The sequence below is a fragment of the Mobula birostris genome, chromosome 25, assembly GCF_030028105.1.
Source record: "Mobula birostris isolate sMobBir1 chromosome 25, sMobBir1.hap1, whole genome shotgun sequence".
NCBI classification, from domain to species: domain Eukaryota; kingdom Metazoa; phylum Chordata; class Chondrichthyes; order Myliobatiformes; family Myliobatidae; genus Mobula; species Mobula birostris.
The window spans coordinates 1,049,023-1,121,111 of NC_092394.1; the positions used below are offsets into that span (position 1 = coordinate 1,049,023).

General features: G+C 45.4%; 1 protein-coding gene across 2 annotated transcripts; it reads right to left on the reverse strand.

The window, feature by feature from the left end:
• Positions 1–11,994: 11,994 nt before the first annotated feature.
• On the reverse strand, positions 11,995–46,721 carry adora2b (adenosine A2b receptor). 2 transcript variants are annotated; one of them, XM_072242781.1, is made up of 2 exons: positions 46,359–46,721; positions 11,995–15,462 (listed from the first exon to the last, which is right to left on the reverse strand). In XM_072242781.1, the coding sequence occupies exons 1-2, from the start codon at positions 46,697–46,699 to the stop codon at positions 14,751–14,753; spliced, it is 1,053 nt and encodes a 350-aa protein (XP_072098882.1). In that variant the 5' UTR covers positions 46,700–46,721; the 3' UTR covers positions 11,995–14,750. The 2 variants fall into 2 exon arrangements, with proteins under 2 accessions (XP_072098882.1, XP_072098881.1); XM_072242780.1 differs by having other exon boundaries at positions 11,995–15,468.
• Between the last annotated feature and the right edge of the window lie 25,368 nt (positions 46,722–72,089).

A 72,089-nucleotide genomic window follows, 5' to 3' on the forward strand; every position in this document is an offset into this window, starting at 1 on the left:
TGCAGGCCCTGCCAGAATTTCCGTGCATCCAATGTTGCCTCCAACCTCATTCAAAATTGTCTTTTCACCCTTGAAATAGTCCTCCACAAATCATACCTGGTTTTCTGGTACAGGCCTGGGTTGCCAGACTTGAATGCCACAGATCTTGCCTTCAGCAGACGATGTACCTCCTGGTTCATCCACGGCTTTTGGTTTGGGAATGTACAGTAAGTCTTTGTGGGCACACACTCATCCACACAGGTTTTAATGAAGTCAGTAACAACTGCAGCATACTCATCCAGGTTTGAAGATGAATGCAGTCCTCTAGGCGCTCTTGTGCTTCCCTTGTCCGTACCTTCTTGGTCCTCACTGACCAAGAGAGGAGATGGCCAAAGTAAACTGGAAGCAGGAGCTGGCAGGGATGACGATGAGTTTCTGGGAAAAATGAGGAAGCTGCAGCATAGAGGTATTCCAAAAATGAAGAAATACTCAAATGGCAAAATAGTACAACCATGGCTGACAAAGCCAATGTAAAAGCAAAAGAGAGGGCATAGAGCAATGCAAAAAATAGCAGGAAGATAGAGGATAGGGACATTTTTAAAACCTACAGAGAGCAACTAAAAGAGCCATTAGGAGGGAAATAATGAAATATGAAAGCAAGCTAGCAAACAATATCAAAGTGGATGGTAAAAGCTTTTTCAAGTATGTAAAAAATAAAAAAGATGAGAGTGGATATAGGCCCACTAGAAAATGAGGCAGGAGAAATAATAATGGGGGACAAGGAGATGGCAGATGAACTAAATGATTATTTTGCATCCGTCTTCACTGTGATGGACACTAGCAGTGTGCCAGGTGTTGAAGGGAGTGAGGGAAAAGATGTGCAGTTACTATTACAAGAGCAAAGGTGCTCAAAAAGCTGAAAGGCCTAAGGGTGCATCAGTCATTTGGACCAGATAAACTGCACACTAGATATACTGGTAAAGAGGTAGCGGTAGAGATTGTGGTGGCATTAGTAATGATTTTACAAAAATCAATGGACTCTGGCATGGTGCTAGAGGACTGAAAAATTGCAGATGTTACTCCACTCTTTAAGAAAGGAGGAAGGCAGCAGAAAGGAAATTATAGACCAGTTAGCCTGACCTCAGCGGTTGGGAAGATGCTAAGAGTCAATTGTTCAGGATGAGGTTATGGAGTACTTGGTGACACAGGACAAGATAGGACAAAGTCAACATGGTTTTCTTAAGGGAAAATATTGCTGACAAACCTGTTGGAATTCTTTGAGGAGATTACAAGTAGGATAGATAAAGGGGATCCAGTGGATGTGTACATTTGGAGTTTCAGAAGGCCTTCGACAAGATGACACACATGAAGCTGCTTACCAAGTTAAGAGCCCATTGTATTACAGGAAAGTTACTAACATGGTTAGAACATTGGCTGATTAGTGAGAAGCAGTGAGTAGAAATAAAAGCATCCTTTCCTGGTTGGCTTTCAGTGACTAGTGATGTTTCCGCAGGGGTCAGTGTTGGGACTGCTTCTTTTTATACTGTATATCAATGATTCAGATGATGAATAGATGGCTTTGTTGCCAGGTTTGCAGATGTTATGTAGATTGCTGGAGGGGCAGGTTGTGTTGAGGAAACAGGTAGCCTGCAGAAGGACTTAGACAGATTAGGAGAATGGGCAAGGAAGTGGCAAATGAAATACATTGTTGGAAAACACATGATCATGCACTTTGGTAGAAGAAATAACTGTGTAGACTATTTTCTAAATGGGGAGAAAGTCCAAAAGTCTGAGATGTGAAGAGACTTGGGAATCCCTGTACAAAACACCCTGAAGGTTAACGTGCAGATAGAGTCAGTGGTGAGGAAGGCAAATGCAATGTTAGCATTCATTTCAAGAAGTCTAGCATACAAGAGCAGGGATGTGATGCTGAGGCTTTATAAGGCACTGGTGAGGCCTCACCTTGAGTATTGTGAACAGTTTTGGGCTCCTCATCTAAGAAAAGATGTGCTGGCTTTGGAGAGGGCCCAGAGGAGATTCATATGGATGATTCAGGGAATGAAAAAGTTACCATACAAGGGTAGCTCTGGATGTGTACTCGCTAGAATTTAGAAGGATGGGGGGGGGGTGGATCTCATTGAAACTTTTTGAATGTTGAAAGGCCTAGAGAGAGTAGATGTAGAAAGGATGTTTCTCATGGTGGGGGAGACTAGGACAAGAGGGCACAGCTTCAGGATAGAGGGCTGTCCATTTATAACAGATACAGAGAAAATTCTTTAACCAGAGGGTGGTGAATTTGTGGAATTTGTTGCTGCAGGTGGCTGTGGAGGCCAGGTTATTGGCTGTTTTTAAGGCAGAGCTTTATAGTTTCTTGATTGGATAAGGCATCAAAGGTTACGGGGATAAGGCTGGGGAGTGGGGCTGAGGAGGGGAAAAGAGGATCAGCTATGATCGAATGGTGGAGCAGACTCAATGGGCCAAATGGCCTAATTCTACTTTTATGTCTTATGGTTGGTGCTGGATTCAGGAGGAGGAATTTCAAGAGTGTCTACAAAATGGCTTTTTAGAGCAACTGGTGGTGAACCCACTAGAGGGTCAGCTATTCTGGATTGGGTGTTGTGCAATGAACCAAAATTTATTGGAGAGCTTAAGGTAAAAGAATCCGTTGGGGAAAGTATCATAATATGATTGAATTCTCCCTGAAATTTGAGAAGGAAAAGCTAAAGTCAGATTTACCAGTATTTCAGTGGAGTAAAAGGAATTACAGAGGCTTGAGGGAGGATTGGAAAGGAACACTAGCAGAGCAGCAACAGCTGGAATTTCTGGAAGAAATTCAGAAGGCACTGGATATATACATCCCAAAGAGGAAGAAGTACTCTAAAAGCAAAATGACACAACTATGGCAGATAAGAGAAGTCAAAGCCAACATAAGAGCCAAAGAGAGGGCATATGATAGAACAAAAATTAGTGGAGTGGTAAGCTTTTAAAAACCAACAGAAAGCAACTAAAACGTCATTAAGAAGGTAAAGATAGAATACAAAATTAGTTTAGTCAATAATATTAAATAGGATACCAAAAGTTTCTTCAGATGTATAAAGTGTAAAGGAGAGGTGAGTGTGGATATCAGACCATTGGAAAACGATGCTGGAGATGTAGTAATGGGGGACAAGGAAATGGTGGACGAATTGAGTAAGTATTTTGCATCAGTCTTCACTGTGGAAAACACTAGCAGTATGGTGTCAGGGGTCATGAAATGTGTGAAGTTACTATTACTAGTGAGAGTGATCTTGGGAAAGTGAAAGGTGTGATATGTCAGCTAGACCAGATGGTGTGCACCCCAGGGTTCTGAAAGAGATAGCTGAAGAGATTGTGGAGGCATTGGTAATGATCTTTCAAGAATCACTAAATTCTGGAATAGTTCCAGAAGACTGAAAAATTGCAAATGACACTCCACTTTCCAAGAAGGGAGAGAGGCAGAAGAAAGGAAACTATAGGCCAGTTAGTCTAACCTTAGTGGTTGGGAAGATGTTAGAGTCAATTATTAAGGATGAGGTCTCAGGGTATTCGGAGGCACATGATAAAATGAGCTATAGTCAGCATGGTTTCCTCGAGGGAAAATCTTGCCTGACAAATCTGTTGGAATTCGTTGAAGAAATAACAAGCAGGATAGACAAAGGGGAATCAATTGATGTGTCCTTGGATTTTCAGAAGGCCTTTGTCAAGGTGCCACACATAAGGCTGCATAACAAGCAATGAGCCCAAGGTATGACAGGAAAGATTCTAGCATGGATAAAGTAGTGGCTGATTGGCTGGAGGCAAAGAGTGGGAACAATGGGAACCTTTTCTGGTTGGCTGCCGGTGACCACAGGGGTCTGTGTTGGGACTGTATCTTTTTATGTTATATGTCAAGGATTTGAATGATGCAATTGATGACCTTGTTGCAAAGTTTGCAGATGATATGAAGATAGGTGGAGGAGCAGGTAGCTCTGAGGAAGTAGAGAGGCCACAGAAGGACTTAGGCAGATGAGAAGAATGGGCAAAGAAGTGGCAGATGGAATACAGTGTCTGGAAATGTATAGTTATGCCCTTTGGTAGTAGAAATGAAAGGGTTGACTATTTTCTAAATGGAGAGAAAATATAAAAATGTCAGCTGCAAACTTGGCCACAGAGCCATCAAATTCATCATCCAGATCACAGTCCAATGTAAAAAGAAGCGGTCCCAACACTGACCACTGTGCTACACCATTAGTCACCGGCAACCAATTTGAAAAGGATCACTTGTTTCACACTCTTTTGCCTCCTGCCAATCAGCCAATGCTGGTATCTTTCCCTGTAATACCACATGTTCAGCAGCCTCATGTAGGACAACTTGTCAAAGGCCTTCTGAAAATCCAAGTACACAACATCCACTGATTCTCCTTTGTCTATCCTGCTTGTTATTTCTACAAAGAATACCAACAGATTTATCAACCCACTTGCTGAGTTTCTCCAGAATTTTGTATTTCCCAGCATCTGCAGAATCTCTTGTGTGTCAGCTGGGATCTTTGTGAATGTGATAGGTCAGGTATGCCTTGTGTTGGGTATCAGTGAGGGAGAGAGTGGGATGAGCACTGTGGAAAGGCTTGGAAGTGAGTGGCAGATGGAAATACAGTGGAAGTGACTGCTTCTTGGATCAGGCCGTTGTGGCACATGAATATTCAGAATCAGGTTCATTATCACCAGCATGAGTTGTGAAATTTGTTAACTTAGCAACAGCACTTCAATTCAATACATAATTTAAAAGAAAAAAACTAATAATAATAAATAAATCAATTACAGTATATGCATATTGAATAGATTAAAAATCATGCAAAACGGAAATAATATATAAAAAGAAACTGAGGCATTGTCCAAAGCTTCAATGTCCATTTAGGAATCAGATGGCAGAGGGGAAAAAGCTGTTCCTGAATCGCTGAGTGTGTGCCTTCAGGCTTCTGTATCTCCTACCTGATGGTAACGGTGAGAAAAGGGCATGCCCTGGGTGCTGGAGGTCCTTAATAATGGACGCTGCCTTTCTGAGACACCGCTCCTTGAAGATGTCCTGGGTACTTTGTAGATAGTACCCAAGATGTGGCTGACTAAATTCGGTTCTGTGCAGTAGCACCGCCCCCCCACCCGCCATACCAGACAGTGATACAGCTTGTCAAAATGCTCTCCACGGTACATCTATAGAAGTTTTTTAGTGTATTTAGAAACCATAGAAACCATAGAAAACTACAACACAGAAACAGGCCTTTTGGCCCTTCTTGGCTGTGCCAAACCATTTTCTGCCTAGTCCCACTGACCTGCGCACGGACCATATCCCTCCATACACCTCCCATCCATGTATCTGTCCAATTTATTCTCAAATGTTAAAAAAGAACCCACATTTACCACCTCATCTGGCAGCTCATTCCACACTCCCACCACTCTCTGTGTGAAGAAGCCCCCTCTAATGTTCCCTTTAAACTTTTCCCCCCTCACCCTTAACCCATGTCCTCTGGTTTTTTTCTCCCCTTGCCTCAGTGGAAAAAGCCTGCTTGCATTTACTCTATCTATACCCATCATAATTTTATATCAAATCTCCCCTCATTCTTCTACGCTCCAGGGAATAAAGTCCTAACCTATTCAACCTTTCTCTGTAACTGAGTTTCTCAAGTCCCGACAACATCCTTGTAAACCTTCTCTGCACTCTTTCAACCTTATTTATATCCTTCCTGTAATTTGGTGACCAAAACTAAGCACGATACTCCAGATTCGGCCTCACCAATGCTTTATACAACCTCATCATAACATTCCAGCTCTTATACTCAATACTTCGACTAATAAAGGCCAATGTACCAAAAGCTCTCTTTACGACCCTATCTACCTGTGACGCCACTTTTATGGAATTTTGTATCTGTATTCCCAGATCCCTCTGTTCCACTGCACTCCTCAGTGCCTTACCATTTACCCTGTATGTTCTACGTTGGTTTGTCCTTCCAACGTGCAATACCTCACACTTGTCTGCATTAAACTCCATCTGCCATTTTTCAGTCCATTTTTCCAGCTGGTCCAAGTCCCTCTGCAGGCTTTGAAAACCTTCCTCACTTTTTACTACACCTCCAATCTTTGTATCATCAGCAAATTTGCTGATCCAATTTACCACATTATCCACAGTTGTAATAGGGGACTTGATAGTAAGGGGGTCAGATAGGCGATTCTGTGGACGCAGTCCAGAGACCCGGATGGTAGTTTGCCTCCCTGGTGCCAGGCTCTGGGATATTTCTGATCGTGTCCAAGATATCCTGAAGTGGGAGGGTGAGGAGCCAGAGGTCGTGGTACATATAGGTACCAGTGACATAGGTAGGAAAAGGGAAGAGGTCCTGAAAGGAGAATATAGGGAGTTAGGAAGGGAGTTGAGAAAAAGGACCGCAAAGGTGGTAATCTCGGGATTACTGCCTGTGCCACACGACAGTGAGAGTAGGAATGCAATGAGGTGGAGGATAAATGCGTGGCTGAAGGATTGGAGCAGGGGGCAGGGATTCAGGTTTTTGGATCATTGGGACCTCTTTTGGCGCAGGCGTGACCTGTACAAAAAGGACGGGTTACACTTGAATCCTAGGGGGACCAATATCCTGGCGGGGAGATTTGCGAGGGCTACTGAGGTGACTTTAAACTAGAATGGTTGGGGGGTGCGAATCAAATTAAAGAGGCTAGGTGAGAGGAGGTTAGTTCACAACAGGGGGATGGGAACAAGTGCAGAGAGACAGAGGGGTGTAAAATGAGGGTAGAAGCAAAAAGTAGTAAGGTGAAAAATAAAAGTGGCAGGCCGACAAATCCAGGGCAAGCATCAAAAAGGGCCACTTTTCAACATAATTGTATAAGGGCTAAGAGAGTTGTAAAAGAGCGCCTGAAGGCTTTGTGTGTCAATGCAAGGAGCATTCGTAACAAGGTGGATGAATTGAAAATGCAGATCGTTATTAATGATTATGATATAGTTGGGATCACAGAGACATGGCTCCAGGGTGACCAAGGATGGGAGCTCAACGTTCAGGGATATTCAATATTCAGGAGGGATAGACATGAAAGAAAAGGAGGTGGGGTGGCATTGCTGGTTAGAGAGGAGATTAATGCAATAGAAAGGAAGGACATAAGCCGGGAAGATGTAGAGTCGATATGGGTAGAGCTGTATAACACTAAGGGGCAGAAAACGCTGGAGGGAGTTGTGTACAGGTCACCTAACAGTAGTAGTGAGGTTGGGGATGGATTTAAACAGGAAATTAGAAATGTGTGCAATAAAGGAACAGCAGTTATAATGGGTGACTTCAATCTACATATAGATTGGGTGAACCAAATTGGTAAAGGTGCTGAGGTAGAGGATTTCTTGGAATGTATGCAGGATGGTTTTTTGAACCAACACGTCGAGAAACCAACTAGAGAGCAGGCCATTCTAGACTGGGTATTGAGCAATGAGGAAGGGTTAATTAGCAATCTTGTCATGAGAGGCCCCTTGGGTAAGAGTGTCCATAATATGGTGGAACTCTTCATTAAGATGGAGAGTGACATAGTTAATTCAGAAACAAAGGTTCTGAACTTAAAGAAGGGTAACTTTGAAGGTATGAGACGTGAATTAGCTAAGATAGACTGGCAAATGACACTTAAAGGGTTGACGGTGGATATGCAATGGCAAGCATTTAAAGGTTGCATGGATGAACTACAACAATTGTTCATCCCAGTTTGGCAAAAGAATAAATCAAGGAAGGTTGTGCACCCATGGCTGACAAGGGAAATTAAGGATAGTATCAATTCCAAAGAAGAAGCATACAAATTAGCCAGAAAATGTGACTCACCTGAGGACTGGGAGAAATTCAGAGTTCAGCAGAGGAGGACAAAGGGCTTAATTAGGAAGGGGAAAAAAGATTATGAGAGAAAACTGGCGGGGAACATAAAAACTGACTGTAAAAGCTTTTATAGATATGTGAAAAAGAAAAAGATTGGTTAAGACAAATGTAGGTCCCCTACAGACAGAAACAGGTGAATTGATCATGGGGAACAAGGACATGGCAAACCAATTGAATAACTACTTTGGTTCTGTCTTCACTAAGAAGGACATAAATAATCTTCCGGAAATAGTCGGGGACAGAAGGTCCAGTGAGATGGAGGAACTGAGGGAAATACATGTTAGTAGGGAAGTGGTGTTAGGTAAATTGAAGGGATTAAAGGAAGATAAATCCCCAGGGCCAGATGGTCTGCATCCCAGAGTGCGTAAGGAAGTAGCCCATGAAATAGTGGATGCATTAGTGATAATTTTTCAAAACTCTTTAGATTCTGGACTAGTTCCTGAGGATTGGAGGGTGGCTAATGTAACCCCACTTTTTAAAAAAGGAGGGAGAGAGAAACCGGGGAATTATAGACCGGTTAGCCTAACGTCGGTGGTGGGGAAAATGCTAGAGTCAGTTATCAAAGATGTGATAACAGCACATTTGGAAAGCTGTGAAATCATCGGACAAAGTCAGCATGAATTTGTGAAAGGAAAATCATGTCTGACGAATCTCATAGAATTTTTTGAGGATGTAACTAGTAGAGTGGATAGGGGAGAACCAGTGGATGTGGTATATTTGGATTTTCAAAAGGCTTTTGACAAGGTCCCACACAGGAGATTAGTGTGCAAACTTAAAGCACACGGTATTGGGGGTAAGGTATTGATGTGGATAGAGAATTAGTTGGCAGACAGTAAGCAAAGAGTGGGAATAAACGGGACCTTTTCAGAATGGCAGGCAGTGACTAGTGGGGTACCACAAGGCTCAGTGCTGGGACCCCAGTTGTTTACAATATATATTAATATCTTAGATGAGGGAATTAAATGCAGCATCTCCAAGTTTGCGGATGACACGAAGCTGGGCGGCAGTGTTAGCTGTGAGGAGGATGCTAAGAGGATGCAAGGTGACTTGGATAGGTTAGGTGAGTGGGCAAATTCATGGCAGATGCAAATTAATGTGGATAAATGTGAAGTTATCCACTTTGGTGGCAAGAACAGGAAAACAGATTATTATCTGAATGGTGGCCGATTAGGAAAAGGGAGGTGCAACGAGACCTGGGTGTCATTGTATACCAGTCATTGAAAGTGGGCATGCAGGTACAGCAGGCGGTGAAAAAGGCAAATGGTATGCTGGCATTCATAGCAAGAGGATTCGAGTACAGGAGCAGGGAGGTACTACTGCAGTTGTACAAGGCCTTGGTGAGACCACATCTGGAGTATTGTGTGCAGTTTTGGTCCCCTAATCTGAGGAAAGACATTCTTGCCATAGAGGAAGTACAAAGAAGCTTCACCAGATTGATTCCTGAGATGGCAGGACTTTCATATGATGAAAGACTGGATCAACTAGGCTTATACTCATTGGAATTTAGAAGATTGAGGGGGGATCTTATTGAAACGTATAAAATCCTAAAGGGATTGGACAGGCTAGATGCAGGAAGATTGTTCCCGATGTTGGGGAAGTCCAGAACGAGGGGTCACAGTTTGAGGATAGAGGAGAAGCCTTTTAGGACCGAGATTAGGAAAAACTTCTTCACACAGAGAGTGGTGAATCTGTGGAATTCTCTGCCACAGGAAACAGTTGAGGCCAGTTCATTGGCTATATTTAAGAGGGAGTTAGATATGGCCCTTGTGGCTGAAGGGATCAGGGGGTATGGAGGGAAGGCTGATGCAGGGTTCTGAGTTGGATGATCAGCCATGATCATACTGAATGGCGGTGCAGGCTCGAAGGGCCGAATGGCCTACTCCTGCACCTATTTTCTATGTTCTATGTTTCTATCATCCAGATCATTGATATAGATGACAAATAACAATGGACCCAGCACTGATCCCTGTGGCACACCACTAGTCACAGGCCTCCACTCGGAGAAGCAATTCTCTACTACCACTCTTTGGCTTCTTCCATTGAGCCAATGTCTCATCCAATTTACCACCTCTCCATGTATACCTAGCGACTGAATTTTCCTAACTAACCTCCCATGCGGGACCTTGTCAAAGGCCTTACTGAAGTCCATGTAGACAATATCCACTGCCTTCCCTTCATCTACTTTCCTGGTAACCTCCTTGAAAAACTCCAATAGATTGGTCAATTTATTTTTTAAGATTTGTTGACATACTAAAATTTCTTCAAGCTCCTAATGAAATATTGCCACTGTCTTGCCTTCTTTATAACTGCAGCGATATGTTGGGACCAGGTTAGATCCTCAGAGATCTTGACACCCCAGGAACTTGAAGCTGCTCACTCTCTCCACTTCTGATCCCTCTGTGAGGATTGGTATGTGTTCCTTCGTCTTACCCTTCCTGAAGTGCACAATCAGCTCTTTCGTCTCACTACCAGGTTGTTGCCATGACGCCACTCCACTAGTTGGCATATCTCGCTCCTGTACGCCCTGTCGTCACCACCTGAGATTCTACCAACAATGGTTGTATCATCAGCAAATTTATAGATGGTACTTGAGCTGTGCCTAGCCACACAGTCATGTGTAGTAGAGCAGTGGGCTAAGCACACACCCGAGGTGCGCCAGTGTTGATTGTTAGCGAGGAGGAGATGTTGTCACCAATCTGCACAGATTGTGGTTTTCTGGTTAGGAAGTCGAGGATCCAATTGCAGAGGGAGGTACAGAGACCCAGGTTCTGTAACTTCTCAATCAGGATTGTGGGAATGATGGTATTAAATGCTGAGCTATTGTCGATGAACAGCATCCTGACATAGGTGTTTGTTTGTCTAAATGGTTTAAAGCTGTGTGTAGAGTTGTTGAGATTGCACCTGCCCTTGACCTATTGTGGTGATAGGAAAATTGCAGTGGGTCCTGGTCCTTTCTGAGGCAGGAGTTCAGTCTAATCATGACCAACCTCTCAAAGCATTTTATCACTGTAGATGTGAGTGCTAGAGGGCTATAGTCATTAAGGCAGCCCACATTATTCTTCTTTGGCACTGGTATAATTGTTGCCTCTTGAGATAAGTGGGAACTTCCGCCCATAGCAGTGAGAGGTTGAAAATGTCCTTGAATACTCCTGCCAGTTAGTTGGTGAAGGTTTTCAGAGCCTTACCAGGTACTCCATCAAAGGATCCAGGGTGATATGAGTTAGAAATGTGTAACATCGCAAGAAAAATGGGCTGAAAAAGTAATTTTGGTGAAGCCCCAGCTTATTTTGTGAGAATAGCTTCAAAACTTGTGAATGTGGTGATCCTGAATTGTTTAAAAAAGGTAATAATAAAAAAACATTCCCTTCCTTTCTCCTTCTCTTCCATTGCCCCCTGTCCTGTTACCTCTCCTCTTCTATCAGATTTCTTCCTCTCCAGCCCTTCACCTTTCCCACCCACCTGGCTTCATCCATCGCCTTCTGGCTAGCCTCCTTTCCCGCCCCCCCACCTTTTTATGCTGGCGTCTTCCCCCTTCTTTTGCAGTCCTGAAGAAGGGTCTCGGCCCAAAATGTCAACTGTTTATTCATTTCCATAGATGCTGCATGTCTAGTTAAGTTCCTTCAGCATTTGGTGAGTTGTTTTACATTTCCAGCATCTGCAGAATTGCTCATGTTTATACTAATAGGTTTTATTAATTTTGGAAATGTTCAACTCAATAAATGTGTTTAGTGAGTAGGTTAAACAACCGAACATTTTCTATACCTCTCAAAGGTGTGGAGTGTTTCAGCTGGGTATATACCCTCCTGTTCACTGCAGCATATCAATCCAAGTTGGGACCCTGACTAGATCTGAGCTGAGTCTGGTGTTTGGCAACAAGCCCTGGTAACTGGCAAGACAGAGTTATCGAAAGCAGGAGCGAGTCAAATGATCTGACCCCAGATAAAACGCTAATGTCGCCAGACTTCCCACAAAAGGGCAGCTGAGTAAAGGTTAGGGAAGTTGATCTTGGTTAAAGGAATATTACAGTTGTGCATCAGTCATGTTTACATGCCACCACCGTAAAATCACAAATATACGCATCTCACAACCAGGAAAAAAACTTGAGGCAAGCTTATATAAATGGTTTATTATGTAGCCTTTCCATTTCCAGGTGGACTCTCAGCACAGACTGTACAATCTGTGAAACATTTTCTTTGTTAGATGGTGAGAATGGTGCCCCAGGGTTGTGCAAGGAGTCTTCCCAGCTCTGAGCCTTCACCACGGCAAAGCCAGCAGGTAAGATCGAGAACCTGGGCCGCTTGATGTGTGATCAGAAGAGAGCATGGCAAACATTCTCTACAATGTTAAAGCGATTGCACAGAGTTAAAGTATTATATAAATGTGGACACTGGAACAGCAGCTCTTCTCTATGCTACAAGAAAGTCTGTGGCCACAGAATTACACGAGTCTAACCCTCACTCTGGTCCCTAAATAAACTCAGAGAGAAATGAAGAGCTGGTTTCTGAGAGATGGAAAGTTGTGCTGTGGTTTGTGATTTTTATCAATGATTTGAATAAAAACGTAACTGGATGGATTAGCAAGTTTGTAGATGGATCCAAAATTGGTGTTGTAGATAGCTTAAACAATTATTAAGGAATACAATTGGATATAGATCAATTACAAGTATGGATAAGGAAGTAGCAGATGGAGGTTAATCCGGGAAAGGGTGAGGTGTTGCACTTCGGGAGGTCAGATGAAAAGGAGAAAGTATACAGTAAATGGCCTCTGAGAAATAGAGATCTGGTCTTAATAGCATTGAGGTACAGAGGGATCTGACAATCCAGCTAAAGTTCACTGAAAATGGCTCTGCAAGTGGGTAAGGTTGCAAACAAGGCATGTGACATGCTTGTTGCCACTGGCAGTGGTTAGTAAGGAAGTTATGTTGTTGCTACATAAAACTTTTTCCAGACCACTCTTGGAGTATTGTGTGTAGTTCTGATTGCTCCATTTGAAGGAGGATGTGGAGAGGACATGGAAGCAGCTCACTAGGACGTTGCCTGGATTAGACATGCACTGTCAGGAGAGATTGGACAAAGTTTTGTTGTTCTCCCTAGGGTGTCAAAGCTGACAGGAGACATGATCAAAGTTTTTAAAATTATGAGGCATAGATTTGGCATATAGATCTTTTCTCTGGGGTAGAAATGTCAAATACCAGACGGCATGCTTTAAAAGTTGGTTGGGTGGGTGGTGGTGTTTAAAGGCGATGTGAGGGGCACATTTTTTTATGCAGAGAGTGGTAGGTGCCAGGGATAGGTTACCAAGGGTAGTAGTGGAATCCAGGAGTTTGGTTGGGTTTACGAGGCTTTAGATAGACACGTGAATCTAAAAGGAATGGAAGGTATGGATGAAACACACAGAAAAGACTGTTTGTATAAATGGGCATGAAGAACAGCACAACATTGTGTGCCGAATGGCTTGCCCTGTGCTCTACTGTTGTGTGTTCTAGGGTGGAATTATGGATTCTAGGAAACTGCAACTGAAGAGCGGTTGAGCTGAGCACCGATCAGAGTGAATGTTGGGGCAGGTTCAGAGTGTCAGAGCTAACTCCTGCTCCCTCTGTCATCTCAGCCCTGATCTTGCTTTATCATTGCTGCTTGATGCACTGGGTAACCTGAGGCGCACAGGCCTCAACAATGATGTCCGTTGGATTTGTTAGCTAGCTGGATCCAAAAGAAGACATGAATCAGAATTATCCACAGGATCCAGGAACCCCATTTTCCCTGCTCAGCTGTCAAAACAATGAGGTGATGTTTCTCTTACAGTCACAGCATTGGGGTGATAGGGCAGTGACCCATACGGACATTCAGCATCAGTGTGATGGGTAGGGGGAGGGTTCTCATTGAAAATTATTCAATATTGAAAAGTCGCGATAGAGTGGATGTGGAGAGGATGTTTCCTATATTGGAGGAGCCTAGGACCAGAGGGCACAGCTACAGAAGAGAGGGACATACATTTAGAACAGAGATGAGGAGGAATTTCTTTAGCCAGAGAGTAGTGAATGTGCAGAATTCATTGCCACAGGCGACTGTGAAGGCCATGTCAATAGGTATATTTAAAGAGGAGCTTGATAGCTCCTTGATTAATCAGAGCATCAAAAATGGGGGAAAGGCAAGAGAATGAGGTTGAGAGGAATAATAAATCAGCCATGATGGAATGGTGGAGCAGACTTAACGGGCCAAAATGCCCAATTTTTTCCCTATGTTTTAAGGAATGTTGAAGGCTAATATCTGTGTTATTCACAGGTGTGAGTGGCCAGAGCAGGAAAGACAGAGATTTAGCAATGCTTTTCCTGTCACTTTTCTTGTTTGACATTAGATGGTTCCCCTGCTCTTCCAGACTGCAAAGCACTGATGTTCTCACACACATTTCTTAGTTAAGTGTTTGGTATATAATGTGCTTCATAATAAAAATATTAAATCTTTGACTGACATACAATAATAGCTGCTTTTTAAACACATTTCTGTCTTTGAGTCACTGAGACAGTACCTGCTTTCACAGTTCAATGGCTTCTGGATTAAAGCAACTCCATGCTAAACAACTGCCGCAGGATTAACCAGACTTCAGTGCAAGTGCCGATCTGCATGTGTGGGCCTCTGAACATGATAGTACTTGCGATCCAAACTTCAATTCATGTATTGGAAAGTTAGATATTTCTGCCCATAGTGTTCCTACTGGCCAGTTCTTTATGAAGAATCTTACAGGGTTCAGATCGAGGTGCTGCTGCATTTCTCCACTTGTATTCCATGTTTTCTTCCCTTCCTTTGTCACTTTCCCCACGTGATGCACTTCTGCATTTGTCCAGGGCTTATTTGGGAACGATCCATATAAAGGTCAACTCCTGCACATATTCATGTCAATGTCGCCGTGCCTTTCGTATACGGCGTGCTGGCAGGAACTCCCATCCTGTTTAGAGTTGTTGTCTGCCCGACACAGAATGTGTTTGAAAATAGTTTTGCGGAAGGTGTTACGGAATTCCTGAATCTTGTATGCATAGATGATGGGATTGCCAACAGAGTTGGCATGAGATAGAATGACAGCGGCGTCCATGAGGCCAGGACCTTCGGATCCGAAATATCGTGGGTGGAGGTAATGAATGCAATTGATGATGTGAAGTGGAAGCCAACAGAAGGCAAAGAAACCAACAATGATGGACAGCGATTTTGCAACTCGGACTTGGTTCTGTAGAAATGTCCGGGATGTGCTGGAATTCACAGAGTTCAGTTCTATCTTGTGCAATTGCTTTCTGGCCACGGTAAAGATTTTTATGTAAATTCCCAACATAATAAGCAGGGGAGTTAAAACACAGCCCAGGAAGTTGAAGTAAATCATGTATTTCATGTCAACCACATTGAGAAAGAGGCATTCCCTTGTATTGTTCTGGGAAGAGGAATCATTGCCCAGTTGGGAGGTGCAGGGGGCCATGCATTCCAACTTCACTTGGCGTTTCAGGTTCCAACCAAAGAATGGAGTCAGGCCGATCAAAAAGGACAGGATCCAGAAGATTGCTATAATCAGCCTGGCCCTCCTCCCAGTTATCAGCCCACTGTATCTGTGAAAAGGGAAACAATACAAAGTCAGGAAAACAGTTGAACTATCCATTGTATCCTGGCAATTCCTGCTGTTTGTCATTGGGAATTATAACATATTTTCCCAAGGTTGTGTTCTTTTTACATTTCCTGTGACTGTAGCAAAGTGGGTCTGGAAGAGAGACTGAGATCCAATCCCCAGTAGGGGTCCATTGTAAAACCCCAAATCCCTTAAAATAATGGACAAATAGAACTGACTAAATCTCAATTCATATTTGAAAAATATTTTTGCCGTTCAAAGGATTTCCTAAAACATTCAGCAGCAACGTGGAGATGACTTGAGGGAGAGGAGGGACTGCAGATTGTGGAATCTGGTACCACAAACAACGTGCTGGATGGAATGTTCCTCCGTCACATAATGATAGCCATGCACTCTCAATGGCATTACTTGTTCTCAACCAAGGTCTGTGTTCCTTGGGCTATCAAATCAAAATTCTGCATCCACTCGTCTGAAGAAGGGATGACCTGTGAATTTCATGCCAGCATTTAGAAACTGATGATATTCCAATGAAGTATCGACACCAGAATAAGAGGTATGGTTCCCAGATCCTCACCTATCACATAGTCAAAGACCCCTCTTCTCCCCTTCCCAGTGGGGCAGAAAGTACAAAACCCTGAAAGCACATACCAGCAGTCTCTACTCCATTGTTATAAGACTATTGAGTAGTTCTCTAGCACAATAAAATGGAGTCTGATGATCTTAAACCTTATCATTTACCTGCTCTCCTGTTTCTCTGTAACTGTTGCACTTTATTCTGCATTATTGGTTTTACTTTGTACTACCTCTATGTACTATAGTAATGAATTAATCTGTATGAACAGTATGCAAGACAAGCTTTTCACTTTACCTCAACCTGAAACATCGACTATCCATTTCCCTCCACAGATACTGACTTCTCTATCAGTTCCTTTGGCCCTTAATTCTTAAATCTTTCAAAAAAAATTAACCTACTTCCTCTTTACATACCACAATCTTATACAGATCATCTCTGCTCCAAAACTGACCCCATAGGTTCCTGATCCCCTACATCAACTTTTCAACCACACATTCATTTCCCATTTCCTCCTCTTCTAACCCTCACTAGCACGTGGCACTGGATGTAATCCAGAATTGTACAATGTCCTAACTTGTGTACGCCACAGCCCTGAACCCAGCAGCTCTCCTTGCCCTGCCACTGTCAATGAACCCTGCCCAAGGATCGCCAGAGATCGCTCTTGATTCTTCTAGTATTTGCACAACTTTATGTCTTTTACACATTGGTTGTTTGTCTGTCTGTGCAGATTTCCATTGATTCTATTGTGTTGCTTTGTATTTAGTGTGAATACCTGCAAGAAATGTAATCTCAGGACTGTATATGGTGACATATGTGCCCCTAAGGTAGTCTCACATAGAGTTTAACATTGACTGGCAATTCCTGTGATGCTGCTGGTACCAAACTACTGATCTCTGCCATTCATAGAAACATAGAAACATAGAAAATGTTTCTTTGGGTTCATCAGATGCTGGAGAGGGAGAGTTCACTACATGGGCAGCAGCTCGCTCTCCATATTGTACTGCCCTAGCTTGCATAGAACGCAACATCTCTGGTCAACCCTGACCAACAGAAGCCTCAATCTCAATATGTACCTTGTTAATAAATTTACTTTGGACTTTTTCAATTGGAGAGTTGAACAGGCTCGGTTTCTGGAGTGGTGTCCCCACTGAAACTCACAAAGTTCCTTTACGATTCAGACTAGATGCAGGGAGGATCCCTTGCCTGATAAGTTTAGAACCAGGGTTTACAGAGTGAGGGTGAACTGCTTACAACAGATGGACACTTTCTTTGTACAGAAGGTGGTGAAAATTCAGAATTCTCAACCCCAGAGGCTGACCGAAAACAAAGTAAGAATTTTAAACAAAGGTTGGGGGAAAATAATCCACGGCTGGGGGGAAAATAATCCACGGCTGGGGGGACAATGATCCACGGCTGGGAGGACAATAATCCACGGCTGGGAGGACAATAATCCATGGCTGGGAGGAAAATAATCCACGGCTGGGGGAAATAATCCACGGCTGGGAGGACACTGCAGGGAGGTGGAGTTTGAGGTCGAGATTCGGGCAGCATCCTTTTGAATCAGGTTGGTGGTGCAAATGACATCTTGTGTTCTCCAGAAACATTGGCATCCCCGAGGGCACTGATGTGAATGTGGTGACACTCCATTTTGTACTGAAGATTTTTTGGAGAAAATGCAAATAATGTAGTTTTCTCTCAGCTGCCAAGTTCCAACAGGTAGGGTCATCAGGTTCTCACTGGTGTGGAAATGGATCTAGTGCTGTCTGCCAAACCATAGATGCCATCTCAGTTGCTCCCTGGAGAAGCTGCCAGACTAACATCTTCTACACTTTCTATTTCTTTGGGTCGGATTGACCATTTGAAGCTGATGGTTAACTTTTATCTTAGCCCCAGGCTGCTATAAGCTTCAGAGCAATGGTTATGAACTGTCTATAGGTCTTACTATGGGTTCAAGATTACAACAGTGATCCACACACTGAGCTCACAGAGTCATACAGACTGTTCAGCTCAACCAGTCCGTACTGACCAAGGTCCCATCCAAGTTAATCCAGTCTGTCTCTGTTTGACCCATATCCATAGAGTCTTAGAAAACTTTAGCACAGAAAGAGGCTCTTTGGCCCTTCCAGTGTGTGCCAGACCATTTGAACTGCCTCTAGTCCCATCGACCGGCAAACAGACCATATCCCTCCCATCCGTGTACCTATCCAAACTTCTCTTGAACATTGAAGTTATATCCTCCACTTGCAGCTTGTTTCACGCTCCGACCATTCTCTGAGTGAAGAAGTTTCCCCTCGTGTTGACCCTTAACCCACGACCTTTACTTTCACCAGACCTCAGTGGGGAAAAAACACGCTTACATTTACCCTGTCTATATGAAACATGCTGTCGGGTTTCACTGCTGTGTAACATGCCATAAGGTTTCACTGATAATGTAATGGTTTCTCTGTAGCAGCAATGTTTGGGTTATGACTAGAGATAACAGGGTTTGTTCCTTCTTGTGAGTCTGGAAGAGAGATTTTCGCGGTCTTTTGCCGGGGGAAGATGAGGAGAGAAGATGCGAATGGAGGGAGTTGGTAGACCGCCAGATGGGGTGGACTCAGAGCGAGGGTTCGAAGGGCAGCGACGATCGGACGAGATCGATGGTGGATACATGGCTTATCATTGAGCTCCAACATTGCACAATGGACTGTTTCATGAGAATGGGCCTGTTTTCTTTTTTCTCATTTTCTTTACTAACCATATAGTCAAAGTAAGAATTATAAAGCTTAATCATTTAATTGCATATTGTGTACTGTTTGTTATTTTGGGGTACTGATTTGTAACGGGACACATCGCGCAGCATCCACCCAAATGAGATTTCTTAAGTTTGGCTGCGCCGGGGGCTATCACCCCCTATATTAAGCCACTAGCCGAAGCGAGAGTTCCATATATATCATAATTTATCAAATCTTCCCTCAATCCTTCTACATTCTAGGGAATAAAGTTCTAACTTATTCAATCACCTATGTCGGGTCCTGCAGTCCCAGCGATATCCTTGTAAATTTTCTCTGTACTCCTTCAATCTTATTTACATCTTTCCTGTATGTAGGTGACCAAACCTGTACAAAATACTCCAAATTAGACCTCACCAACATTTTGTACAACTTGAACATGTGCTCCTGGGGTGGCTTTCTGTGTATGGGTGAGACCCGATGCAGATTAGGAAACCGCTTTGACGAGCGTCTATGCTCTGTCCGCTAGAACAAGTGGGATCTCCCAGTGGCTGTTCATTTTAATTCCACTTCCCACTCCAATTCCAATATGTCCATCCATGGTCTCCTCCACTGTTGTGATAAGGCCACACTTAGATTGGAGGAACAACATCTTGTATTCTGTTTGGGTAGCCACCAACCTGGTGGCATGAACATCGATTTCTCAAACTTCCAGATCATCGATATAGATGGCAAAAAAACAACTGACTCAGCACAAATCCCTGTGACACACCACTAGTCACTGGCCTCCAGTCAGAGGCAGCCGTCTACTTCTCCCACAAAGCCAATATCTAATCCAATTTACTACCTCAGCTTGAATGCCAAGTGTCTGAACTCATTAAACTTATGGTACTATGTAATTCACATTCTATTGCTCCAGGTCTCTTAGGAAGAGTGACAAATACTGATTTTTTTTTCCATCCAGTCTCATAAATGTCATTGATTAAATCAGTAAGTTTTTCAATTCCATAATCTTCAAGGGCGATAATTTGTTCTATTACTAATTCATCAGGACCTGCTGCCTTTCCTTTCTTCATCTTATTTATTGCATTATGAACTTCAGATTTTAAAATACTTGGACCTTCAATGTTCTTCTTAATTTCTAGTTTTTCGCCTTGATCGTCTTCAAACAATTCCTGAATATACTCAGTCCATCTGTTCATAATCTCATCTTTTTTCACGATAATGGTACCATCCTTTGCCTTCAAACATCCACCTGAAGAACAGAGGAGCTTTTTACCAGTGATTTTCTTGATTTGTTGGTGTAACCTTTTTGGATCAGTAATAGGGATTCTTTCTATTTGCTCACATTCCTGGTTTAACCATTCTTCTTTGGCTTTTTGACATAAGCTTTTAACTTTTTTATCTAAGGACTTGTATTCCATAGGACTTGCTTTGTTCCATTAGATTTTTGATTTCGTCTGTCATCCATTTATTCTTTGTGCTTTTTTTCTTTTTTAGGAATCACTGACTTTGCTGATTCTACCAAGGCATCCTTCAGAGAGTTAAACTTCATTTCTACACGATTGCTATCATCTTCAACAGATTCTATTTCTAGACTTAATTTTCTATAATCCCTCTAAATCGTTCCATGGACCTATCTAAGTACTTATTAAATATTGTTAATGTACCTGTCTCAATTGCTTCCATTGGCAGCTTGTTCCATTTGCAGACCAGCTTCTGGGTGAAAATTTTGCTGTCAAATCCTACTCTCGTCAGCTTAAACCTACGCCCTCTGGAACCTTCCTTTTCCAACAGGCTGTGTGTGTTCACCCTGTCTGCACCTCTCTTCATTTTAAATGTAGGCAGGTGGGTGGCAGCTACTAACACCAGGAGCTTCTCTTTGCATCTGTGTCCTCTTTCAATTGTTTTAGACATTTTTTTTTACAGTTTTAGTTTAACAACAGAGAAATTTAAGTGGTCTCCAGTGAGACCCTGGACATTGTATAGAACAGTACAACACAGGAACAGGCCCTTCAGCCCACAATGTTGTGCTAAACCACATAAATTAATAATCAAATGGGCAACTAAACTAATCTCTTCTGCCTACACAATGTCCAAATCCTTCTATTTCCCTCACATTCATGGGCCTATCTAAATGTCTCTTCAAAGTCCCTGAAGGATCTGGTTCTACCACCACCTGCAACACATTCCAGGCACCGACCACTCTCTATGTAAAGAAAGAAAAACTTGCCCCTCACATCTCCTTTGAAATTAACCCCTCCCACTTTAAAAGCATGCCCTCTGGTATTAGACATTTTGACCCTGGGAAAAAGATACTGTCTGTCTACTCTTTCTATGCCTCTCATAATCTTATAAACCTCTATTAGATCTCCCGTCAGCCTCCACTGCTCCAGAGAAAGCAACCCAAATTTGCCCAACCTTTCATTATAGCACATCGTCTAATCCAGGCAGCATCCTGATTAACCTCTTCTGTGCCCTCTCCAGAGCCTCTGCTTCCTGAGGAGATTGAGGTCCCTTGGGGTATGCAGGTCTTTCCTTCACATGTTCTACCAGTCTGTTGGCGCCAGTACAATCTTCTACGTAGTGGTGTACTGGGGCAGTGGCATCAACATGGGTGATGCCAACAGGCTCCATAAACTAATTAGAAAGGCTGGCTCTGTTATAGGAGTCAAACTGGACACACTGGATGCTGTGGTAGAACAAAGGACCCTATGGAAAATGCTGACAGTTTTGGAGAATGTTTCTCACCCTCTACATACCACCTTGACTGAATAGAGGAGCATTTTTAGTAATAGACTCAGACAACTGCACTGCATCAAAGAGCACTGCATGAGGTCATTCTTACCCTCGGCCATTAGGCTCTGTAATGAGTCAACCTGCAGCCGGGGAAATGATGACTCCCTCCTGTTAGACTGTTTGAGAACTTCTTTTTTCATTCTTTCTTACTTCTCTTCTAATATTAGTGTATCCGTGCACTTCCCACCATTCCAAATGTTCACAGAGACAGGCATGTAAAAAGGGCCTGAGCCACCCCAACCACAAACTGTTCCAGCTGCTGCCTTCCGGGAAATGGTACCGCAGCATCAAAACCAGGACAAACAGGCTCCGGGACAGCTCCTTCCACCAGGCCATCAGACTGATTCATTCACCTGATACAACTATACTATATTGACCGTCCCGTTCTACATACTATTTATTACAAATTACTATAAACTGCACATTGCACATTTAGATGGAGATGTAATGTAAAGATTTTTACTCCCCATGCATGTGAAGGATGTAAGTAATTAAGTCAATTTAATTCAGTAATGCTACTGTGACACTGTAGTTTCTTTTGGGATCAATAAAGTATCAATCTATAATGAGACAACCGGAATATTATGCAATACTCCAGATGTGGCCTAACTGCCAACTTCCCCAATATTGATTGGCATCTCCCTAGAGCGAGGGGTTTAGATGGGGTGGCTTTTGTTAGGTGTGTTCAGGAAGGTTTCTTGATACAATATGTAGATAAGCCCTCAAGAGGAGAGGCTGAACTTGATCTGGTATTGGGAAATGAACCTGGTCAAGTGTCAGATCTCTCAGTGGGAGAGCATTTTGGAGATAGTGATCACAATTCTATCTCCTTTACCATAGCACTGGAGAGGGATAGGAACAGACAAGTTAGGAAAGCATTTAATTGGAGTAATGGGAAATATGGAGCTATCAGGCAGGAACTTGGAAGCATAAATTGGGAACAGATGTTCTCAGGGAAATGCATGGCAGAAATGTGGCAAATGTTCAAGGGATATTTACATGGTGTTCTGCATAGGTACATTCCAAAGAGACAAGGAAAGGATGGTAGGGTACAGGAACCATGGTGGACAAAGGCTGTTGAAAATCTAGTCAAGAAGAAAAGAAGAGCTTATGAAAGGTTCAAAAAACTAGGTAATGATAGAGATCTAGAAGATTATAAGGCTAGCAGGAAGGAGCTTAAGAATGAGATTAAGAGAGGCAGAAGGGGCCATGAGAAGGTCTTGGCGGACAGGATTAAGGAAAACGCCAGGCATTCTACAAGTATGTGAAGAGCAAGAGGATAAGACATGAGAGAATAGGACCAATCAAGTGTGACAGTGGAAAAGTGTGTATGGAACCGGAGGGGATAGGGGAGGTATTCAATGAATACTTTGCTTCAGTATTCACTACAGAAAAGGACCTTGGCAATTGTAGATATGACTTACATCAGACTGAAGAACTTGAGCATATAAACATTAAGAAAGAGGATGTGCTGGAGCTTTTGGAAAGCATCAAGCTGGATGAGTCAGCGGGACCGGATGAGATTACCCCAGGCTACTGTGGGAGGTGAGGGAGGAGATTGCTGAGCCTCTGGCAATGACCTTTGCATCATCAGTGGGGATGGGAGAGGTTCCAGAGGATTGGAGGGTTGCAGATGTTGTTCCCTTATTCAAGAAAGAGAGTAAAGATTGCACAGGAAATAAAACACCAGTGAGTCTTACTTCAGTGGTTGGTAAAATGGAGAAGATCCTGAGCGGCAGGATTTATGAACATTTGGAGAGGAATAAAATGATTAGGAATAGTCAGCATGGCTTTGTCAAAGGCAGGTCGTGCCTTACGAGCCTGATTGAATTTTTTGAGGATGTGACTAAACACATTGATGAAGGTAGAGCAGTAGATGTGGTGTATATGGATTTCTGCAAGGCACTTGATAAGGTACCCCATGCAAGGCTTATTGAGAAAGTAAGGAGGCATGGGATCCAAGGGGACATTGCTTTGTAGATCCAGAACTGGCTTGCCCATAGAAGGCAAAGAGTGGTTGTAGACGGGTCATATTCTGCATGGAGGTCGGTCACCAGTGGTGTGCCTCAGGGATCTGTTCTGGGACCCTTACTCTTTGTGACTTTTATAAATGACCTGGAAGAGGAAGTGGAAGTGGAGGGATGAGTTAGTAAGTTTGCTGATGACACAAAGCTTGGGGGTGTTGTGGATAGTGCAGAAGGCTGTCAGAGATTACAGCGCAACATTGATAGTATGCAAAACTGGGCTGAAAAGTGGCAGATGGAGTTCAACCCAGTTAAGTGTGAAGTGGTTCATTTTGGTAGGTCAAATGTGATGGCAGAATATATCATTAATGATAAGACCCTTGGCAGTGTGGAGGATCAGAGGGGCCTTGGGATCCATGTCCAAAGGACACCCAAAGCTGCTGTGCAAGTTGACGGTGTGGTGCATTGGCCTTCATTAACCATAGAACTGAGTTCAAGAACCGAGAGGTAATGTTAAAACTGTATAGGATCCTGGTCAGACCCCACTTGGAGTACTGTGCTCACTACAGGAAGGATGCGGAAACTATACAAAGGGTGCAGAGGAGATTTACAAGGATGTTACCTGGGTTGGGGAGCATGCCGTATGAGAATAGGTTGAGTGAATTTGGCCTTTTCTCCTTGGAGTGACTGAGGATAGAGACATACAAGATGATGAGAGGCATTGATCATGTGGATAGTCAGAGGCTTTTTCCCCAGGGATGAAATGGCTAACATGAGATGGCACAGTTTTGAGATGCTTGGAAGTAGGTACAGAGGAGATGTCAGGGCTAAGTTTTTTATGCAGAGAGTGGTGAGTGTGTGGAATGGGCTGCCACTCACCGTGCTGGAGGCGGATACGATAGGGTCTTTTAAGAGGTTCCTGGATAGGTACATGGAGCCTAGAAAAATAGGCTATGGGAAACCCTAGGTAATTTCTAAAGTATGTACGTGTTTGGCACAGCATTGTGGGCCAAAGGGCCTGTATTGTGCTCCCCTAATCTGAGGAAAGACATCCTTGCCATAGAGGGAGTACAAAGAAGGTTCACCAGATTGATTCCTGGGATGGCAGGACTTTCATATGATGTAAGACTGGATCGACTAGGCTTATACTTGTTGGAATTTAGAAGATTGAGGGGGGATCTTATTGAAACGTATAAAATCCTAAAGGGATTGGACAGGCTAGATGCAGGAAGATTGTTCCCGATGTTGGGGAAGTCCAGAACGAGGGGTCACAGTTTGAGGATAAAGGGGAAGCCTTTTAGGACCGAGATTAGGAAAAACTTCTTCACACAGAGAGTGGTGAGTCTGTGGAATTCTCTGCCACAGGAAACAGTTGAGGCCAGTTCATTGGCTATATTTAAGAGGGAGTTAGATATGGCCCTTGTGGCTAAAGGGATCAGAGGGTATGGAGGGAAGGCTGGTACAGGGTTCTGAGATGGATGATCAGCCATGATCATACTGAATGGCGGTGCAGGCTCAAAGGGCCGAATGGCCTACTCCTACACCTATTTTCTATGTTTCTATGCAGGGTTTCTATGTTACTAGAGTTTTATAAAGCTGCAACATAACTTCCTGACTTTTGAACTCAATGCCTCAACTAATCAAGGCAAGCATGTCATGTGCCTTTTTACCCACCCAAGCAACCTGTACAGCCACTTTCGCAGACTATGAACTTGCACCCCAAGATCCCTCTGCTGAGCAGCACTGTCAAGGATTCTGCCTTTAACAGTTCATTGTTCCCTTACATTTGACCACCTAAGATGCAACATTTGGCTGGGCTAAACTCCATCTGCCATTTCTCTGCCCTGAATTATAAGTGATCTATATCAATGCGGCATTCTTTACCAGTGATCTACGCTATCCATAACAACACCAATCTTCATATCATCTGCAAACCTTGAACCAACTCATCTGCTTTTTCCTCCAGATCATTTATATACATCATGAACAATAGAGGTCACAGTACAGATCCCCGGGGATTACCATTAATCACAGATCTCCAGCTAGAGTGTGCCTTTGACCACTCCCCTCTGTCTTCTATGGGCAAGCCATTTCTGAATCCAAATGACCAATTCATCTTTGATCCCATGCATCTTAATCTTCTGGATGTCGCCCTTGAGAGACCTTGTCAAATACCTTACTAAAATCCATGTAGACAACATCCACAGCTGTACGTTCTTTGATCACCCACATCACCCCATCAAGAAACTCAATTATGTTAATAAAATATGACTTGCCCTATACAAAGCCATGCTAGCTCTCCAAAATTAGGTCATGGTTTTCCAAATTCTCTCCAGTAACTTCCCTGCTACTGTTGTGAGACTCAGTACTGTAAGTTTCCAGGATTATCTTTGGTTCCCATCCTGAATGATGTGGAACAATATTATGAACCCACCTGTCCTCCATGACCTCACCTGTGGCTAGAGAGGACACCAAGATATACTGGTCAAGGCCCCAGTAATCTCTTCATTTACCCCTCTCAACAACTTGGGGTATATCCCATCAGGTCCAGGGGACATGACCACTTTAATGCTCTTTAAGAGACCCAATATTACTCCTTTACTTATAAGTGCCTTATCATATTAATACTCCCAGCACTGATCTCTCTGTCCTCTATGCTCTTCTGCTTAGTAAATACTGATGTGAAGTACTCATTAAGGACCTTACCCACATCCTTCACATGGAAGCAAATGTTCCCCCTTTATCTTTGAGTGATCTTACCCTCTCCCTAGTCATCCTCTTGCTCCTCTTGTATATATGCCTTGGGATTCTCTTTAACCCTTCTAGCCAAGGACATTTCGTGGCCCCTCCTGCCTTTCCTAATTCCCTTCTTGAGTTCCTTTCTGACCTCTTTATGATCCTCCAGGGATTTAATTCTAGCTTCTTGAGCTTTACACACTTCTCCTTTTCTTTCTTGACTAAATTCATCACCTCCCTCAACATCCAAGATTCTCTTACCTTGCCATCCTTGTCCTTCCTTCTGACTGGAACATACCTGCCCTGAATATGTCCCTAGTTCCTGCCTAATGCTCTTGTAATTTGCCCTGCTCCGATTTAATACCCTCCCACAAGGTCAAGGTCCTTATCTATAGCTACCTTCAAACTTAAGAAGCTGTGGTCACTGGTCACTAACTGCTCACCCACTGAAACTTTAGTCATCTGGCCAGGCTCGTTACCCAAAACCAGATCCAGTACAGCCCTCCTGGATGCTTTCTCTCAGGGACACCAGGGCATGGAGAAATTCCCAGAAGGCAGACAGGTGTTTAGGAGAAAAGGCAGGAGAATAGTTTGAAGAAAACCCAACCATGATCAATGGGCTGAATGACCTAATTCTGCTCCTATATCTTACGACCTAACATAACTTTGACTTTTGAACTCTCTGTACCTGTCTTCCTTGGTCCCCCTGTTCTACAACACTCTCCAGGGCCAATTGTGCATTGTGAAAATTCTACCTTCGTTTGCCTTCCCAAAGTGTAACATCTTACACTTATCTAAATTAAACTTCATTTGCCATTCCATGGCCCATTTACGCAGCTGTGTAAATCCTGATAATCATCTTCACTGTCAATCACACCACTGATTTTAATGACAACTGCAAGCTTACTAACAGTGCCTTGTACATTTTCATCCAAACCATTGACAGAGATAACAAATAACAATAGGCTGAGCATTGACCCCTGAGACACACCACTAATCACGGGAAACAGCCCTTCACTCTCTGCTTCTCACCATCAACTCAATTGTGTGTCCAATTAGTCAGCTCTTCCTAGGTCCCATATCAGAGACACACAAGAAAAACAGGGCATGCTGAAGGATTTCCGTTTCCCAAATATTACCAGGGATGTCATAGCATAAATGATAGAAAAATAGAGAGCTATGTGAGGTAAAAGAGTTAGATTGATCTTAGAGCAGGTTAAAAGGACCTGTATTATTCCATGTTCAGTAGGTAACATAGAAACAAAGAAAACCTACAGCACGATACAGGCCCTTCAGCCCACAAAGTTGTGCCGAACATGTCCCTACCTTAGAAATTACTAGGCTTACCCAGAGCCCTCTATTTTTCCAAGCTCCATGTACCTATCGTATCCGCCTCCACCACCATCGCTGGCAGCCCATTCCACACACTCACCACTCTCTGAGTAAAAAACTTACTCCTGACATCTCTGTACCTGCTCCCCAGCACCTTAAACCTGTGTCCTCTTGTGGCAGCCATTTCAGCCCTGGGAAAAAGCCTCTGACTATGCACACAATCAATGCCTCTTATCATCTTTTACACGTGTATCAGGTCACCTCTCATCCTCTGTCACTCCAAGGAGAAAAGGCTGAGTTCAGATACCGGAGGGAGCAATATTTTTGAGGTGTCTAGTGAGCTTTTGATGCACTAAGTAGTTTGACCAAAGAGGGAGAGGGCATTACTGAATCTTGAAGAATATAACTAAACAATTAGGAGGGTCGGTGGAGGATCAAATTGAAGATATTGCCCACAACTCCATATATTTTCGTAGTCATGGACAAAGATTTTAAATTGGGGAAGGCCAATTTAATTAACGTAATGCAAGACCTATTGGAGGTAGCTTTGGATCAACTACTGGCAGGTAAGTCCACATCTGCTTCGTGGGAAACATTCATAGTGAAAGGATAGAAAGAGCAAGTGTTCCAAGGCCAGCAGATTTCAGAGCCACCAACCACACTGTAGGAGACTGGATAAAGAGGCAAAAGGAAGTGTATGACAGGGGCAGGGAACTGATGACGAGTGTAGGGAGATGCTTGGATTAGAGAGCATATCTTATGAGGATGGGTTGAGTGGGCTAGGGCTTCTCACTTTGGAGAGAAGGAAGATGAGAGGTGACTTGTTGGAGGTGGACAAGATGATAAGAGGCATAGACAGAGTGGATAGAGAAATTTTTCAGAACAGAAGTAGCTAATACAGGCAGACATAGTTTTAAGGTGTTTGAAGGAAAGAATACGGTAGGAGAGATATCACAGGTAGGTTTTATTTATAAAGAGAGTGGTGGGTATGTGGAATGCACTGCCAGGGTGGTGGTGGAGGCAAATACATTTGGGCCACTAAAGAGACTCTTAGATAGGTAGATGGATGAAAGAAAAATGGAGATCTATGTGGGAGAGTAGGGTTGGACTGATCTTAGAGATGGTTAAAGAGTTGGCACAACAACATGGGCTGAAACGCCTGTACTGTTCTATGTTCTATAAAGGAGAAGAGGAAGGCAAAAAAGGTCACAACAAATCACTGACAGAGATGATCAGGATAAATCCAAAGGTATCTACAGGTATTTTAAGTGAAGGAGTAGGACCCAATTGGGACAAGAGGAGCAATCTGTTTATGAAAGTTCAGGTGAGGCCTCAAATGAACACTTTGCATCAGATTCATAATGATGATAGATTTGGAGATGGTGGGTTCAATGGAGGGGAAGGCGATTTTCTTGTGCAAGTGTCCAAAAATTGAGCAGAGGCACCTGATACATTAGCAGGTTTAAAGGCGAACATGTACCAGGAACCTGTTGAGATTTAGCTCACAGTAATGGGAGGGTACTCTGCTGTTCACGAGAAGGTGTTGGAAACCAACAAACAAAGGACTCGGCAAAATAAAAGTTCAGCACAGATAAAATGGGCTGAAGGGCCTGTTTCTGTGCTGTCGTGCTCTGTAATTCTAAAGGGGCACATGAAGGAGGGTTGGGTAGTCAGTACCTGGTCAGTCTCAGGTGAAAACATTGTTGAAGCAACTTTGTATACCTCTGGAGGACTGAATATGCAGAGGTGTTGGAACCAGGATCCTGTGGCTAGATTACAGATCTCAGTTAAATGCTTTGGTAATTTAAGATCCAAACAGTTAAAATAATTGTAGGATGGTACACCGGACATTTGAAGTTAAGGGAACACATGCACAGACAGATAAGACCACAAGACGTTGGAAGAGAATGAGACATTTGGCCCACTGAGTCTGCTCCACCATTCAACTGTGATGGATTTATTCTCCCCCTCAACCCCATTGTACTGCCTTCTCCCCATAATTTTTGACACCCTGACTAATCAAGAACCTATCAACCTTTGTTTTAAATATAGCCAATGACTTGGCCTCCACAGCTGTCTGTGGCAATGAATTCCGGAGATGCACCACCCTCTGGCTAAAGAAATTCCTCATCTCTGTTCTAAAGGGATGACCAGCAGAAGAGACTTATCACCAAAGATGCCTCTGAGCCAGGAACTCAAGAAAGTCAGTGGGAACTTGAGGAGTAGTTGTGTAGAGAAATTGATCATTGTAATAAGAATAATTGGGTTGTATTTGTGGGAAATATTAATTTCCCAGAATGTTAAGGGCCTGAATGGAGTGGAATTAGTGAAATGTATCCGGGAAAGTCTCCTGTGTTAACATACAGTACCTTGTAAAAGTATTCAGCCCCCAAACCTTTGTTCACATAAATGAGTATTACAGCCAGGGATTTTGCTAAATTTGTCTGATAATATTTATTTGTGAATCACATGCTTTTTCTTTTACAGTAGAGACCAAAAAAAACAGGGAAAATTGTAAAGCCCGGGAGGGGGGAGAAGATGGCGGCACGACGGCAGCACGCGCAGCCACTTCGGTGATGATGTCTGTTATCTGTCAAGTAGGGGACCGTGCACAATTCTGATTTGATGGAGACGGACGTGAGAGTACAGAGGAACATCTGGAAAACTTCTGAAATGTCCGCTTCGCTGCGGTTGCTACTGTGTGGTAACTGGAATCTCTGGAGCTGAAGGCCCCGAAATCCTCGGCTTTGTGTGTTTCAGCAGCCAGGGAGAGGTCGAAGGCGCTCAGCAGAGGATGGCGCTCGGGAGGCTGTATCGGAGAGGCTGGTTGGAAGCTTGAAGTTTTCGGACGGATGGACTCAGGATTGGCTGTGGTCGGCTGCTTCCAAGGCATCGGCAAGTTGACGGTGCCTGGAGGTTTATGGCAGGGAGTTTCTCCCTTTTGCCGCCTGCTATCGGGGACTCGGGTGTCGATCAATTTGGGGACTTTGAGACTTTTTTTTTACCGTGCCCATGGTCTGTTCTTCATCAAATTATGGTACTGCTTTGCACTGCTGTAACTATGTGTTATAATTATGTGGTTCTGTCAGTGTTAGTCTTTGGTCTGTCCTGTTTTCTGTGATATCACAAAGAGAAACATTGTATCATTTCTTAATGCATGTATGCATTTCTAAATGACAATAAAAGAGGACTGAGTGTTTTCATAATCTAATCTCAAAAAAAGTGTGAAAAACTAACAATTCAAAACCTGTCAGTAGAAATGTCAGTCATCAGAAGTACCATCTCCTTTGTTCAGTACTTAGTTGAACCACCTCTTGCAGCTGTTACTGCCAGTAGTCATTTTGGGTAAGTCCGTGTTTGCTTTGCGCAACTTATTGGAACAAGATTTGTCCATTCCTCCTTGCAAAATTGCTCAAGCTGTGCCAGTTTAGTTGGGGAGCTGCAGTAGACAGCAATCCTGAGGTCTTGCCAGTGATGATTTGGATCAATTTAAGGTTAGGACTCTGACTGGGCTACTCAAGGATATCAATTTTCTTCATTCGAAGCCATTCCATGGTTACCCTGGCAGTGTGCTCTTAGGTCATTTTCCTGCTGAAAAATGAACTTTCCCTACAGTTTAAGCTTTCTGGCAGAGGCTAGCAAGTTTTTATCCAGGATCTCTTGGTATTTAGCAGCATTCATCAATCCTGACTATATTTTCAGACCTTGCTCATGCTATCTCCATGGTACTTTACAGCAGGGATGGTGTTAGCTGACTAATGAACAGTATTAGATTTACACCACACATCGTCGTCGTGGCTATCCCTCGAGGTCGAGGATGATGGTCTTCTTTCTGGAGAAGTGGCCCACAGAGTGAAGGAGCCTGTGCGTGTATTTGTTTAACGTGTACTTGATGTTGCACTTCAAGAAGCACACGATACTTCACAAATCAACCAACTGATTCCAATGGCATGGAAACCACGATGATTGGAGCTGATGGATTTGTTGCAGCCTTCATCCGCCTTCACAGCCGTTGAGTTTGAAGTAACATTGTCCGCCTGTTCCACCGTTGAGGTCTTGGTTGGATTGTTCTTTGTCAGGGACCTCACCCTCGACCTTACCGCCATGGGTGACCCTACCAGGAGCACAGCTCCAGACGGCATTGCTCTCGGGATCTCAGGACCACACAAGCATCTCCACCACGACAAGGTGACAATCCATGGACTGCTTAGTGTTGAGGCCTAAAAGTTTCACTTTAGTCTCATCCGACCACATGACCTTCTTCCATATCTTTAAAGTATCATCTGAGTGACACTCTGTAAAGTCTTTACAGACAACGATATGCATTTTTTAGCCAGGGCTTCTTTGTTGCCATGCTTCCATAAATACCCTTTCTGTGCAAGGCCTTAGAGATTGTGGGGCTATGAACTTCATCTACAGTTGCAGCCACTGACGTCTGCAGCTCTCTCGGTGACTGTTGCCGTCACAGTAGGGTCTCTTACAAGTGCCAGTCTTGTGATAGTGACTAAGTTTAGAGATGTGGCCTGACCTAGGCAGAGTGGCTGTGGTTTCATATCTTTGAACTTTTTCCACAAAGGACTGCACTGAGCTCTGAGGTATGTTTAGCTCCTTTGAGATGGTCTTGTACTCTACCCCAGATTTGTGCTTCACTATTATCATTTCCCTGACTTGTCTTGAATGCCCTTTTGTCTTCATTTTGGTTTGGTCGATTGAAAATCTCCCATACTCTTGGATCTTATAGAAAGATGGGTATTTATTCTTATGAATTCATTGAAAACAGGTGGTCCTCCAGTTTTCTATATCAACAAATTGGGTGAGTTGGTAAAGTAATATATTGCTACTGAGGAAAGTTAGTGTAATAATTACAAAGGGGATGAATACTTTTTCAGCCTCACAATTTTGGGTCTTAGTTTTTGGTAAATTGGCGACAGGTTTAAAATTCAATATATTTTAAATTTAGAAAATAAGACAGTAAAATGTGAAAATAGCATGGCCTGAATACTTTTTCAAGACATTATTCAAGGGACCGTCTGGATCTCCTCTTAAAGAATGAGGTAGGACAAGTAACTGAAGAGAACTTGGGCTCAGGTGACTATGATTCTAATAGTTTTAGGATAGTGATAGAAAAGGATAGGACAGGTCCACTGGTTAGGGCCCTAAACCTGAGCAGGGCTATATTTGACAGAATTAGGCAGGAACTAGCAGAGATCAATTGGGAGATCATGCTTGAATGAATAGCAGCCAGAAGGATTTTATAAGTGTGATGTCAAAAGTCCAGGAGCAGAATATTCCTGTCAGAGTGAAGGGTAAATCCGGCAAGTTTAGGGAACCTTGGCTGATGAGGGATATTGAGCTGTGGTGAAAAAGTCAAAAGGTAAGCTGGGGAGACTTAAGCAGAGCTGCCTGGGTCTCAAACCACAGCAGGTGGGCAGAATTTTCAGCAAATATTTCTCCATAGTGTTTTACTGAGGGGAAAACCATGGTTGCTCAAGAGATAAGGGTAACAAGTGAAGATGTTTTCAGGACATTAATATTAGCAGTGAGGAGGTATTTACAGCCCTTATGGCTCATTAAGGTGGATAAATCTCCAGAACCTAATCAAATGCATCCCAGACGGTGTGGCAAGCTAGAGAACGTTGCAAAGACCTTTGCATGGCACTTTCTTCATCATTAACCACTGACTAAGTTCCTGAAGTATGGAAGGTGACTAATGTTTTGTTTAAGAAGGGTAACAAGAACAAACTAGGGAAATGTAGGCTCATCATTGATGGGGAAGTTACTGGAGGGAATTTTGAGGGATAGGATCTATCAGTGTTTGGATAGGTAGAGTCTGATTAGGAGGAGTCAATATGGCTTTGAAACATGGAAAACCTACAGCACATTACAGGCCCTTTGGCCCACAATGCTGTGCTTAACATATACTTACTTCAGAAATTATCTAGGGTTACCCATAGCCCTCTATTTTTCTAAGCTTCGTGTACCATCCAGGAGTCTCTTAAAAGACCCTATTGTATCCACCTCCATCACAGTCACCGGCAGCCCATTCCATGCACTCACCACTCTCTGTGTAAAAAACTTACCCTTGACATCCCCTCTGTACCTGCTTCCAAGCACCGTAAAACTGTACCCTCTCGTGTTAGCCATTTCAGTCCTGGGGAAAAGCCTCTGACTATCCACACAATCAATGCCTCACATCATCTTATACACCTCTACCAGGTCATCTCTCATCCTCCGTCACTCCAAGGAGAAAAGGCCAAGTTCACTCAACCTATTCTCAGAAGGCATGCTCCCCAATCCAGGCAATGTCCTTGTAGATCTCCTCTGCACCCTTTCTAAGGTTTCCACATCCTTCCTGTAGTGAGGTGACCAGAACTGAGCACAGTATTCCAAGTTGGACCTGACAGGGTCCTCTACCTCTGTAACATTACCTTTTATAGATAGATAGATAGATATACTTTATTAATCCCAAGGGAAATTTGATTTCGTTACAGCCGTACCAACCAAGGCTCTTTTGGCTCTTGAACTCAATCCCACGGTTGATGAAGGCCCATGCACCATATGCCTTCTTAACCACGCAGTCAACCTGCGCAGCAGCTTTGAGTGTACTATGGACATGGACCCCAAGATCCCTCTGATCCTCCACACTGCCAAGAGTCTTACTATTAATACTATATTCTGCCATATTATTTGACCTACCAAAATGAACCACCTCACACTTATCTGGGTTGAACTCCATCTGCCACTTCTCAACCCAGTTTTGCATCCTATCAATGTCCTGCTGTAACCTCTGACAGCCCTCCACACTATCCACAACACCGTCAATCATTGTGTCATCAGCACATTTATTAACCCATCCCTCCACTTCCACATCCAGCTCATTTATAAAAATCATGAAGAGTAGGGGTCCCAGAACAGATTCCTGAGGCACACCACTGGTCACCAACCTCTATGCAGAATATGACCCGTCTACAACCACTCTTTGCCTTCTGTGGGCAAGCCAGTTCTGGATCCACAAAGCAATGTCCCCTTGGATCCCATGCCTCCTTACTTTCTCAATAAGCTTGCATGGGGTACCTTATCAAATGCCTTGCTGAAATCCATATACACTACATCTACTGCTCTACCTTCATCAATGTGTTTAGTCACATCCTCAAAAAATTCATTTAGGCTCGTAAGGCACGACCTGTCTTTGACAAAGCCATGCTGATTATTCCTAATCATATTATGTCCCTCCAAATATTCATATGTCCTGCCTCTCAGGATCTTCTCCATCAACTTACCAACCACTGAAGTAAGACTCACTGGTGTTTTATTTCCTGGGCTATCTCTACTCCCTTTCTTGAATAAGGGAACAACATCTACAACCCTCCAATCCTCCAGAAACTCTCCAGTCCCCATTGATGATGCAAAGATCATCGCTAGAGATTAGCAGTCTCCTCCCTTGCCTCCCACAATAGCCTGGGGTATATCTTGTCTGGACCCATTGACTTACCCAACTTGATGCTTTCCAGCACATCCTCTTTCTTAATGTGAATATGCTCAAGCTTTTCAGTCTGCTGTAAGTCTTCCCTACAAATGCCAAGGTCCTCTTCCATAGTGCATACTGAAGAAAAGTATTCATTAAGTACCCCTGCTATCTCCTCTGGTTCTATACACACTTTTCCATTGTCACATTTGATTGGTCCTATTCTCTCATGTCTTATCCTCTTGCTCTTCACATACTTGTAGAATACCCTGGGGTTTTCCTTAATCCTGCTCGCCAAGGCCTTCTCATGGCCCCTTCTGGTTCTCCTAATTTCATTCTTAATCTCCTTCCTGCTAACCTTATAATGTTCTAGATCTCTTACCATTATCTATCTTTTTGAAACTTCTGTAAGTTTTTCTTTTCTTCTTGACTAAATTTTCAACAACCTTTGTACACCATGGCTCCTGTATCCTACCATCCTTTCCCTGTCTCATTGCAATGTACCTATGCAGAACACCACGTAAATATCCCCTGAACATTTGCCACATTTCTGCTGTACATTTTCCTAAGAACATCTGTTTCCAATTTATGCTTCCAAGTTCCTGCCTGATAGCCTCATATTTCCCCTTACTCCAATGGAACGCTTTTCTAACTTATCTGTTCCTATCCCTCTCCAATGCTATGATAAAGGAAATAGAATTGTGATCACTATCTCCAAAATGCTCTCTCACTGAGAGACCTGACACCTGACCAGGTTCATTTCCCAATACCAGATCAAGTACAGCCTCTCCTCTTGTAGGCTTATCTACGTATTGCATCAAGAAACCTTCCTGAACACACCTAACAAACTCCACCCCAGTTAAACCTCTTGCTCTAAGGAGATGCCAACCAATATTGGCATCCCACCATGACAACCCTGTTATCATTGCATCTTTCCAGAATCTGTCTCGCTATCTGCTCCTCGATGTCCCTGTTATTATTGGGTGGTCTATAAAAACCGCCCAGTTGAGTTAATGACCACTTCCTGTTCCTAACTTCCACCCACATAGACTCAGTAGACAACCGTCCGTGACTTCCTCCTTTTCTGCAGCCATGACACTATCTCTGATCAGCAGTACCATGCCTCCACCTCTTTTGCCTCCCTCCCTGTCCTTTCTGAAACATCTAAAGCCTGGCACTTGAAGTAACCATTCCTGTTCCTGAGTGATCCAAGTCTCTGTCATGGTCACAACATCATAGCTCCAAGTACTGAACCATGCTCTGAGTGCATTGGCTTTGTTCATGATACTCCTTGCATTAAATTAGACACATCTCAAACCATCAGTCTGAGCGTATCCCTTTTCTATCACCTGCCTATCCTCCCTCTCACACTGTCTATAAGCTTTCTCGATTTGGGAGACAACCTCCCCTTCCTCCATCTCTTTAGTTCAGTTCCCACCCCCAAGCGATTCTTATTTAAACTCTCCCCAATAGCCTTAGCAAACCTTCCCGCCAGGATATTGGTCCCACTGGGTTTCAAGAGCAACCTGTCCTTTTTGTACAGGTCACACCTGCCCCAGAAGAGGTCCCAATGATCCAGAAATCTGAATCCCTGCCTTCTGCTCCAATCCCTCAGCCACGCATTTATCCTCCACCTCATTCTATTCCTATTCTCACTGTCACGTGGCACAGGCAATAATCCTGAGATTACTACCTTTGAGGTCCTGCTTCTCAACTCCCTGTAGTCTGTTTTCAAGACCTCCTCCTTTTCCTACCTATGTTGTTGGTACCAATATGTACTACGACCTCTGGCTGTTCACCTTCACACTTCAGGATATCATGGACGCTATCAGAAACATCCCGGACCCTGGCACCTGGGAGGCAAACTACCATCCGCGTTTCTTTCCTGCATCCACAGAATCGCCTATCTGACCCTCTAACTGCAGAGTCCCCTATCACTGCTGCCATCCTCTTCCTTTCCCTACCCTTCTGAGCCACAGGGCCAGACTCTGTGCCAGAGGCACGGCCACTGTTGCTTCCCCCCGGTAGATATTCCCCCCTACCAGTACTTATTGTTAATGGGGACAGCCACAGGGGTACTCTCTAGTATCTGACGGGAATGGAAAGTCATACCTGATCAATCTTGAAAAGGTAACCTAAAGGGTAGATGAGGTAGGACAGTGGTTGTTGTCTATTTGGACCCTGTGAAAGGTCCCACACAGTAGGCCGGTCTAGAAGACTCGGTCCTGTGGAATCCAGAGAAGCTAGCTAATGGATTCAAAATTGGTGTGAAGATAGGAAGCAGAGGTTGGTGTTTGAAGGCCGCTTCTCAGAATGGAGACGGTGACTATTAGTGTGCTGCAGGGGTAAATGTTAGTATTGTGTTTCATTATTTATATAAATGATTTGGATGCATAAGGCTTGATCAATAAATTTGCAGATGACATGAAACTAGGAGGTAATGTTGATGGTGAAGAAGGTTATTGTAAATTGCAGTGTGTTCTTGATCAGTTAGGGAAGTGGCAAATGGATTTCAATACAGGTACGTGTGAGGAGATGCATTTTGGTAAGACAAACCATTGAAGGAGTTATCCTGTGAATGGTTGGGCACGAGGGAGTTTAATGGGACAGAGAGACCTTGGAGAACAAGTGCATGCTTCACTGAAAGTGGCATCACAAGTAGGCAGGGTGATAAAAAGGATGTTGAGCACGCTGGACCTTCACCAGTCAGGACATTGAATATAGGAGCTGGGACGTTATGTTACAGTGGAACAAGTCGTTGGTAAACTACATTTGCAGTAGTTGCACAGTTTTGGTCACCCTGTCATACAAAAGATGTGGTTAAACTGGAAAGAGTGCGGGAAAGATTTCACAAGGATGTTGCTGGGATGAGAAGGTTTGAGTTATAGGGAGAGGGGTGATCTTATAGAAATGTTTAAAATGACGATGGATGGTAGCAGTCTTCTCCCCAGGGTAGGGGAATCCAAAATTAGGGGGCATAGATTTAGTGTAAAAGCGAGGGGAAAGATTTTAAAAGGGACTTGAGGGGCAACTTTTTCACACAGAGGGTGGTGAGTTTATAGAATGAGCTGCCAGAGGAAGTGGTTCTGGCAGCTACAATAAAAGAACTTGGACGGGTACATGGAGGAGGTGGGGGCTTAGAGGAATATGGCCTGAACACAGGAAATTGAGACTAGCTGGGTGGGCACTGTGGTCAATATGGACTGGTTGGGCGGAAGGGCCTTACCTGTGCTGTCTTGCTCCGTGAATCATTGAGAATGAATGCTGGCCATGGCCATCGAAAGTGGACAATATTGGAATGCAAGTTGTGCAGTTTGGAAACATGAAAGCACCAAGAGGTACAAGTAAATGAAGAGATGTAAACCTAAAGAATCAATGAGATTTGTCTGAATCTTTGTGTTTAAATCAATCATAATTAATAAAGAGGTGACGTTGTTAGGCAAAGGGATTGTCTGGTGTAGTATCATGTACAACACTGTAATGGGAAGGGTTACAGGTGTTCTGGCTGAGGTCGTTAAACTTTCTCTTGCCACAAGTGAGGTACCAGATGCCTGGATGGTGGTAAATGTCCAGGAAAGAAGGGGAATGCCTGCTAACTATAGACAAGGAGTCTAGCATCAGTGGCCATAAAGGTGCCCGGAAATGTGCAGAACTGGGTCGGTGGTCATTTGCAAAGGCAGTGACCTCTCAGTGACAGCCATTGTGCTTTGTCAAGGACTCATCCTGTCTGAATCTTTGAAGAGTTCAGGGATATTGGAGCTGATCTATTTCAGAAGGAAAGTGTCGTGGTGGAGATGGCTGTGTGTCAAGAAGGTTGAAGTGTCAACTCTGAATCTGATGGTCCCTGAAGCAGGGGAACCAAGGCCGATGCAGTCTGGGGACAAGAGGACTCAGTTCCCCAAGTTCACGGATTTCCAGAGGAAGGTATTGTAACTAGCAACCTGGTGACAGCCTGCAGCCAGACCTTACTGCCTGCTCACGATTGGTCAGCCATTCTGTGAGGCTGACATGTTTGAGGTGCTATATAGACAAGCGATAATCACTCAATTCAGTGTTTGTATTGTCATCACCACAATCTCAGCGGACATGCCAGATCTGACGGAATAAAAGCTTCCATGATAAAGGAAGGCTGCTGACGTTGACTCCTGCACTTTCGACAGGCGCTGTCCAACCCTCCAGTATTTCCTGCACTGGCTTTTACTTCCAGATTTCACTCATGTAACAGCTCAGGGTAGGAGCGAGACATTCGCTCCAAAGATCGATGTGTGAAGCCAGTCTCAGATCTCGTGCTCAGTAGCGAACGAGGGCGCAGAGAGAGGGCAGCGGCAGAGAGTACAGAGGAAAGGCAGATAGGGAGGGGGTGGAGAGGAGAGGCAGGTAATGCAAGGGGTAGATGGGAGGGGATGACAAGGTTCACGAAAACGGTCCCAGGATTGAATAGCTTGTCATGTGAAGAGCATTTGCTGCCTCTGGGCACCTCTGCTCACTGGAATTCAGAAGAATGAGGGGTGACCTCACTGAAGCCTATTGAACAGTGAAAGGCCTAAATAGAGTCAATGTGGAGAGGATGTTTCCTACGGTGGGGGAGTCTAAGACCAAAGGGCACAGCCTCAGAATAGAGGGACATCCATTTAGAACAGAGATGAGGAGAAATTTCTTTGGCCAGAGAGTGGTTCATCTTTGGAATTTGTTGCCACAGGCAGCTGTGGAGATCAAGTCTGTACATATATTTAAGACAGAGGTTAATAGATTCTTGATTAGTCAGGGCATAAAGAGGTACAGGGAGAAGACAGGAGATGGGTCGAGTGGGTCGATCACCCATGATGAAATGGCAGAGTAGACTTCAAGTGCCAAATGCCCTAATTCTGCTCCTATAACTTATGGTCTGATGGGGTGAGATGAGGGCAGGTTAGTGGCGGAAGTGGAGAGGAGGAGCAGGTAGGGGACTGGGTGGAGGGGAGGGTAGATTAGTGGAGAGGAGGGGCAGGTTAGTGGAGGGGAGGCAGTGGAGGGGCAGATAAGGGTTTGGGTGGAGAAGAGGGCAGGTTAGTTGAGGAGTTAGTGTGGAGTGGAGGGGCAGGTTGGTGGAGAGGCAGGGTGGAGGAGGGGGTGGAGAGTAGGGGCAGTCAACAGACTAGGCATTAACACACAGAAAATGCTGGAGGAACTCAGCAGGCCAGGCATGCTGGGTTTCCAGCATCTGCAAATTTTCTCCTGTTTGTCATTGGAGGGCTAGTATAATGTCTTATTCTGTACAAATAAATGCTGACACGGTGCAGGAATGGGAAGCAAACTTGTCATCACAGTCTCGAACATCATTTGCTGTGGAGTTCCCAGCCTGTTACCTGCTTCCACTTTCATCTTAACAAATAAGGCAAGTCTCAACAACATGAGCTCTCGTCACAGACTGCACTGAATGCATGGCCAGGAAAGTGAGTTTACACAGAGCACAGAACATTCCAGTACAGCCCCTTCGGTCCACGATGTTGTACTGACCCTTTAACCTCACCTAAGATCAATCTAGCCCTTCTCTCCCACATAACCCAACATTTTTCTGTTATCCATTCGCCTGCCTAAGAGTCTCTACAATGTCCCTGACATACCCGCCTGTACCATGTCCCTGACGTACCCGCCTGCACCATGGCCCTGACGTACCCGCCTGCACCACGTCCTTGATGTACCCGCCTGTACCATGTCCCTGACGTACCCGCCTGTACCATGTCCCTGACGTATCCGCCTGTACCATGTCCCTGACATATCCGCCTGCACCATGTCCCTGACGTATCCGCCTGCACCATGTCCCTGACGTACCCGCCTGTACCATGTCCCTGACGTACCCGCCTGCACCATGTCCCTGACGTACCCACCTGTACCATGTCCCTGATGTACCCGCCTGCACCACGTCCTTGACGTACCCGCCTGTACCACGTCCCTGACGTGTCCGCCTGCACCACGTCCCTGACGTATCCGCCTGCACCATGTCCCTGACGTACCCGCCTGTACCATGTCCCTGACGTACCCGCCTGCACCATGTCCCTGACGTACCCACCTGTACCATGTCCCTGATGTACCCGCCTGCACCACGTCCCTGACGTACCCGCCTGTACCACGTCCCTGACGTGTCCGCCTGCACCACGTCCCTGACGTATCCGCCTGTACCATGTCCCTGACGTATCCGCCTGTACCATGTCCCTGACGTACCCGCCTCACCATGGCCCTGACGTACCCGCCTGCACCATGGCCCTGACGTACCCGCCTGCACCATGTCCCTGACGTGTCCGCCTGTACCATGTCCCTGACGTACCCGCCTGTACCATGTCCCTGACATACCCGCCTGCACCATGACCCTGACGTGTCCGCCTGTACCATGACCCTGACGTATCCGCCTGCACCATGTCCCTGGCGTGTCCGCCTGCACCATGTCCCTGACGTACCCACCTGTACCATGTCCCTGACGTACCCGCCTGTACCATGTCCCTGACGTGCCCGCCTGTACCATGTCCCTGACGTATCCGCCTGCACCATGTCCCTGGCGTGTCCGCCTGCACCATGGCCCTGACGTATTCGCCTGTACCATGGCCCTGACTTGTCTGCCTGCACCATGTCCCTGACTTGTCTGCCTGCACCATGTCCCTGACGTACCCGCCTGCACCATATCCCTGACATATCCGTCTGCACCATGTCCCTGACATGTCCGCCTGCACCATGTCCCTGACGTATCCGCCTGTACCATGTCCCTGATGTACCCACCTGTACCATGTCCCTGACGTATCTGCCTGCACCATGGCCCTGACGTATCCACCTGTAACATTGTCCTAACGTATCTGCCTGCACCATGTCCCTGACGTACCCGCCTGCACCATGTCCCTGACTTACCCGCCTGTACCATGGCCCTGACGTACCCGCCTGTACCATGGCCCTGACGTACCTGCCTGCACCATGTCCCTGACGTATCCGCCTGTACCATGTCCCTGACGTACCCGCCTGTACCATGTCCCTGACGTACCCGCCTGCACCATGTCCCTGACGTGTCCGCCTGTACCATGGCCCTGACGTACCCGCCTGCACAATGGCCCTGACGTATCCGCCTGCACCATGTCCCTGACATATCCGCCTGCACCATGTCCCTGACATATCCGCCTGTACCATGGCCCTGACGTATCTGCCTGCACCATGTCCCTGACGTATCCGCCTGCACCATGTCCCTGACGTACCCGCCTGCACCATGTCCCTGACGTACCTGCCTGTACCATGTCCCTGACGTACCCGCCTGTACCATTTCCCTGATGTATCTGCCTTTACCATGAGCTATACACTTCCTGTGGAACAATTTACTGCTCAAAGTGGCTCATCTATTCTAAATTCTGTGTGTGATGAATCAGGCAAGACATCTTACACCATAGCCATAAATAACTCTGAATTACAGCTCTTTATAAACTGTTAATGGGAGTTGTGCCACATTCTCCAGCCCTCTCCCTGGCACAACACTTCCCACCTTCTCTCTGTCATTCACTCTTTCTACATCTGTCACTGGCCCCAGTTCTCACTTGGTCCACCCATTACTGTCTCCTCTTGCCCCACTTCACCTCGTCTTTATTACCGCCATTCCTATCCAGTCTTGCCTTCTGGATTGTGAGTTTGTTTTTATCCGCTCACCACACTGAAACAGGCTCACTCAAGCCCAGAGACTGTACATCCTCATTTATTAGCTTTCAGTTCAGCTTGGAATACAGGTGGTTTACAAATCAAACCTCTCCCAACTGTCATGGGAGTGTTGTCCACACCTGGGAATGAAATGTCCAGTGCGAGCAAAATCAGGCCCCAGTCTCACCTCCAGTGTGTCAGACCGAGGGCACTCACTTCTCTACAGTCACTCGGGGCTGACAAGTGTCCATGAGGTGGTAACAGCAAAAGGACAGGAGAGCCAGAGATGTAAAATTCACCTGTTTCTCCTTCCATCTAACAGCGGATGGGAGAGTGGTGAGGTGATAAGGAGGCTGTGTAAAGGATGATGAAATAGTTAGATCTAAAACTAGTGTATTATGCTTGAACAAGGGAGACCACAGTGGGATGAGGGAGGAGTTGGCTAATGTGGATTGGGAGCACAGGCTATTTGGTAGGACAGCTGAGGAACAGTGGAATACTTTCAAAGAGATTTTTCACAGTGCTCAACAAAAGTATATTCCAGTCAAAAGTAAGGACAGTAAGTGTGGGGAGAGCTAGCCTTGGATAACTAAGGAAATAAAAGTTAGTAAAAGCTCGTGTACAAAGTCGCAAAGAGTAGTGGGAGACTGGAGGACTGGGAAAACTTTAAAAGCAACAAAAAACAACTAAATAAGAAATAAGGAAAGGGAAGATAGAGTATGAAAGTAAATTAGCACAAAATATAAAAACAGGTAGCAAAAATTTTTATAAATATATAAAGCGAAAGAGGGTGGCTAAAGTCAACATTGGTTCCTTGGAAGATGAGGAGGGAAAATTGATATTGGGTGATAAGGAAATGGCTGAGGTATTGAATGACTATTTTGCATTGGCCTTCATGGTGGAGGACACATCCTACATGCCAAAGGATGATGTTATGGACGAAATGGGAGGTGAGGACCTCAATAAAATCACTGTCACTAAAGAGATAGTGATGAGCAAACTAGAGGGCCTGAGGGTAGATAAGTCCCCTGGTCCTGATGGGATGCATCCCAAGTTGCTGAGGGAATTGGCGGAGGTTATAGTAGACAAGTTGGTAATCACTTACCAGAACTCTCCAGACTCTGGGCAGGTCCCAGCGGACTGGAAGACAGCAAATGTCACACCACTTTTTAAAAAAGGATGTAGGCAAAAGACAGGCAACTATAGGCCAGTTAGCTTAACATCTGTAGTCGGGAAAATACTTGAAGCTGTCATTAAGGAAGAAATAACAAAACATTTAGAAAGGAGTGGTTCCATTGGACAGATGCAGCACGGATTCAGAAAGGGCAGGCCCTGTTTGACAAACTTACTGGAGTTCTTTGAGGACATAATGAGTGCAGTGGATACAGGGGAACAGGTGGATGTCGTATACTTGATTTTCCAGAAGGCTTTCAATAAGGTGCCGCACAAGAGACTTATAAATAAGATACGGATGCATGGAGTCGGAGGAAGTGTATTGGCATGAATAGTGGATTGGTTAACCAATAGAAGGCAGAGAGTTGGTATAAATGGGTGTTTCTCCAGTTGGCAGTCAGTGGTGAGTGGGGTGCCGCAGGGGTCGGTGCTGGGTCCGAGGCTGTTTACCATTTACACTGATGATTTGGAAGAGGGGACTGACTGAGTGTAGCGTAGCAAAATTTTCTGATGACACTAAACTGAGTGGAAAAACAAATTGTAGAGAGGATGTGGAGAGTCTGCAGAGGGATATAGATAGGTTAAGTGAGTGCCAAGGTCTGGCAGATGGAATACAATGTTGGTAAATGCGAGATCATCCACTTTGGAAGGGATAATAGAAGAGCAGATTATTATTTAAATGGTGAAAGATTGCAGCATGCTGTTGTGCAGAGGGACTTGGGAGTGCTTGTGCGTGATTCGCAAGAAGTTGGCTTGCAGGTACAACAGGTTATTAAGAAGGCAAACGGAATGTTGGCCTTCATTGCTAGAGGGATTGAATTCAAGAGCAGGGTGGTCATGCTGCAACTATACAGGGTACTGGTGAGGCCACACCTGGAGTACTGCGTGCAGTTCTGGTCTCCATACTTGAGGAAGGATATACTGGCTTTGGAGGCGGTGCAGAGGAGGTTCACCAGGTTGATTCCAGGGGTTAAGGAGAGATTGAGTCGCCTGGGACTGTACTCTCTGAAATTCAGAAGAATGAAAGGGGATCTTATAGAAACATACAAAATTCTGAAAGGGATAGATAAGATAAAAGTAGGAAAGTTGTTTCCATTGGTAGGTGAGACTAGAACTAGGGGATATTGCCTCAAGATTCAGGGGAGAAGATTTAGGACGGAGATGAGGAGAAACTGTTTTTCTCCAGAGAGTGGTGAATCTGTGAAATTCTCTGCCCAGGGAAGCAGTTGAGGCTTCTTCACTAAATATATTTAAGGTACAGTTAGATAGGTTTTTACATAGTAGGGGAATTAAGGGTTATGGGGAAAAGGCAGGTAGATGGAGCTGAGTTTACGGACAGATCAGCTATGAATGGCGGGGCAGGCTCGATGGGCCGGATGGCCTACTCCTGCTCCTATTTCTTATGTTCTTATGTAAAGGAATGGGCTGCCTAGTTCTTGAAACCTCCAGTGACATTTATAGCATCACATCCACTACTCCCCACTGTAACATCACATGCACTAATCCTCAGTGACCACTTCACTTTCCCAAAGTCTTCTCTGTTGTTCAACAGACCAGCCTCTCCAGCCGTCCCTGGCAATTAGAGGTAGAGAGCGAAGCAGTTAACATACCAGGATTACTGTGACCCTTTGTTAGTTCTGACAAAGGTCATTTGACCTGAAACATTAACTGCTTATTCCTCCACTGATGGTGATTGACCTGCTGAGACTTTCCAGTTTCCAGACGAACCTCTCCCAGGTGGGCTGTTACAGAGCCAGTTATTATCCTAATTCAGTTCTCACAAACCACCTCAGAATCTATGCAGATTTCATTCAGCCACTCAGATCTGCAGCAAAGTTCAAATTCAGTTTATTGCCCTTCAACCCTATACCGCAAAACGAAACAATGTTCCTCACGGTGCAGTACATATAACTCATGCAGTATATACAGCACTCATACCGTATGTATAACACATAACACATACCATTAGTAAATTAACAAATAATAAGGTGCATTTTCGACACGTTAAAAAGTAAACAGTATAACGCCACTGGCGCTTCATATGTGATGAGACCTGGGTGGCGGCAGGCAGTTCTGTAGTCCGGGGGAAGAACTGTTTCCCATGCTAACAGTTATTGTCCCAATTCTACGGCACTTCCTACTTGATGGTAGGGAGTTGAAGTGATTGTTGGACAGATGGGAGGGATCATTGACCCTACACGCGCTCCTGGTAAATATTCAGTAATAATGGCAACGAGTCTCTCTGGTTGTGGATAAAAACCGGTCTTATACACAACTCTGCGGCCTCAACCTGCCCGGTCAGGTACATTCTGGGCTGTACCGGGACCGGAAAGCCAAAAGGATTGACTCTGAGCAGGTCGGCAGAGGGAAGGGTTCCAGCGGGCAGCGGAACAGTCTGGGTCCGGGACGGTCTGGATGGTCTGGGACTGTCCCGGGTAGGACTTGTTTGTGCTATGCAGACTCGGCCATTCCTACCTGAGGTGGATGCTGACTGCCAGATAGCGATCGATGGCCACGCCGAGCAGGCTGAAGATGGAACTCTGCGTCAGTATGAGGATGAAGCAGGCAAGGAACAGGCAAGGATAGAACGGAATGGCGAGCTCCAGTCTGATGATGATAGCGAACGGGATGGCGAAGGCTCCGACCGCGATATCGGCCACCGCCAGCGACACCAGGAAATAATTGGTGGCGGTCTTCAGGTTGTTGTTGGCAGCCACAGACCAGCAGACCAGCAAGTTTCCCAACAGGGCGAGCAGCGCGATCAACAACTCCAGCGCGACGTAAGCCCATGTTGCTGGCCGGAGTGATTCTCCCATCTGCAGCCCGACTCCCGCCACTCGCCCCTTCACCCACTACTCCCTCCCTCCCTCCCTCCGTCTACCTCCCTCCTCTCCCTTTCCTCCTCCTTCTCTTCCTCCCTCACACCCTCTGTTTCCCCTCTCTCCCTCTCTCTCCCTCCCTCACCCCCTGTTTCCTCTCCCTCCTTCCCTCCCTCCCTCGCACCCTATTTCCTCTCCCTCCCTCCCTCGCACCCTCTCTCTCTCTCTCTCTCTCTCTCGCTCTCTCTCTCTCAGGTTTTCATGTTTCCATTCCTGTCCTTTGTCTCCCCCTTTTTCTCTCTCTCTCCAGATGCGTCCGCTTGGATCCCACTTCCCCGACACGTCCAATTCTGTAAAGCGCGTCTGTAACAACTTCACTTCCCCTTGGGGATCGTCCTCAAATAGCAGGACGCCTGTCTTGTTCGTCTACTGGTTGGCTCTGTGCGTCACGGGACGATGTAAAACTGCTGGATCCTATTTACTGGTTATCTCCTGCCTTCCCACGGGCAGGGTCCTCTGCGATATCCACTTAGCACTGAAAGTCACAAACAAGAGGAACTCGGCAGATGCTGGCAATCCGAGCAGTGCGCTCAAATACGGGAGGAACTCAGCTGGCCAGGCTGCATCTATGCAAAAGTGTTCCGGGCCGAAGCACTGCCAAGAGCAGTGGAGTTGGTTTACATGGACCAGAAATAAAGAATTTGATCATCTCTTTCATGGCAGGGTGGTCCTCAAAGTCCATGGTGACTTGATAAATTGGATCCAAAATTAGTTTGGCCATGGCTTGCGAAGTGATCGGGACCAGCTGGGAAAAAGAGCTGGAAAATGGTAGATGGAATTTAATGCAGACAAGTGCGGGGCGCTGCACTTTGGGAGGACAACCCAGGGAAAGACTTGGGTAGTCAGTGGCTGGGCTAGTGATGCCGCTGCTGCAGCCCTTGTCCGTATGATTCAGGACTGGTGTCAACCCTCAGGACGTGTGTCAACTCTCAGGACGTGTGTCAACCCTCAGGACTGGTGTCAACCCTCAGGACCGGTGTGAACCCTCAGATCGTGTGTGAACCCTCAGGACTGGTGTCAACCCTCAGGACCGGTGTGAACCCTCAGATCGTGTGTGAACCCTCAGGATTGGTGTCAACCCTCAGGACTGGTGTCAACCCTCAGGACCGGTGTGAACCCTCAGATCGTGTGTGAACCCTCAGGACTGGTGTCAACCCTCAGGACGGGTGTGAACCCTCAGGACTGGTGTGAACCCTTTGAACGGGTGTGAACCCTCAGGACGGGTGTGAACCTTCAGGACTGATGTGAACCCTCAGGACGGGTGTGAACCCTCAGGACCGGTGTGAACCCTCAGGACGGGTGTGAACCCTCAGGACCGGTGTGAACCCTCAGGACGGGTGTGAATCCTTTGAACGGGTGTGAACCCTCAGGACGGGTGTGAACCCTCAGGACCGGTGTCAACCCTCAGGACCGGTGTGAACCCTCAGGACTGGTGTGAACCCTCAGGGCGTGTGTGAACCCTCAGGACTGGTGTGAACCCTCAGGGCGTGTGTGAACCCTCAGGACTGGTGTGAACCCTCAGGACCGGTGTGAACCCTCAGGACCGGTGTGAACTCTCCGGACTGGTGTGAACCCTCAGGACGGGTGTGAAGCCTTTGAACGGGTGTGAACTCTCAGGACTGGTGTGAACCCTCCGAACGGGTGTGAACCCTCAGGACTGGTGTGAACCCTCCGAACGGGTGTGAACCCTCAGGACTGGTGTGAACCCTCAGGACTGGTGTGAACTCTCCGGACTGGTGTGAACCCTCAGGACGGGTGTGAAGCCTTTGAACGGGTGTGAACTCTCAGGACTGGTGTGAACCCTCTGTACGAGTGTGAACCCTCAGGACTGGTGTGAACTCTCAGGACTGGTGTGAACCCTCTGAACGGGTGTGAACCCTCAGGACGGGTGTGAACCCTCAGGACCGGTGTGAACCCTCAGGACGGGTGTGAACCCTCAGGACCGGTGTGAACCCTCTGAACGGGTGTGAACTCTCAGGACGGGTGTGAACTCTCAGGACTGATGTGAACGCTCAGGACTGGTGTGAACCCTCAGGACCGGTGTGAACCCTCAGGACTGGTGTGAACCCTCAGGACGGGTGTGAACCCTCAGGACCGGTGTGAACCCTCTGAACGGGTGTGAACTCTCAGGACTGATGTGAACTCTCAGGACTGGTGTGAACCCTCTGAACGAGTGTGAACCCTCAGGACGGGTGTGAACTCTCAGGACCGGTGTGAACCTTCAGGACCGGTGTGAACCCTCAGGACGGGTGTGAACTCTCAGGACTGGTGTGAACCCTCAGAATGGGTGTAAACCCCCAGGACTGGTGTGAACCCTCGGGACAGGTGTAAACCCTCGGGTCGGGTGTGAATTCTCAGGACGGGAACACAGCTGCACTATATCCCTGGAGACTGACAGAATCCGTCAGCCTCAGCCACAATCCCTTCACAGCACACACACGCTATTTTAAGCAGACTGAGATTCTTTAAAAGAAGTTGTTGTGCTTTTATTTTAACTGGCTTCAACAGGAAATTCATACAATGTAAACTGCAAACCTCAGGAAGCTGAAGTCAAGTGAGCGGTGAGTGTATGATGGATGGTCGAGCCACAGAGGACAGTGTCACCCCCCCCCCGACACACACAGTCACACATCCACAGACACAGTGTCACCCCCCACACACACAGTCACACAGACACAGACACAATGTCACCCCCCCGACACACAGAGTCACACAGACACAGATACAGTGTCACCCCCCTGACACACATCACACACACACACACACACACACACACACACACACACACACACACACACACACACACAGTCACACATCCACAGACACAGTGTCACCCCCCGGCACATATCCCCCCCCCCACACACACACACATCCATACACACACAAACAGACACACACAGTTACACACTCACAGATACAATGTTACACACACACACACACACACACACACACACACACACACACACACACACACCCATCCACAGACACATACCCCCACACAGTGTCACTCACAGACACACATCCATTGTCACCACACACCCAGGGACCCACAGACACACATCTACACACAAACTGTCTCACCAACCCGGTACTGATCACAGTAACCCAGGACTGACCACACCAACCCAGGTCTGAACTCACTAACATAGATACTTAGAAATCTACAGCACAATACAGGCCCTTCGGCCCACAATGTTGTGCCGACCATGTAACCTGCTCTAGGGAGCTGGAGGTAAAGGAACCCCTTGGAAGTAGTAATCATAATATGATTGAGTTCAGTTTCAAATTTGAAAAGGAGAAGCTGGTATCAGGTGTATCGATATTTCAGTGGAACAAAGGAAATTACAGTGGTATGAGAGAGGAACTGGCCCAAGTAGATTGGAAAAGTAAGCTAGATGGAGGGATGGTAGAGCAGAATTGGATGAAATTCCTACAAGAAATAAGGAAAGTGCAGGAAAAATATATTCCAAGAAAAAAGAAAATCATGAATGGAAAAATGGCACAAATGTGGCTAACGAGAGAGGTTAAGGCTAAAATAAAAGCAAAAGAGACAGCATACAAGGAAGCAAAAATTAGTGGGAAAACAGAGGACTGGACGACTTTTAAAAACTTACAGAAGAAAACTAAGAAAGTCATTAGGAAAGAAAAGATGAATTATGAAAGGAAGTTTGCAATTAACATTAAAAGGATACTAAGAGTTTTTTTTAAATATATGAAGAGTAAAAGAGTGACAAGGGTAGATATAGGACCGATTGAAAATGATGCTGGGGAAATTATAATGGGTAACAAAGAGATGGCAGGGGAACTAAATGAGTATTTTGCATCAGTCATCACAGTGGAAGACATTAGCAACATACCTGATAGTCAGAGGTATCAGGGAATAGAACTAGGTACAGTCAAGATTACTAGAGAGAAAGCTAAATGGACTAAGAATAGATAAGTCTTCCGGTCCGGATGAGGTGCACCCACGGGTTCTGAAGGAGGTGGCTTTGGAGATTGTGGAGGCATTGGAAATGATCTTCCAGGAATCAATAGACTCTGGCATGGTTCTGGAGGACTGGAAGGTCGCAAATATGGTTCCGCTGTTTAAGAAAGGAGGGAGGCAGCAAAAGGAAAATTACAGACCTATTAGTCTGACATCGGTAGTTGGAAAGTTATTGGAGTTGATCCTGAAGGATGAGGTTATGAAATACCTCAAGGTACATGACAAAATAGGCTCAAGCCAGCATGGTTTCATGAAGGGAAGATCCTGCCTCACCAACCTTTTGGAATTTTTTGAGGTAATCTCGAATAAGATTGATAAGGGAGAGGCTGTGGATGTTGTGTATTTGGATTTTCAAAAGGCCTTCGATAAGGTGCCGCATATGAGGCTGCTTAATAAGATGAGAACCCATGGAATTACAGGAATGATATTGAAATGGGTGGAGCATTGGCTGATAGGCAGAAAGCAAAGGGTGGGAATAAAGGGATCCTATTCTGACTGGTTGCCGGTTACCAGTGATGTTCCGCAGGGGTCGGTGTTGGGGCCGCTTCTTTTTATGATGTATATCGATGATTTAGAGTATGGATTAAATGGTTTTGTGGCTAAGTTTGCGGATGACACCAAGATAGGTGGAGGAGCAGGAAGTGTTGAAGAAAGGGAAAGGTTACAGAGAGACTTAGTCAGTTTAGGAGAGTGGGCAAAGAAATGGCAGATGAGATACAATGTTGAGAAATGTACGGTTGTACATTTTGGAAGAAGAAATAATCGGGCAGATTATTATTTAGATGGGGAGAAAATTCAAAAATCGGAAGTGCAAAGGGACTTGGGGGTCCTCGTGCAGGATACCCTAAAGGTTAACCACCAAGTTGGATTGGCGGTAAGGAAAGCGAATGCTATGTTGGCATTCATTTCAAGAGGAATAGTGTATAAGAGTAAGGAGGTGTTGATGAGGCTCTATGGGGCATTAGTGAGACCTCATTTGGAATACTGTGGGCAGTTTTGGACCCCTATCTTAGAAGGGATGTTCTGATGTTGGAGAGAGTTCAGAGAAGATTTACGAGGACGATTCCTGGAATGCAGGGGCTAACATATGAGGAGCGTTTGTCGGCTCTTGGACTGTATTCATTAGATATAGAAGAATGAAAGGGGCCTCTTATAGAAACATTTCGAATGTTGAAAGGCTTGGACAGAGTAGATGTGGAAAGGCTGTTTCCCTTGGTGGGTGAGTCCAGGACAAGAGGCCACAGTCTTAGAATTAGAGGGTACCCATTTAAAACAGAGATGAGGAGAAATTTTTTTAGCCAGAGGGTCGTGGATTTGAGGAATTCATTGCCACATACAGCTGTGGAGGCCCGATCATTGAGGGTGTTTAAGGAGGAGATTGATAAGTATCTAATTATAGACAATAGACAATAGACAATAGGTGCAGAAGTAGACCATTCGGCCCTTCGAGCCTGCACCGCCATTCTGAGATCATGGCTGATCATCTACTATCAATACCCGGTTCCTGCCTTGTCCCCATAACCCTTGATTCCCCTATCCATAAGATACCTATCTCGCTCCTTCTTGAAAGCATCCAGAGAATTGGCCTCCACTGCCTTCTGAGGCAGCGTGTTCCACACCTCCACAACTCTCTGGGAGAAGAAGTTCCTCCTCAACTCTGTCCTAAATGACCTACCCCTTATTCTTAAACCATGCCCTCTGGTACTGGACTCTCCCAGCATCTGGAACATAATTCCTGCCTCTATCTTGTCCAATCCCTTAATAATCTCATATGTCTCAATCAGATCCCCGCTCAATCTCCTTAATTCCAGCGTGTACAAGCCCAGTCTCTCGAACCTCTCTGCATAAGACTGTCCGGACATCCCAGGAATTAACCTAGTGAACCTACGCTGCACCTCCTCCACAGCCAGGATGTCCTTCTTTAACTCTGGAGACCAAAACTGCACACAATACTCCAGGTGTGGTCTCACCAGGGCCCTGTACAAATGCAAAAGGATTTCCTTGCTCTTGTACTCAATTCCCTTTGTAATAAAGGCCAACATTCCATTAGCCTTCTTCACTGCCTGCTGCACTTGCTCATTCACCTTCAGAGACTGATGAACAAGTACTCCTAGATCTCTTTGTATTTCACCCTTACCTAACTCCACACCATTCAGATAATAATCTGCCTTCCTGTTCTTGCTCCCAAAGTGAATAACCTCACACTTATTCACATTAAATGCCATCTGCCAAGTTTCTGCCCACTCACCCAGCCTATCCAAGTCACCTTGAATTCTCCTAACATCCTCATCACATGTCACACTGCCACCCAGCTTAGTATCATCAGCAAACTTGCTGATGTTATTCACAATGCCTTCCTCTCAATCATTGACATAAATCGTAAACAGCTGTGGTCCCAATACCGAGCCCTGTGGCACCCCACTAGTCACCACCTGCCATTCCGAGAAACGCCCATTCACTGCTACCCTTTGCTTTCTATCTGCCAACCAGTTTTCTATCCATGTCAATATCCTCCCCCCAATGCCATAAGCTCCGATTTTACCCACCAATCTCCTATGTGGTACCTTATCGAATGCCTTCTGAAAGTCAAACTACACCACATCCACTGGATCTCCCGCATATATCTTCCTGGTTACATCCTCGAAAAACTCCAATAGATTAGTCAAGCATGATTTGCCCTTGGTAAATCCATGCTGGCTCGGCCCAATCCTATCACTGCTATCAAGATATGCCGCTATTTCTTTTTTTTTAATTTTGTTTTTATTTGGATAAGGAATTCACAAGTATCATGTACTTTTTTCACATGTATAACCTTTTTCATTTTCTTATATGTATAAAACTATAATTATTTATACATTCTTAAGTACACATTGAGATGATATAAAAAGAAATTAGACACTTAGATAATTATGTACAGTGGAAATTCTAATCTATTAGGCTAAGTAATGGTATTAATTCTTAAGAAAAATAGTAATAATAGTGGATTAGTAATAGTTTCCATACATCTCTTCTGGAACATTTCTTCTGGTCCAAAATGTTGTATGTAAGCCTATGTAACAACGATTGTAGGTGCTTATATCCTAACTTGTTCATACTTGCTCCTGCCCCCAAACATAATTATCCAATCCCTATGTACTTATTTACTTAATTTTTTCATTTTTTATCCCTTACCCAAATCTTTTCCTTTACTTGTATTAATTCTCTACTTTCCAAAAAAAACAAAAACAGTAAACATTTAGACTAGGGGTGCTTACGTTGGCAAAATTACTGCGTTGATGAGAAGAGCAGTATAAATCATTAGGAGAGTCATCTAAAGTCTGCTCGCATTGAGGTTATATATTCAATCCATTTATTCCAGATTTGATAAAATTTTTCTTTTTGAATTCTCAGGGAGTAAGTCAACTTTTCCATTTTAAATATTTCCAAGATAATTTTGTGTCAATCTTCTAATGTAGGTGGTATTGGATTTAGCCACTTTCTAGTGATTGATTTCTTACTTGCCGCTAAAAGGGCCTGCAGCAACTTTATATCTTCCTTCGGTTCAAGAAACAATACATGCCCCAAATAGAGCGTCTCAAAGTTCAGAGGTATCTGGGACCTAAGTACCTTAACTAATGTTCTATGAATACCTTCCCAATATAGATTTAATTTAGGACAATCCCAGAAAATATGGAAATGAATTGCCTCCTTGGAGTCGCATCTTCTCCAACACGTCTCGTTTGTATCTTTATATTTTTCCTGATATGGGGTCTTGAAGTATCTTATAATGTTTTTCCAACAATGTTCTCTCCAAGTCAAAGAATTAGTCGAGGACCATTGAAAGTTGCAGATTTTCCCCCAAACCTCCTCTGAAAGTACCAACCCCGCTTCTTTCTCCCACTTCTCTTTAATATACAGTGTACTTACATTTTTAGCATGGGAGAGTGCATTATATAATCGAGAAACTGATTTACTAGGTATTGAACTGCAAGCCGAATTCAGAATCTTGAAAAATTCTAATTCTACTGTTGATAGGTCTGTATATCTACAACTCTGGTTAACATAATTTCGTACTTGAAGGTACTTAAAAAAGTCATTGTATTCTAGGCCATATTTGTCCTGCAGGATTTGGAAACTTTGTAATACACTGTTATGTATAAATGAGCCATCCAATTGGGCCATCAATCCTTTGTCAGCTATTGAGGCCCGTAGAGGAAAACTGTCAACCAATCCAAATTCTATTTCCTTCCATCTAGCCTTATATTCCCTATTACACCAATATAACAGAGGGGTTATCAGTGAAGCATAAAAATAATTTCTCAGGCAAGGAAGAACCATACCTCCTCCTTCCTTCCCTAACTGTAAGGTGTTTTATTGAATTCTAGGTTTCTTTCCTTGCCAAATGAAGCGGGAAATCCATTTGTCCCATTCCCTGAATTGATTATCATCCACCTCCACAGGTAAAGTACGGAAAAGATACAGTAACCGAGGAAGAATATTCATTTTTATAGTATTTATCCTTGATTTTAAACTTAAAAAGGGGATAAGATTCTATCTATGCATATCTGTTTTTATCTCTGAGATTAATGGCCCATAATTTACCTGTGACAGCGTTGAAAGATCCTTCGGCAGGGTTATTCCTAAATATTTTAATGATTTAGCTTCCCACTTAAGATCATATGTATCCTGCAATTTTTTGGATGCTGTATAATTTAGGGACATAACCTGCGTTTTCTTTACATTTATTTTATAACCTGATATTTTCCCAAAGTCATCCAACAGCGTAAACAATCCTATAAATGATTTTTCTGGTCCACTCAGATAGACTAAAACATCATCTGCCAATAACGCCACTTTCTGTTCAATCCCTGCCACCTTGATACCTCTTACGATTTCACTCTGTCTTATTAGTTGGGCAAGCAGTTCAATATATAGCGTGAAAAGGAGAGGAGAAATTGGGCATCCCTGTCTAGTGCCTCTCTCTAAAATAAAGGAGTCAGAGAGGTCCCCATTTATCTTGATATGCCGCTATTTCATCTATAACAATGGACTCTAGCATCTTCCCCACTACTGATGTTAGGCTAACAGGGCGATAGTTCTCTGTTTTCTCCCTCCTTCCTTTCTTAAAAAGTGGGATAACATTAGCCATTCGCCAATCCTCAGGAACTGATCCTGAATCTAAGGAACATTGGAAAATGATCACCAATGCATCCACAATTTCCAGAGCCACCTCCTTTAGTACCCTAGGATGCAGACCATCTGGACTTGGGGATTTGTTAGCCTTCAGTCCCATCAGTCTACTCATCACCGTTTCCTTCTTAATGTCAATCTGTTTCTGTTACCCTATGTCCTTGGCCCATCCATACATCTGGGAGATTGCTTGTGTCTTCCCTAGTGAAGACAGATCCAAGGTACTTATTAAATTTGTCTGCCATTTCTCTGTTTCCCATAACAATTTCTCCCAATTCATTCTTCAAGGGCCCAACATTGTTCTTAACTATCTTCCTTCTCTTCACATACCTAAAAAAACTTTTGCTATCCTCCTTTATATTCCTAGTTAGCTTGCATTCATACCTCATTTTTTCTCCCCGTATTGCCTTTTTAGTTAAGTTCTGTTGCTCCTTAAAAATTTCCCAATCATCTGTCTTCCCACTCACCTTAGCTCTGTTATACTTCTTTTTTAATGCTATGCTATCTCTGACTTCCTTTGTCAACCACTGTGGCCACTTTCCCCCCTTTGAATCCTTCATTCTCCGGGGGATGAACTGATTTTGCACCTTGTGCATTATTCCCAAGAATACCTGCCATTGCTGTTCCACTGTCTTTTCTGCTAGGATATCCGACCAGTCAACTTTGGCCAGCTCCTCCCTCATGGCTCCATAGTCTCCTTTGTTCAACTGCAATACTGACACTTCTGATCTGCCCTTATCCCTCTCAACTTGCAGATAAAAACTTATCATATTATGGTCACTACCTCCTGATGGCTCCTTTACTTCAAGATCACTTATCAAATCCTGTTCATTGCACAACACTAAATCCAGAATAGCCTTATCCCCAGTCGGCTCTCGTACAAGCTGCTCCAAAAACGCATCCCATAGGCACTCTACAAACTCCGTATCCCGGGGTCCAGTACCAACCTGATTTTCCCAGTTCACCTGCATGTTGAAATCCCCCATAACTACTGCGACATTTCCTTTGCCACATGCCATTGTTAACTCCCTATCCAACTTGCACCCAATATCCATGCTACTGTTTGGGGGCCTGTAGATAACACCTATTAGGGTCTTTTTGCCCTTACTGTTCCTCAGTTCTATTAGTCAGGGTATCAAGGGATATGGGACTGACCAGACCAACATGGTACTGAGCACATCAAACTTGGGACTGACCACACCAATGCTGATCTGACCACACTAACCCAGCAATGACCACACTAATGTTCGAATGACCAAACAAACTCTGTACTGACCAGAGCAAATCCTGCTCTGACAACAGTAACTCTACACTGTCCACACCAACCACAGACTGACCACTCTAATTCAGGACTGACCACACCAATCTGGGACTGACCCACTAAGCCAGTACTAATCACACCAAACTGGGGCTGACCACACTAACCTGGGACTGACCACACCAACATGGACTGACCACACTAAACTGGGATCTGACCACACTAACGAGGCAATGACCACACTAACCTTGGACTGACCGAACCAACCCTGCTCTGATGACCAGTAATTCTACGCTGCCCAGACCAGCCCAAGACTGAGCACTCTAATCCAGGACTGACCACATGAATGTGGGACTGACCACAGCAACCCAGTATTGACGGCACTAAACCAGGACTGACAACACCAACCTGGGACTGGCCAGTCTCATGTTCTCCAGTGGAGGCACACTTCTTGTTTCGCCTGCCATCCCGGAATCGATCGAACTCTGTCTCTTCTGAAGCAACATTTCTGGTGGCCCACCATAGACGCTGACACTTGCTCCTTCGTCTCTGCCTGTTCTGTGCGTGCCCGCGGAAAAGCCTCCCATTGACCACCGGCTGGGTTGCTTCATCCCCTACCTGTCCCTAGCCGCCTTTGGTCCCACATTGCTCTGGATTTCGTTACTGGACTATACCCTTCACATGGGAACACTGCTGTACTCACTGTGGTGGACCGATTCTCCAAAGCTGCACACTTTGTAGCCCTTCCCAAACTCCCTACAGCCCGTGAAACAGCCGACCTCCAAGTCCATCACGTCTTCCGCCTTCATGGAATTCCCTCTGACATTGTTTCTGATCGGGGCCCCCAATTCATCTCTCAAGTCTGGAGATCCTTTTGTCAAGCCCTTGGAGCCTCAGTAAACCTGTCTTCTGGCTTCTATCCACAGACTAACGGTCAAACAGAACGAGCAAACCAGGATTTGGAAGAAGCACTGCGCTGCATAACCGCCAACAACCCATCATCCTGGAGCACCCATCTTGTTTGGGTGGAGTACGCCCACAACTCCCTGGTCAGCACTGCCACTGGTATGTCCCCTTTTGAATGCTCCCTTGGTTATCAACCCCCTCTGTTTCCTGCCCATGAAGACGACATTGCTGTGCTTTCAGTTCAGGCCCAGTTCCACTGGTGCCACAAGGTCTGGAAGGATGCACGCTTGGCCCTGCTCCACTCCGCTGACCGCAACTGGAGGATTGCCGATCGCCATCCAATTCCTGCACCCAGCTATCGGCCTGGGCAGAAGGTTTTGCTCTCTTCAAAAGACATCCCCCTCAAGAATGAATCCAAGAAACTCGCCCCTCGCTACCTTGGGCCATTTGAGATTGAGAGTGTCATCAACCCCTCAGTGGTCAGACTCAAACTGCCCAGATCCATGCACATTCATCCCACGTTCCACATCTCCCAACTGAAACCTGTATCTGTCAGCCCTTTGTGCCCTCCTGCTGAACCCCCTCCACCCGCCTGGGTCATCGACGATCACCCAGCGTACATTGTCCGGCGAATACTGGACATGCGCCGCCGAGGCAGGGGTCTCCAGTACCTGGTCGATTGGGAGGGATATGGCCCGGAGGAGTGCACTTGGATTACCCGCTCCTTCATCTTGGACCCTTCCCTCATCCAAGAGTTCCATCGAGACAATCCGGACAAGCCTGGTGGTTCGCCTGGAAGCTCCCGTTGAGGGAGAGGGTATTGTCACAGTCCCAACCGTTAATTTCCCATTTTCTCCTAATTCCCTTTGATGGCGGCACACCTGGTTTTCATCAAGACCTGCAGCATAAGAACCCTGGCTTTGCACCCACTAGTTGCCAGATCGTTGGTTTTGCCAGTGTGATAACGAACGATTCCCAGCCACTTAGGACCGTGTGTCCTAAGTTTTGCTTCAGTACCGAGATTTATCAGTGAAGCTCAGTCTCTCCGTGTCACAATAAATTCTGCCTGTCTCCTGCCTTCCTGCTTTCCCTCCTGTTTGCCGTTCAACACTCACGCCTGCGTCTGCATCCTAACTAAATCTCCGTGCCTGTGTTCTGCGCTTGGGTTCACCTCATTCATTGCAACACCATGTACCTAAGAGTCTCTTAAAAGGCCCTATTGTATCCGCCTCCACCACCATCACCAGCAGTGTGTTCCATGCACTCACCACTCTCTGCATTTTTTAAAAAAACTTACCCCGACTTCTCCTCTGCACCTTAAAACTATTCCCCCTCGTGTTAGCCATCTCAGCCCCGGGAAAAAGTTTCTCATCATCTTATACACCTCTATCAGGTCATCTCTCATCCTTTTCCAAGGAGAAAAGGCCCGAGTTCATTCAACCTATTCTCATAATGCATGCTTTCCAATCCAGGCAACATCATCGTAAATCTCCTCTACACTCTTTCTATAGTATCCACATCCTTCCTGTAGTGAGATGACTAGAACTGAGCACAGTACTCCAAGTTGGGATCTGACCAGGGTCCTATATATCTGTAACATTACCTCTCGGCTCTTAAACTCAGTCCCACGGTTGATGAATGGCAACACACCACACGCTTTCTTAACAACACTGTTGATCTCAGGGGTTAACATATGAGGAGTGTTTGGCTGCTTTGGGCCTGTACTTACTGGAATTTAGAAGAATGTGTCAGGATCTCATTGAAACTTTCTGATGTTGAAAGGAGTAGATAAGGTGCCCGAATTACAGGTAACAATAGAGAAACGATTTAATAATTATTTATCACTACATCTAGCAGAACTGGTTGGCGTCATGTTCGGCTTACAGTGGCTGGTGGAAGTTTGTCCATGTAAGGTTGTAACGTTCAGATTCCTTTTTCAGTTTGAAGAGTTGAAACAGCAGAAGGTCAGATTGACTGTTGGAAGCTCATCAAAGATTAGTTCATGTACAAATTACCAGTTTGCATGTTCTTTTTTTTCTTCAGGCTCCCTACACATAGAGTTGTAGAGGGGTTTTGAATGGGTTGATTGTTTTGCTAGAAGGCTGTAAAAACTTCAGCAGTGGATATTAACCTTCCATTTAGCAAATCACAAGCTAAGGGGTTGGTGGGGTTAAGAATTAAGAGATTGTGGTAAGACTTATGGGATAATGGGAAGACACATTTACAAAATACATGAAACTTGAGTTCATTAGAAAGTGGGATAAATTGAGAAGGGATGAGTTATTTTGACATGATTTATAATGGTTTAATTATTCTTTGTATCTTGTTTGTAAACATTCTGGGTTGTGTAGGTATTATTATGAAAAGCTAAAAGAAGATATGAGGTTGCTTTGGCAAGTAAGGTGAAAATAAATCCTAAGGGTTTCTACCTTTATATAAATAGCAAAAGGATAGTGAGGGATAAAATTGGTCCCTTAGAGAATCAGAGTGGACAGCTATGTGTGGAGCCAAAAGAGATGGGGGAGAGTCTTAACAATTTCTTTTCTTCGGTATTCGCTAAGGAGAAGGATATTGAATCGTGTAAGTTAAGGGAAACTGGTAGGGAAGTTATGGAAACTATGATGATTAAAGAAGAAGAAGTACTGGAGCTTTTAAGGAATATAAAAGTGGATAAATCTCCGGGTCCTGACAGGATATTCCCTAGGACATTGAGGGAAGTTAGCGTGGAAATAGCAGGGGCTCTGACGGAAATATTTCAAATGTCATTAGAAACGGGGATGGTGCCGAAGGATTGGCGTATTGCTCATGTGGATCCATTGTTTAAAAAGGGTTCTAAGAGTAAATCTAGCAATTATCAGCCTGTGAGTTTGATGTCAGTGGTGGGTAAATTGATGGAAAGTATTCTTAGAGATGGTATATATAATTATCTGGATAGACAGGGTCTGATTAGGAACAGTCAACATGGATTTGTGCATGGAAGGTCATGTTTGACAAATCTTATTGATTTTTTGAAGAGGTTACTAGGAAAGTTGACGAGGGTAAAGCGGTGGATGTTGTCTATATGGACTTCAGTAAGGCCTTTGACAAGGTCCCACACGGAAGGTTGGTTAGGAAGGTTCAATCGTTAGGTATTAATATTGAAGTAGTAAAATGGATTCAGCAGTGGCTGGATGGAAGACGCCAGAGAGTAGTGGTGGATAACTGTTTGTCAGATTGGAGGCCGGTGTCTAGTGGTGTGCCTCAGGAATTAGTACTGGGTCCGATGTTGTTTGTCATATATATTAATGATCTGGATGATGGGGTGGTAAATTGGATTAGTAAATATGCAGATGATACTAAGATAGGTGGTGTTGTGGATAATGAAGTAGGTTTTCAAAGTTTGCAGAGAGACTTAGGCCAGTTAGAAGAGTGGGCTGAAAGATGGCAGATGGAGTTTAATGCTGATAAATGTGAGGTGCTACACTTTGGTAGGCCTAATCAAAATAGGACATACATGGTAAATGGTAGGGCATTGAAGAATGCAGTAGAACAGAGGGATCTAGGAATAATGGTGCATAGTTCCCTGAAGGTGGAATCTCATGTGGATAGGGTGGTGAAGAAAGCTTTTGGTATGCTGGCCTTTATAAATCAGAGCATCGAGTATAGGAGTAGGGATGTAATGTTGAAATTGTATAAAGCATTGGTGAGGCCAAATTTGGAGTATTGTATACAGTTTTGGTCACCAAATTATAGGAAAGATGTCAACAAAATAGGGTACAGAGAAGATTTATTAGAATGTTACTTGGGTTTCATCACCTAAGTTACCAAGAAAGGTTGAACAAGTTGGGTCTTTATTCTTTGGAGCATAGAAGGTTGAGGGGGGACTTGATAGAGGTATTTAAAATTATGAGGGGGATAGATAGAGTTGACGTGGATAGGCTTTTTCCATTGAGGGTGGGGGAGATTCAAACAAGAGAACATGAGTAGAGAGTTAAGGGGCAAAAGTTTAGGGGTAACATTGGGGGGAAACTTCTTTACTCAGAGAGTGGTGGCTGTGTGGAACGAGCTTCCAGCAGAAGTGGTTGAGGCAGGTTCAATGTTGTTGTTTAAAGTTAAGTTCGATAGATATATGGACAGGAAAGGAATGGAAGGTTATGGGCTGAGTGCAGGTCGGTGGGACTAGGTGAGAATAAGAGTTCGGCACAGACTAGAAGGGCCGAGATGGCCTGTTTCCATGCTGTAATTGTTATATGGTTATAGGTGGATGTGGAGAGGATGTTTCCTCTGGTGGGGGTATCCAGAACTGGAGGGCAACGTTTCAAAATTGAGGGGTGACCTTTGAGAACAGAAGTTAGGAGGAATTTTTTTAGCCAAAGAGTGGTGAATCTGTGGAATGCTCTGCCACAGACTATGGTGGAGGCCAGGTCTGTGGGTATATTCAAAGCGGAAGTTGATAGATTCCTGATCAGACAGAGCATCAAGGGACATGGTGAGAAAGCAGGTGTATGGGATTGGATGGGATCTGGGATCAGCCATGATGAAATGGCAGAGCGGACTCGATGGGCTGAATGGCCTAATTCTGCTCCTGTGTCTTATGGTCTTAAAAGATGTGCTGGCATTGGAGAGGATTCGGAGAATGTTCACCAGGATGATTCCGGGAATTAAAGGGTTTTCATATGAGGAACGTTTAATGGCTCTAGGTCTGTACTCGCTGGAATTCAGAATGATGAGGGGGTATCTTATTGAAACCTTTCAAATATTGAAAGCCCTAGACAGAGTAGATGTGGGAAGGATGTTTCCCATGGTTGGGGAGTCTAGACAAGAGGGCACAGCCTCAGGATAGAGGGGCATCCATTGAAAACAGTGTTGCGGAGACATTTCTCTCACTGGAGGGTGGTGAATTTGTGGAATTTGTTACCACAGGCAGCTGTGGAGGCCAAGTCTTGGGTGTATTTAAGGCAGAGCTTGATATGTTCTTGAATGGACACGACGTCAGTGGCTACGGGGAGAAGGCCCTGCTAATTGTGACCATTTCTAGTGTTGGTGTGGTCAGTCCCAGGTTACTGTGATCAGGCTGAAGTTAGTGTGGTCTGTCCCAGGTTACTGCGGATTGTCCCAGGTTAGTGCGGTCTGTCGCATAGAAACATAGAAACATAGAAAGTAGGTGCAGGAGTAGGCCATTCGGCCCTTCGAGTCTGCACCGCCATTCAGTACGATCATGGCTGATCATCCAACTCAAAGCCCTGTACCTGCCTTCCCTCCATAACCCCTGATCCCTTTAGCCACAAGGGCCATATCTAACTCCCTCTTAAATATAGCCAGTGAACTGGCCTCAACTGTTTCCTGTGGCAGAGAATTCCACAGATTCACCACTCTCTGTGTGAAGAAGTTTTTCCTCATCTCGGTCCTAAAAGGCTTCCCCTTTATCCTCAAACTGTGACCCCTCGTTCTGGACTTCCCCAACATCGGGAACAATCTTCCTGCATCTAGCCTGTCCAATCCCTTTAGGATTTTAGATGTTTCAATAAGATCCTCCCTCAATCTTCTAAATTCCAACGAGTATATGCCTAGTCGATCCAGTCTTTCTTCATATGAAAGTCCTGCCATCTCAGGAATCAATCTGGTGAACCTTCTTTGTACTCCCTCTATGGCAAGAATGTCTTTCCTCAGATTAGGGGACCAAAACTGCACACAGTACTCCAGGTGTGGTCTCACCAAGGCCTTGTACAACTGCAGTAGTACCTCCCTGCTCCTGTACTCGAATCCTCTTGCTATGAATGCCAGCATACCATTCGCCTTTTTCACCACCTGCTGTACCTGCATGCCCACTTTCAATGACTGGTGTACAATGACACCCAGGTCTCGTTGCACCTCCCCTTTTCCTAATTGACCACCATTCAGATAATAATCTGTTTTCTTGTTTTTGTCACCAAAGTGGATAACCTCACATTTACACACATTAAATTGCATCTGCCATGAATTTTCCCACTCACCCAACCTATCCAAGTCACCCTGCATCCTCTTAGCATCCTCCTCACAGCTAACACTGCCACCCAGCTTCGTGTCATCCGCAAACTTGGAGATGCTGCATTTAATTCCCTCATCCAAGTCATTAATAGATATTGTAAACAACTGGGGTCCCAGCACTGAGCCTCTTGAGGTACCCCACTAGGAAAGTCCTGGGGGGGGGGGGGTGGTCAGTCCCGGGGGGTGGGGTTGCCATTCTGAAAAGGTCCCGTTTATTCTCACTCTTTGCTTACTGTCTGCCAACCAATTCTCTATCCATATCAATACCTTACCCCCAATACCGTGTGCTTTAAGTTTGCACACTAATCTCCTGTGTGGGACCTTGTCAAAAGCCTTTTGAAAATCCAAATATACCACATCCACTGGTTCTCCCCTATCCACTCTACTAGTTACGTCCTCAAAAAATTCTGAGATTCATCAGACATGATTTTCCTTTCACAAATCCATGCTGATTTTGTCCGATGATTTCACCGCTTTCCAAATGTGCTGTTATCACATCTTTGATAACTGACTCTAGCATTTTCCCCACCACCGATGTTAGGCTAACCGGTCTATAATTCCCCGGTTTCTCTCTCCCTCCTTTTTTAAAAAGTGGGGTTACATTAGCCACCCTCCAATTCTCAGGAACTAGTCCCAGGTTAGTGTGCTCTGTCCCAGGTTAGTGTGGTCAGTCCCAGTTAAATGTGGTCAGTAGCAGTTTGGTGATTTATAGAATTTATTACCACATGCAGCTGTGGAGGCCAGGTCATTGGGTGTATTTAAGGCAGAGATTCATAGGTTCTGGATTGGACAGGGTATCAAAGGTTACGGGGAGAAGGCCGGGGCTGGGGCTGAGGAGAGGGAAAAAGGATCAGCCATGATCAAATGGCAGAGCAGACTTGATAGGCCATTGGCCTAATTCTGCTCCTGTGTCTTATGGTCTTACAGTACTGACTACACTAACACTGTAACTGACCACACTAACCTTGTAACTGAACACACTAACTCTGTAACTGACCACACTAACCCTGTAACTGAACACACTAACACTGTAACTGACCACACCAACCCCCCCGGGACTGACCACACCAACCTCCCCCAGGACTGATCACACCAACCCCCCCCCCCAGGACTGACCACACCAACCCCCCCGGGACTGATCACACCAACCTCCCCCAGGACTGATCACACCAACCCCCCCCCCGGGACTGACCACACCAACCCCCCCGGGACTGACCACACCAACCCCCCCGGGACTGATCACACCAACCTCCCCCAGGACTGATCACACCAACCCCCCCCCCCCGGGACTGACCACACCAACCCCCCCGGGACTGATCACACCTATCCCCCCCGGGACTGACCACACTAATATGGACTGAGGAAACAAACGTGAGACTGAGCACAGTGACCTGGGGACAAGACCCAGCCAGCGTTTGGGACCTGGGGTAGGCTGTTGGCTGGGCACCTGTCCTGTCAGACTGACCACTGGCCTGTTCTGCTGGCCGGACAGTGGCAGCTACCGACGTGAATGACCGGTGTCTGTCCCCACTCCACTGTTCGACCTGTTGGGAACAGCCAGGACAGCCTGCAGCCATTGTTCAGGTGGATCCCAGGCATTTCACACGACCTTTGCTGTTGCATCTCAGAGGGGAAAGCAGATGTTCACCACCACAGGGGAACATAAAATCAGCAATTCTCTCAGGCCAGCACCGTACAACATCTGGAATGCTGGATGGTGGGAAAACCGTATCGGCAGTGAGTCAGTCCGCATTGTCCAGAGTGGTCCCCTACCCTTAGTCATCAGCACTGCCTTCACTCAGTCCTGATCGGCAGGCCCACTTCCAACAACCTGAAACTCCCGAAGCAATGAATGGAGACGAAACGCATCCCTGGGTGAGGAGGGAGATGCAGAGACGGATAAAGGAGAAACACCTTCTCCCCACAGCTCCCTCCCCATCCATCTCCCAGCTGGTCTCCCTCTCCTTCCGTACCTTAGTCTCCCACTCACCCTTTTCCTCCCTATCCCTCACCCTCCCTCCCTCCGTCTCCCTCTCACTCTCCGTCCTACCCCTTACCCTCTTCCTCAGCCTCTCACCCTTCCCTGTCTCTTCCTTGGTCCCTCTCTCCTCCCTCTTCCTCTCACCCTCCCTCTCCCTCATCTACCTTCTCCCTATCCCTCTTCCCTCCCTTCTCCCATCCTCTCCCCTCCCCATCCCTCTCCCATCTCCCTCACCCTCCCCTCTCCCTCTGCCTGTCACTCTCCCATTTCCTGTCTCCATCTATCCACCTCACACTCCCCTCATTCCCCGTCACCCTCCCCACTCACTCCGCCCCTCGTTTCTCACATTCTCCCTCTCCTCCCGCTTCCGAATCCCCTACCTCTCTCTGTCATCCTCGACTACTCCCTGCTACCTCTCCTCTCACCCGTTCGCTGCACATCCCCCACTCTCTCCTCTCTCCCGCACCCTCCCCCTCCCACTTCCTCAGCCTCGCCCCCTCACTCCCCTTCTCCTACTCCCTCTCTCACCCGCCCTCTCCCTCTCCCTCTTCGTAAGCCTCTCACCCTCGCTCAACTGTCCCTTCCCCCATTCTCTCCCTCAGTCCCTATGTCTCCCCTTCCCTCTTCCTCTCCCTCCTCCGGTCCCCCTCTCCTCCCTCTCCCTCTCCTCCCTCTTTAGCCTCTCCCCCCATTCTCCCTCTCCTTCCTTCCCTTCCTCTCTCTCCTCACCTCCTCCCTCCTCCCTCTCCCCTTCATTCAGCCCTCCCCCTCAATCTTCCCTCTCCCATTCCTTTCCACTCTTCTTCCTGTCTCCCTCTCCTCTCCAACAATCCCTCGTTCTTCCTCTCTGACCTGTACCAGAAAACCAGGTATGATTTGCGGAGGGCTAATTCAAGGGTGAAGAGTCAATTTTGAATGAGGTTGGAGGTGACATCAGATGTATGACAACTCTGGCAGGGTCTGCAAGATATTACTTCCTACAAAGTGAAACTCAATAACATGAATGGCAGCGATGCTTCACTACCAGATGAACTCAACACCTTCTATGCCTGCTTTGAAAGGGAGAACACAATTACAGCTGTGAAGATCCCTGCTGCACCTGATGACCCAGTGATCTTCATCTCAGAGGCTGACGTTAGGCTGTCTTTAAAGAGAGTGAACCCTCACAAGGCGGAAGGTCCCGATGGAGTACCTGGTAAGGCCCTGAAAACTTATGGCAGCCAACTGGCAGGAGTATTCAAGGACATTTTCAACCTCTCACTGCTACGGGCGGAAGTTCCCACTGGCTTCAAAAAATCAACAATTATACCAGTGCTGAAGAAAAATGGAGCTGCCTTAATGACTATCACCCAGCAGCACTCACATCTACAGTGATGAAATGCTTTGAGAGGTTGGTCATGAGCCCCTGCCTCAGCAAGGACCCGGACCCATTGCAATTTACCTATTGCCACAATAGGTCAACAGCAGACGCAATCTCAATGGCTCTTCACACGGCTTTAGACCACCTGGACAACAGAAACACCTATGTCAGGATGCTGTTCATTGACTATAGCTCAGCATTTAATAGCATCATTCCCACAATCCTGATTGAGAAGTTACAGAACCTGGGCCTCTGTACCTCCCTCTGCAATTTTTGTATTTTTTGTATTGCTATATTTATGCTCTATTCTTGGTTGGTGCGGCAATTTCCCTCGGGATCAATAAAGTATATCTATCTAATTGGATCCTCGACTCCCTAACTGGAAGACCACAGTCTGTGTGGATTGGTGATAATATCTCCTCCTCATTGACAATAAACACTGGTGCACCTCAGGGGTGAGTACTTAGCCCACAGCTCTACTCTCTGTATACACATGACTGTGTGGCTCGGCATAGCTCAAATGTCATCTATAAATTCACTGGCAATACAACCATTGTTGGTAGGATATCAGGTGGTGATGAGAGGCGTACAGGAGTGAGGTATGCCAACTAGTGGAGTGGTGCCTCAGCAACAACCTGGCACTCAACATCAGTAAGATGAAAGAGCTGATTGTGGACTTCAGGAAGGGTAAGACAAAGGAACACATACCAATCCTCACAGAGGGATCAGAAGTGGAGAGAGTGAGCAGTTTCAAGTTCCTGGGTGTCAAGATCTCTGAAGATCTAACCTGGCCCCAAGATATCGATGTAGTTATAAAGAAGGCAAGACAGCGACTATACTTTATTTGGCATTTGAAGAGATTTGGCATGTCAACAAATACACTCAAAAACTTCTATAGATGTACTGTGGAGAGCATTCTGACAGGCTGTATCACTGTCTGGGATGGGGGTGCTACTGCACAGGACCAAAAGAAGCTGCAGAGGGTTGTAAATTTAGTTGGCTCCATCTTGGGTACTAGCCTACAAAGTACCCAGGACATCTTCAGGGAGCGGTGCCTCAGAAAGGCAGTGTCCATTATTAAGGACCTCAGCACTCAGGGCATGCCCTTTTCTCACTGTTACCATCAGGTAGGAGGTACAGAAGCCTGAAGGCACACACTCAGCGATTCAGGAACAGCTTCTTCCCCTCTGCCATCCGATTCCTAAATGGACATTGAACCCTTGGACACTACCTCACTTTTTTTAATATATAGTATTTCTGTTTTTTGCACAATTTTTAATCTATTCAATATATGTATGCTGTAATTGATTTACTTATTTATTTATTATCATTATTTTATTTTGTTTCTTTTTTCTATATTATATATTGCATTGAGCTGCTGCTGCTAAGTTAACACATTTCACGTCACGTGCCGGTGATAATAAACCGGATTCGGATTCCTGGGAGGTCCTGCTTCTCAGCTTTCCGTCTAGCTCTCTAAATTCTCTTTGCAGAATGACTTTGCTTTTCCTTTTCTATGTCATTGATACCAATATGTACTAAGACACCTAGCTGCTCTCTCTCTTGTTCCAAAATGCTGTGGACGTGATCCGAGATGTCCCTGACCCTGGCACCTGGGAGGCAACATAACATTCGAGTGCCCCTTTCATGTCCACAGAATCTCCTGTCCGTTCCCCTCATTATTGAGTCCGCTATCACTATCACTCCCCTAATCTGCCTCGTTCCCCTCTGCACCACGGACATCTGCTCAGTGCCTGTAACCCAGCCTTCGTGGTATTCCTCCGGGAGGTCATCACCCACAACGGTATCCAAAATGATATACTTATTATTGAGTGGAATGGCACAGGGGTGCTCTGCGCTAACTGCCTATTCACATTTCCATTCCTCTTGACAGTCACCCAGTTATTCACCTCCTGCAACTTCAGGGTGACTACTTCCCTGTAACTCTGATCAATTATCTCCTCACTCTCCCATACAAGCCGAAGGTCATCCAGCAGCTGCTCCATTTCCCTAACACGGTCTTCAAGGAGCTGCAGCCAGATAAACTTCACGCAGATGTAGTTCCCTGAGAGACTCTGGGTCTCCTAGGACTCCAACATCCGGCATGAAGAACACACAACTGCCATTTACAACACTAGGTGCAGTAAGAGAGAGAGAGAAAAAAGGGAACCTTAACAGAAGTTTACCGAGAGCCGAAGCTAACTTTGAGCCAAAGCCTGGCACTCCTACTCTCATCACTGGCCTACACCCAACAATGGCCATTCTGTTTGTCCCTTCTGTACTTTTAAACAAGCTGTGACCTGTGAGAAACCTTGTCGCTGTGGCCTGCTCCTGCCACTGACTGGGCCACTGGAATGAGCCCGAACACCCACGGATCTCTCCTTCTAAACAAGCGTAACCGACTGACCTGTGAGAAACCTGTCACTGTGGCCCGCCCCTGCCGCTGACTGGTCCATCGGAATGTACCCGACCTCACTGTTTTTCTATTTTTGCTCTCTTTTTGCACTATTTAATTATGTTTATAATGTATCGCACTGCACTGCTGCCGCAAAACAACAAATTTCAATGACATATGTCAGTGATTCTGAGTGAGTCTCTCTTATTACAGGTGGGATGGTAAAGCAGATGGGGGATAAAGCAGGCAACACACACAAAAAGCTGGAGGAACTCAGCAGGTCAGGCGGCATCCGTGGGAAAAGAGTGCAGTCTACGTTTTGGGCCGAGACCCTTCAGCAGGACGAGACACAGGAGCTTCTCCAGCATTTAGTGTGTGTTGCTTGGATTTCCTGCACGTGCAAATTTTTTCTTGTTTGTGGCAGAGAGGAAGTACCGCAATAAATGGTTTGTCTTGAGAGGAAGGGTTAGAGAGTCTGGGCCTTCACCCACTGAAAGAATCAGGGAGGACTGCATTGAAATGCAAGATGCTGAGCAGTGATGGTCGCTCGAAGTAGGGAGGACACATCCCTGGAGAATAGAATCACAGTCAGCTGATTCTAAGCTGGTCACCATGTTCCCACCTGTACAAAATCCACCTTCCAACAACCAGACAATGTCTCGGGCAGTGGCGTTTCTGATCATGCTGACTGCTTTGACAAGGCAGTGAGGAGAGTAGACGGGATCCATTGAGAGGGGACAGGTTCCCATGATGTGCTAAGCTGTGTCCACAACTCTAACGCTCCTTGTGGTCACGTGCAGAGCAGTTGCAATACCAAGCTGCGATGCATCCAGATAGGATGCTTTCTAGAGTGCATTTATATTGTTTCGCCTCTTTCTATCCTTCCTGCATCCAGCCCTGTGGGGATTTATAAGTTTCAAAGAAGTTTGCTTATGCATAAGCACAGGTAACAAGTATCAGCATCACAATGGAATAAAGGGATTTACAGAGGCAGGAGAGAGGAGCTTGCCCAGGTAGAACATTTATAGGCATCCGTTAGTCTCGTGAGACCATAGATTTGCGCCTTGGAAGGTTTCCAGGGTGCAGGTCTGGGCAAGGTTGTATGGAAGACCGGCAGTTGCCCAATGCTGCAAGTCTCCCCTCTCCACACCACTGATCTTGTCCAAATGAAGGGCACTAGGACCCATACAGCTTGGCACCAGTGTCGTCACAGAGCAATGTGTGGTTAAGTGCCTTGCTCAAGGACACAACACACTGCCTCAGCTGAGGCTCGAACTAGCGACCTTCAGATCACTAGACTGACGCCTTAACCACTTGGCCACGTGCCAGGTAGAACATAGAACATAGAAAACCTACAGCACAATACAGGGGTGATGGAGCAGAGAATATGTACGGGGAAATCGGGCAGAAAATATGTATGGGGAGATGGAACAGAGAATATGTACCGGGAGATGGAGCAGAGAATATGTACGGGGAGATGGGGCAGAGAATATGTACGGGGAGATGGAGCAGAGAATATGTATGGGGTGATGGAGCAGAGAATATGTTCGGGGAGATGGGGCAGAGAATATGTACGGGGAGATGGGACAGAGAATATGTACGTGTAATGGGGCAGAGAATATGTACGGGTGATGGAGCAGAGAATATGTACAGGGAGATGGAACAGAGAATATGTACCGGGAGATGGAGCAGAGAATATGTACGGGGAGATGGGGCAGAGAATATGTACGGGAGATGGGGCAGAGAATACGCACGGGGAGATGGGGCAGAGAATATGTACGGGAGATGGGGCAGAGAATACGTACGGGAGATGGGGCAGAGAATACGTACGGGGAGATGGGGCAGAGAATATGTACGGGGAGATGGGGCAGAGAATATGTACGGGGAGCTGGGGCAGAGAATATGTACGGGGAGATGTGGGAGAGAATATGTACGGGGAGATGGGGCAGAGAATATGTACGGAGAGATGGGGCAGAGATTATGTACGGGGAGATGGGGCAGAGAATATGTACGGAGAGATGGGGCAGAGATTATGTTGGGGAGAAGGGGCAGAGAAAATGTAAGGGGAGATGGGGCAGAGAATATGTACGGGGAGATGGGGCAGAGAATAGGTACGGGGAGATGGGGCAGAGAATACGTACGGTGAGATGGGGCAGAGAATATGTACGGGGAGATGGGGCAGAGAATATGTACGGGGAGATGGAACAGAGAATATGTACCGGGAAATGGAACAGAGAATATGTACGGGTGATGGGGCAGAGAATATG

Coding starts and splice junctions, on each gene's coding strand:
- adora2b (XM_072242780.1), bottom strand. CDS start 46,699: ATGGGAGAATCACTCCGGCCAGCAACATGGGCTTACGTCGCGCTGGAG. Junction 15,469..46,358: donor GCAGTCAGCATCCACCTCAG/GTAGGAATGGCC, acceptor CCCTTTTCACAG/ATACAGTGGGCTGATAACTG.